The 72,089-nt window shown below is 37.4% G+C and overlaps 4 protein-coding genes, 2 long non-coding RNA genes and 2 pseudogenes across 7 annotated transcripts; 3 read left to right on the forward strand and 5 right to left on the reverse strand.

The window, feature by feature from the left end:
• Positions 1-8,798: 8,798 nt before the first annotated feature.
• On the reverse strand, positions 8,799-11,460 carry LOC119079224 (epoxide hydrolase 4-like). Its single transcript, XM_037187014.1, has 5 exons — positions 11,229-11,460; positions 11,022-11,146; positions 9,620-9,732; positions 9,260-9,556; positions 8,799-9,094 (listed from the first exon to the last, which is right to left on the reverse strand). The coding sequence occupies exons 1-5, from the start codon at positions 11,388-11,390 to the stop codon at positions 8,805-8,807; spliced, it is 987 nt and encodes a 328-aa protein (XP_037042909.1). The 5' UTR covers positions 11,391-11,460; the 3' UTR covers positions 8,799-8,804.
• An 11,537-nt stretch (positions 11,461-22,997) lies between these two features.
• Positions 22,998-34,252, reverse strand: LOC119079256. The gene is made up of 3 exons (XR_005088145.1): positions 34,243-34,252; positions 28,056-28,058; positions 22,998-23,049 (listed from the first exon to the last, which is right to left on the reverse strand). It is a non-coding gene; the product is annotated as an uncharacterized LOC119079256 (long non-coding RNA).
• On the forward strand, positions 23,530-33,240 carry LOC119079254 (tafazzin homolog). The gene is made up of 5 exons (XM_037187035.1): positions 23,530-23,975; positions 29,496-29,624; positions 31,340-31,447; positions 31,519-31,907; positions 33,124-33,240. Exons 1-5 carry the CDS (start codon positions 23,861-23,863, stop codon positions 33,166-33,168), a joined length of 786 nt encoding a protein of 261 aa, XP_037042930.1. The 5' UTR covers positions 23,530-23,860; the 3' UTR covers positions 33,169-33,240.
• Positions 34,253-35,386: 1,134 nt separating the features above from the next.
• Positions 35,387-37,173, reverse strand: LOC119079251 (nucleolar MIF4G domain-containing protein 1 homolog). Its single transcript, XM_037187033.1, is given in 7 exon segments — positions 35,387-35,608; positions 35,672-35,899; positions 35,970-36,128; positions 36,193-36,565; positions 36,677-36,873; positions 36,935-37,062; positions 37,128-37,173. Coding segments are annotated over 7 exon segments (1,323 nt in total). The 3' UTR covers positions 35,387-35,416.
• Positions 37,174-37,994: 821 nt separating this feature from the next.
• On the forward strand, positions 37,995-39,995 carry LOC119079246 (annotated as a pseudogene).
• A 3,913-nt stretch (positions 39,996-43,908) lies between these two features.
• LOC119079252 lies at positions 43,909-45,372 on the reverse strand (annotated as a pseudogene).
• A 2,103-nt stretch (positions 45,373-47,475) lies between these two features.
• LOC119079210 lies at positions 47,476-56,396 on the forward strand. 2 transcript variants are annotated; one of them, XR_005088130.1, is made up of 5 exons: positions 47,476-47,739; positions 47,828-48,163; positions 48,674-49,426; positions 50,181-50,317; positions 56,318-56,396. It is a non-coding gene; the product is annotated as an uncharacterized LOC119079210 (long non-coding RNA). The 2 variants fall into 2 exon arrangements; XR_005088131.1 differs by lacking the exons at positions 47,476-47,739; positions 56,318-56,396 and adding an exon at positions 53,158-53,426 and having other exon boundaries at positions 47,949-48,163.
• A 2,862-nt stretch (positions 56,397-59,258) lies between these two features.
• LOC119079253 (deoxynucleoside kinase-like) lies at positions 59,259-60,329 on the reverse strand. Its single transcript, XM_037187034.1, has 5 exons — positions 60,092-60,329; positions 59,883-60,016; positions 59,688-59,809; positions 59,481-59,629; positions 59,259-59,412 (listed from the first exon to the last, which is right to left on the reverse strand). Exons 1-5 carry the CDS (start codon positions 60,275-60,277, stop codon positions 59,323-59,325), a joined length of 681 nt encoding a protein of 226 aa, XP_037042929.1. The 5' UTR covers positions 60,278-60,329; the 3' UTR covers positions 59,259-59,322.
• Positions 60,330-72,089: the final 11,760 nt, after the last annotated feature.

Below are 72,089 nucleotides of genomic sequence, written 5' to 3' on the forward strand. Positions count from 1 at the left end.
ACGCGAAAATATTCGCCACAACCAAATGCCTGTTATGGCAACACTTAAGGGTCATATCGCCAAAACTTCAGGTGGTCTCGGATTCGTATTTCAATAAGGGATGTGACACCCCTCTAACTGAAGGTGTTATCTTAAAGCTCTTCAAAAGTGGATACTTTCGCTCTAATTTATTTTACCGGAAACACACACACATTTAAACTAAAACGTTTCTGTTAAAACGCAATTTTTAAGATTACCGCCGACATTTTATTTCTACTGGGTCATCACTTTTGAAACTCAGATCACACCAAACGACAATATTGTTGTTTGTTCACATGATTGGTCACCATAAATTTTTCATAATTTCGTTGGTTTTGACGAATATTTTAAGGAAGCCTACGATTGTAATGTTAAAATAACACAAGAAGCACATTTCAGCACAAAATCTGAATTAAATCACATCGAAATCACCGAAATTATTACAATTTTCACAACCGACACTAAATTTTTGTGTTGGTTGTTTAACGTTTCAAAAACAATACTCATGTTACGATTAACGACTTTGACGACGATTTTCTTCAGACTGACTCTGACTCTGACTAAGTTCAGAGTGGATGTGATTTGGGTGTGCAATTGAGTGGGAAGTTGGGAAGTGCTATTTTCATAGATTATCTTTTTGTAGAATCTTTTGAATGAGGCAATATTTTGAGAATGCCCGATATATGAGTTTCTTATTTTACGTGTTTCTGCCGATATGTGACAAAAAATCGCTAAAAAATCGATCCGTCCCACCTATTTCGTAGGAGTTTGTAAGTTTGTAAGAAGTTTGTCGGAAAAGTCTATATTCATCAAAAATTAGGAATTATCACATTTTCGTTTTACGTATCTTTTAACTATTGAAAATGGAAATGTGATACTTCCTAATTTTTGATAAATGTACTTCGTGAGTCGTCAACGTTCGCGAACTATGAAAAATTGAGTGGATCTTGATTAGATTTTTGGGTGTCGGGGAATCTCGCACACGCGATCATAGTATGCGTCCTTTTACGACATGTAACGAAAAGTCATGACTGTGCGAGATTCACCACTTAGAGGTGAATCTCGCACACCATGAATTTGTGTGGTGTGCGAGATTACCCTACCCCGATTTTTGCTCAAGTGAGCTTAAATACTTGGGAATCATCTGAGAAACGTTTCTGTCGTGAGTGTTTGTTTGACCAAAAATTGGGGCGAAATGCCTCAACTGAGAAAATCGATTTTTTAAAATATGCACGAAAAACATTATTTTTGATTCATTTAATTGAATTTAATATCTGTGGTCACATTTCGATCATTTATTTATTTATTTATCGTATCGATATTTACAACTGTCTGATATTCTAATTACAATATTGAAGACCAGAAGAAAAACAAGGCATCAGAACAGTCGGAGCGTTTGCTGCGACTGAGCCCCGTACAACCCGTAATCCTATTTCGTCCGTAACCATAATACGTCCGTTGCCGTAATACGCCCAGAACCCTAATACGTCTACAACCCTCTAATGCGTCTGTTACCAAAATGCAAGACAAGTTGGGCATGGTCAAATTTACTGAAAGTGCTCATTTTTAAAATTGCGCATAGCGGAATTACGAAAGCCCGTACGAAGTACCTCTCAAATAAAACCAACAATTTACGACATTATTTTAGAAACCTAAAATTTTTTGCCAACTTTCCGTTGGGTATTCAATTACCTCTCAAATGAAACAAAAACTAGCAAAATCGGATGAGATTTACTCTATATATGTGCAAAAAGCACTTAGGGCCGAGTAGCGGCCTTAGTCCAAGGGCCCAAATTTGAAACTTTTTTGCCATCATTCTATTCGGCATTCAATTATCTCTCAAATGAAACAAAAACTAGCAAAATCGGATGAGATTTATTCAATTTATGTGCAAAAAACACTTAGGGCCGCGTAGCGGCCTTAGTGCAAGGGCCCAAATTTGAAACTTTTTTTGCCATCATTCTATTCGGCATTCAATTATCTCTCAAATGAAACAAAATCTAGCAAAATCGGATGAGATTTATTCGATTTATGTGCAAAAAAACACTTAGGGCCGAGTAGCGGCCTTAGTCCAAGGGCCCAAATTTGAAACTTTTTTTGCCATCATTCTATTCGGAATTCAATTATCTCTCAAATGAAACAAAAACTAGCAAAATCGGATGAGATTTATTCGATTTATGTGCAAAAAACACTTAGGGCCGAGTAGCGACCTCAGCCCAAGTGCCCAAATTTGAAACTTTTTTTGTCATCATTCTATTCGGCATTCAATTATCTCTCAAATGAAACAAAATCTAGCAAAATTGGATGAGATTTATTCGATTTATGAGCAAAAAAAACACTTAGGGCCGAGTAATGGTCTTAGTCCAAGGGCCCAAATTTGAAACTTTTTTGCCATCATTCTATTCGGCATTCAAATATCTCTCAAATAAAACAAAATCTAGCAAAATCGGATGAGATTTATTCGATTTATGTGCAAAAAATACTTAGGGCCGAGTAACGACCTTTGAGCCCTCCCAACAAGCCCACGTTGCATCTTACCAATACCTTTCATTTGATATATCACAAGCAGCTATTGCGTGCGTATTTCGGTAGATATCGTCGAAAGACTGAAAAACACCTATAGGGCCCTAACTCTGGAAGGGCCGACCCTACCATGCCCATTTTCGAACTTGACCTTACTTTTGTCGATACCAATCGGGGAAAAAAAGAATTTTCAAAAAAGGTTGTGATTTACTCAAGCTAGAGGGGTCACAGACGGACGGACGGATGGATGGACGGACGGATGGATGGATGGATGGATGGATGGACGGACGGACGGACGGACATTTTTTTTATTGCGGATTCGTCATCTATTAACATAACCAAATGCTTTGCCCTTTCTGTCTGCTTCGAATTCGACGTGTTACAAACGGCATATTAATCTTATAAGCCCCCAGTACTTCGTACGGGGCTAAAAATTGCGTAAGAGTTTGTGTGTTATATAATGTTCTATATAACAAAATTAAATTCCCCTGGAAGTAGAAAACCGTGCGAAACTGCCAGAGAAATGATAAGTTGGTATGCCTGTGCCACATTGTTCCGGATCCGGGTATCGGGGGTATCGATCAGAATTTAAATGTTTTGTCTATTTGCGCATTAGGATTATCAACGTTCTGTCAGGAATTCATATAAAATATTATTTAAAAACCTTGTGTTCAGGTGATTTTCCGACAGTAATTTTCAAACATTGACTGAATTTCGGCTCTATTAGATGAATAATCTATTGATTAATAATGACAGTAGTAAAACATACATTATTTTTTTTTGCTTCGTTTCAACTTACAACCCGTATGTCAACCAAATTAATTAAATAAATGTTGTCCATGAACTGAATAATTTCACATAAAATTAAAATTTTATTGACTTCCCGCACCTTTCAGAATAATGTATGCAATTCATTTAATGCAAAAATAATGGATTCAGGGCAGTTATAGCAATTAATCACCACAAACTGGTTATGACCAATTTAAATTTTTATCGACTTTCGTTTGCAGCTTAAAACATGGTTAGAAAATTGCTGAAAACTACTAATTCTGGGCTACGTTAGATAGGAGGATATAATAGTTCTATTTCGAAAGAAGAGATAATGTTGTGTTTGTAGAACACGATTGTAGACAATAACGCGGCCCATTTTTCCATCATGCCCGCACGTTAGTAAGTCCAATTTTTCCTATTTTCCCAGACCCTCGAAATACTCTGAAACAAACTTTCTACTACACACGTTTTAGTGATTGGCACACGCATTCCATTTTTGGCAGGCGCTCGAATTCCAATTTTGGCTAATATTTCATTATCAGCACATCAAGTCTATTTCAGTAAGAAAATGTCCGTGTGTCAAATTTACCCCAACGAGGTGAAATTGGCACTGTTCCAGATTCACCTAAGGGGTAAATTTGGCACACAGACATTAACATTTATAAACGCCCAATGTATGTCTGCTTATCTATTTAACTATTTCTCTGTTTATCTATTTCTCTATTAGTCGGTCACAAATTCCCAGCCAATTCATGCATGCAGTGTATATTGTCGGTATAGTGAGTGTGTATATTGTAGGTATAATTCCCTTGACTGAAAGTCAGGGTCTTATGAAAGAAAATACCATTAAATGTCCGTAACGCTAAGTTCACTATGATATTTTGAAAATGTTCTACATTGGCAAAAAACGTTTAATACGGATAACGTACGTACACTTGTGTTCTCGATAACTGGAGTAATTCTTTACCGATTTGCAAAATTTTGGTTTTAATCGAGGGAGAATGAAAATCATGAGGTTGAGTTCGTAGATGAACAATATTGGAGTAATGAGATGGGAGTAATTCTCAATTGAATTTTATTCCTAGTTGCCGCGATAGGCTCTGTGGTGGATATGTTTTTCCTTAATTTATTTTCGCTATGTGACACTATCTTTTATTCACTTCTGAATATGTGACGCTTTCCTTAAATATTTATTGCCGCTATGTGACACTATCTTTTATTAACTTCTGGATCTGCGACGCTGATCAAGAAGCTTCAAAGTACAAAGTTGCAACATCCAGTTTAATTTAGGGTGATCAATCAAGATTTCGAAATTTCCGGATTTCGAACTTTCAAGTGGGGAAATCCCCCCTTGACCCACCAATGCGGGGGCTGCCGCCCCTCGACCCCGCTTTTTTTATTATTTCACAGCCTGCGGCGCAACAACCACACACATCAGAATTTTCTTTTTCTATTCCTATTTCTATTTTCTAACACGTAACAGAATATCTTGGTTAATCTATGCGGCAAAAATAATCAGAAGTTTCTTTTTATATCCCTTGCTTTTCCTTTTTATGCCTGCGGGAGCCATTCTCCTACTGTCAACACGCAACAGAATACCTTGATTAATCTATGCGGCAAAAACAATCAGAAATTTCTTTTTATAACATGTACGACAACATCGTCAGCATTAAAGTTATCCGGAAAGAATACGCATTTTTGGTCTCCGCATTTCGTAAGATTACTCTTTTTTAATCCACCATTCACCACTATTCAACTTTTCTCATTGAGTATCATTCAACCATACTCACATAACCTTACTTTCCTTAATTTTTTTTCCATTTAAAAAAATCCGGAATTCCGGATTTAATCCCGACAAAATTCCGGATTTTTATCATCCGGATTTTGTATTGTCCGGATTTTTTTTGTTCGGATTTTTTTTATCCGGATTTTGTAAGACCACCGCCGCGATAACTTTCCTAATTCTTATCAGATTTTCAATTTTTTTGTGATATTCGACGAAGATTGAAATTCTTGAGGTTGAGTTTGTAGAACAACGAGACTCTACACAGACACTTTTTTTGTTACCGCGCGATAACTTGAGTAATTTTTACCTGATTTTCAAATTTTTTGTTTTATTTGACAGAGAATGATATTAGAGTAGTGAGTTTGGAGTAATTGTAAACATAACTTGTTATACCACGACATTTTTGCAACGGATTTCCAGAAAAATTTCTTATCTGACGAGTAGTGAAATTCTGGATTTCTGGTCTAACAATTTAGAAGTACTTCCCAAAAGAGTTTTTGCTTGCTTGAGAAACCGATAGTTCGACTAATTCTCAGAGGCTTCAAAGTTTCGACCAGTAGCGTATAATTCATGTGGTTAAACTCGAACATTGGAATATAATTGGACTAGTAATATGGGATATACGACAATTTTTGCGTGAAATCGTATTCTTAATAGAATTTTTTCGTTTCCAGAGCGAAGCGAGGGCCGTAATTCACACGAGTTTTTTTTCAAGAGGTAGGCAAGAAATACGCCACCTTTTCAGCGCTTTTAGTATACTACATAGGATCCTCATATTAGGAGTTAAACGTACCTCGCTGGACCTTCCACTCATTGCGCTTTTTAGGAGACAATATTCAATCGTTGTAAATATTGTTTGTTTGGATTCTTCTCAGTATATGTATAACATACTGAAAAATGCCTCTCATGATCACATCGTGTTATAATTTCCTATTTTCCATCCTTAGGCTTATGAATATTTGAACGAGTGTGAACTTTGCGGCCAGAGCGAAGAGAGGGCCGTAATTCACACGAGTTTAATTTATTCAAGAGGTAGGCAAGAAATATGCCATTTTAAAAGCGTTTTTTCGATTCACGCAGCTCTTCAGAAAATTAAATTAATTTTGAGTTTTCTAAACGCCCAGTGAAAATACTCAATACTCAATTAATGATGTAGCAAATAGACCATTCTTGTTTCGCTTTTTCATCTGACTATAATTTTGTGTTCTTAAAAACACCAGCTTTTTTAAAAATGGTAAGACAACTGGGACTGGAATTATTGAAAGTATTGATAGTCAGTCAAGGGAAATGACCCACCCTAGTGGTGGGGCCTAGTGTTTTATGCATGCGCAGTGTGTGTCTGTATATTGTCTTCTTCTTCTTCGGATTGTCGGAATATTTTATTTGAATTTTAACATTTTCATTATAGAGTGTTTAAGTGAGAGAGATGGCGAAACGACAACCTATTGTTCCATATCGGGTTCTGCTGTCAGATTCTTTTGTATTATCGATGACAGCAGACCCGAGTTGATTTTCCATCTCGTTCTACTTACCGTATTAGTGATTGTGTGTGGTTGGGACAGATTTTGTACAGCTCAGCATAACGAACCAATGGCTTTAGTTAAGTTTGATTTCAGGAATGCTTTCAACATGTTGTTTAGGAAGTTTATGTTAGGAGAAGTGAAATATGTTTGTCCTGAGTTGCTAGCTTTAATGCAACACGCGTACAGGCTTTCTTCTAATCTTTATTTCCTTGATGAAACTTTGTTTTTTGCGAGAGGGTTTCAACAAGGTGATCCGTTAGGGCCCCCTGGTTTCTGTATTGGTATTATGAAGATGACTCATTCTCTTTTGTCGAGGTTGAATGGTTGGTATTTAGACGATGGTTCTAAAGGGGACGTGCTGTTAGTGGTTTTAGAAGATATAAAGAAAGTATTAGCTTTCTGTGGTTTGTCGGGCTTGTCTTTGAATGCTGGGAATTGTGAGGAGGAAAAGGCTCATATGTATGGTAAAATTTCTTCTTTTCTGCCAGGTTGATGAATCTTCTCTTGAGATTCAGGGCTCACCTATTTTTGAGTTAGATTTAGAAAGGATGTTTTCGACGAAGGTTGAGAATATCAAGATTATGTGTGATTGCTTGAAATTGATGGATGTGCACCCGGCTTTGTGCATCTTTAGGAAGTCCTTGGGTAGCTGTTGGCTCAATTATTTGTTGCGTTCTTCTTTAGCCTATCTTTTAGTAGATCGTCTGAGGCAGGTTGACGAGATTTATCGATCAACTCTCGGGGACATTGCAAATGTTAAGGTTTTAGGCTTTGCTTGGGATCAGACTTCTCTCCCTTTGATTTCGGGTGGCTTAGGTTTAGGTATTAGGAAAGGGGCCATTCAAATAGTGCGCACGCTAAAAATGATGATTTTTAGACCCCCCTCCCACCTTGCACGCGAAAATACATGGGAAAAATTTTTAAAATGTATGAAGCGCACGCTTTGGTCTGACCCCCCGTCCCCCATGACAGCGTGCGCACTATTTGAATGACCCCAAAGTATGAGATATTGCAGTGCCAGTTTATCAGTCTTCTGTTTATTCTACTTTAGAGTTATCAAATGAGATTTTGAGAAAATTCAATTTTCCAATGATCGATTCAAATATTTTAGAGTCAATTGAGGAAATTCCTCGAGATTTCGTTCCAGAGAATGATGAAAAGAAAAAGAAACAAAAGAATTGGGATCTGCCAGGGATTAACAATAAGTTTGACGAGATGTTTGCATCTAGTGAACCCGTTGCTCGCGCAAGACTCCTTGCGCCATCAGCTAAAGAATCTTCAAAGTGGCTGCAAGTACTTCCATCGAGCCAATTGGGTTTACTCTTAGATAATAACTCCGCTAGAATTGCTGTTGGTAGTTGGTCTTCGTTTGGGTTCTAATTTATGCGAGGAACATAGATGTGGTTGTGGCGAAAAGGTCAAAAAGGATGGTTTAGATGGTCTGCAAGATGATAACAAAATAGCTGAACATGATGAAGTTAACAAAGTTTTCTTATATGCATTCTCAAAGAACATAACATCAGAGATTAAAAATTAAAAAACTGAGATTTCAAGAACAACTAAAAACTGAGTTAAACAACATGCAAATGCAGAAACTATGAAGTATTTGACGACATAAGGGGTTAGGTGTTTGACGGGATTAGTTGTGCTTCGGCAATAGGTGTTTTTCGGGATAGCTTACTAGGCGGCGACGACGTGGCGCGCAACCCCACGCTGATTTTTGATGTTCACACGACTGCTCAGTACTAAACTCACATATTGTATAACTATACCACACACATAATAGGGTGTAACGGTTTTTACAAAATGTCTTATTTCTTTTAAGGTTCAGCCGGAAATCCACTCAGCTGGTCCATCTCATCATTTTATGGGAAAAAAAATAAAACTTTCATTTCATTTTGTGCTGCCGCCAGATCGATTTTCCGTCTGAGCCTTAAAAGAAATAAGACATTTTGTAAAAACCGCTATACCATAACACATAACCAATCGCGTCCCACTGGAAATGCGCAATCTCTAAGTATCATTTTTACAAAAATCCAATATGATTGCCAGCGGTCATTTTGTTAGACGACCGGAAATAGTACTGCCGCTCAATACAGTCGTCAACAGTTTCTACACTTGAGTATTATAAAAAAAAAAAATATATTTTTGAAAAAAAAAATTTAAGCTATACGTGAAACGTATTATTTACAAAGAAAGTCGCGGATCAAATTATTTGTAATTTCGGGCTCATCTTGGTGCAGGAAATGTCCGGCATTCGGAATGCCTTTGACACACATTTTTGGATATTGTTTGGTGGTGGCATTCAGTGAATCTTGTGATACATACGGATCCTTTCCACCTAAAATGAACATTCCGTCGGTACCGTCTAGGCCATCGTCAGCATCACCACCAACCTCCTGAACAAAGTTCATTTGTCCGTTATTCGGCGAAATATTCGCACGATAATAGTTTAGTCCAGCCGTTAATGCACCTGTTGGACATTTCAGAAATGAAAATCTTTTTTTAACAACATAGGCGAGAAAGTAGCAATTTTCTCCCTTACGGTGACACTTCGAAAGACTTTGTTAGAAATTGCAGTTCTTAACTTTTTTCACTGCTTGTAAATTATATATAATTAAAGATATAGCTTTCGTACCCGGCTTCGAAAAGACATATTTATAGACATCAAGATCCTCATCTTTGAACAGCGTCGAGAAAAACGCATAATCATTGGCACGCATTTCTGATTCAGCCACACCACGCTTCAAGAACTCGATAATATAAGCTGCCTTATTGCGCTGGTCCATTGACTCGGCAATAAGCTGCTTGAACACTGTCCCCGACGGGGATCCCAACAAAATATATTTGTCCACCATCTCCCGATTGCTGGCAATAAATGCGGATCCAATTATAGAGCCCCAGTCGTGGCACACCAGCACACATTTCTTACGATCTGGAAGATTGGGTGGTACTTCTTCAACTAGAGAATTTTATGATTGTCTCTTCGCTCACTCACTCAAGTACTTGATAAAGGCTTTCAAATCGACGATCAAATTGGGCAGCACGTAGTTTGTCTCTCCGATGGGTCTCTGTGACCACGCAAAACCTCGCATATCTATGGCAACAGTCCTGTTTATTTGAAGACATAATTTGATATGATTGTGAAAAATTCAATAAACTAAGGACAACGAGTGGAGAAAGGAGACGCTGCGACGCTAAGCCCATTCTATCTCGTATATCTATCGTATGAGTGACACTAGAACGTCCATAACCCGATAACATACTTGATCCCCCCTTCTATTGCTAGAGCAGCTCAAGTGCGATACGTACAGATTTACAGAATGTGTACAACTTAGAGCTTGCTCATTGCGCGATTACAAAAGTTCGTCCGTAAGCTCGTAAGGTACTTCACGTGTGAAATAAAATGTAGCAAGAACCACTTACGGTTATTAATTTATGATGGAATCTTAGGAACCAACCTACTACCACCTTATAAATCCCAAAAGTACAGAAGAAATCCCAAAAAAATCAACATATTTCCACCACAAAGATGACGTGGCAAATCGCCTACGACGATTTAATATATTCAGGTCTGTGGTAACGTCCTGTCACAGGATTCCTGTGGATGGTAGGAAACTAATCACGGAAATCATAAAATCTTGCACTTTGATCATAGAGCCCAGTGGGCAACTTAAATGAAATCGACGCAGGCGATTTTTTCCACCACCACCTCAACAATCCCGAAATTCAAATAAAGAACACAAGAAAACGTCAGATATCCTTGACATTCCTTAAATTCCACAAGTGGGAAGACGGTGGCTCATGTGGGGTTTTTGGAATTTTGGGAACTAACATACTGCCACCTCAATAATCCCAAAAGTCCGGAAGAGAACACAAAAAAATTCGTCAGAAACCCCACAAATACCTTGAATTTTAGAACTGGAAAAATGGTGGACCATAAGGTGCCGGGAACCAATATGCTACCACCTTAATAATATCAAAACTACAGAGGGGAACAAAGAAACCCTCAGAAATCCTTCAAAATACTTTGTTTCTAGAACTAGGAAGATGATTCCATTCTACGGCCGAGTAGTGCAATTTACGCTCACTCTGAAGCTTTCCAGTTTATAATTCATAAACGTTTTTTTACCCAGCCTGGCACCCACCATATCTCAGAATCTCCTCGACCCATTTTTCCCATTTTCTTCTAAGATCTCCCATTTTCTTACTCAAGTTATCATGTAAACGAACGGACAGACGGACGGCCGATCACAGACTTTTCGTGGATCCGTGGATTCTATAATCCTAACCAAATGATTTGTCCCTACCGTCTGCTTCGAATTCCACATGTTGCAAACGGCATACGGGTTATATGAACCCTCACCACTTCGTGCGGGTGTAAAAATGGAGCAATTTACCAATACTCTTTAGAAAACTCTGGAATCTGATAACGCCACGAATACCAGAACTCGGGGAATCCATGCACGAATACCATCAACGGTTTGCGACGGTCTCCAGCTTCGACGTAATGGAAACGAATACCCTGACAGGACAAAAAATAGCGTCAAACATTAGCGAGAATGACCGGGAATTATTAAATGAACTATTCGCTGCGTATACCATACATTAACGATGGCAAATTTGTGTGTGCCATACTTTCGATCGAATAAAACCGCTGGTGCAATGAGTCGTTGTTTCGGCAGCAATTCTCGCGACGAAATGGTGGTCACAACTACCGTAATAATTACAATGGATAACGGTGAAATGGTACGGTATGGATCGACCATTGTGATACAAGTTTTTCCGTGTTGTTTTGTATCACTCTTCACTCACAAATTGACACATCACCGATACGTGAAGTTCTTATAGCTTCTGGCTAATTATTTACTCAATTAAAACAGACCTTATTTCGTTTATATTCGATACTGAAAACAAAATTTAGGGTGGGTCGATTTTTTCAATTTTGAAATCAACATAAATTTTCCTGTGTAACCTGCTGACGGGCGTTTTTACTTCATATTTAGACCCATACTAAGTACAAGTCTTTTAGATTTGCGTTCGACTGTGTAACATTGAGAATTAAGATATGTTAACGCTAGCAGTCTTATCGCGACAGAAACTCTAGTATCGTTCTTGAGCCGCGGACCGGAACCCGAAACTGATTCCGATCCGAACCGGAACCCGAAACTGATTCCGATCCGAACCGGAACTCGAACTTCACCTGAATCTGAAATTTTCGATTTCAGGCCTGACTTGAATTTTCAATGGTAGAAGAATTATAGGCTCACCCGAACCCGACCTGATGCATCCTGAAAATTTCAGATTCAGGTCAGGTTTGGATTGAAACCGAAATCGAAAATTTCAGGTTCAGGTGAAGTTCGGGTCGAATCTGAAATTTCAGGTCGAAATAAGGTTCGGGTCAACTTGAATTGAAAGAGGAGAGGGAGATGCGGGCAAAATTGGAAAATATGCACTTTTTCTTAATTTCTACCAATAGCTACAGTTGTATAGATCATTGTCAATGTCGTTTGAGATGTCAAATGAGCTGTCATTTTCACAAAGCTAACCAAAATGTTACAAAAATTTATATGGAGCTGTTATTGTTTGAGGTTAGCTTTGTGAAATTGACAACTCATTTGACACTATTTTGAGAGAAGAACAGTTATTTGACACTGATCTATTGCAAATAAATACAAAAACACAAAAAGTCAAGCAAAACAGAAAAAGTAATAAAAAAAATTAATTTCTGCGAGATGAATGTACCTTCTCATCATCATAAATCAATTGCTTCGATATATATATATATGAATCCTACGAGCGAATACATCAGACTCAGACACCAATCGCCATCTATCAGCAAATGGTGGGAACAAAAGCTCTTCGGTTAGCAGTCAGCAAGCGATTTAGTAAGGTGCTTCGCTACGTCGTAGAAGACATTCTCAAAGAAATTCTTAGGTCTGTGGGATTATCATGAGAAAAGCTCTTCAATCAGCAATCAGCAAGCGATACAGTAAGGTACTTGGCTATGTCGTTGAAGAGAAAGTTCTCAAGGTCTGGGCTGCTGAAAAACAGATGTCGCAGTGAACGATGCTACCGTCAATGAGATCCCGGGTAAAAAAAAAGTGGTCGTGAGACGTCTTTTCGATACAGCTTTTTTGTATGGAGGTGAGACGTCTCTTTTTTGACCTTTGAGACTGGTTTAGTTCTCATAATTCATCCGAAATTCATCATAATTCATCCGAAACTGTGGAGAAGTCTCGTTTTAAATATTTTTCAAAGATGTTTGAGACTTTATGAGATTGTCAGAGTAGTCTCGTTTTCAATATTTTTCGAGAATCTGGAAGACTGACAGAGAAGTCTCATTTGGAATAATTTTTTTGAACTTCGAGAGACTGACGAGTAGTCTCATTCAGACTTGTTTGACAGAGTAGTCTGCTTTTCGAGACGGTGTGAGACTGAATGAGTAGTCTCGTTTCGACCTTTCGAGACGGTATGAGACTGAATGAGTAGTCTCATTTCGACTTTTCGAGACGGTATGAGACTGAATGAGTAGTCTCATTTTAACTTTCGGAGACGGTATGAGACTGAATAAGTAGTCTCATTTCAACTTTTGGAGACGGTATGAGACTGAATGAGTAGTCTCATTTCGACCTTTCGAGACGGTATGAGACTGAATGAGTAGTCTCATTTCGACTTTTCGAGACGGTATGAGACTGAATGAGTAGTCTCATTTTAACTTTCGGAGACGGTATGAGACTGAATAAGTAGTCTCATTTCAACTTTCGGAGACGGTATGAGACCGGATGAGTAGTCTCATTTCGACTTTTTGAGACGGTGTGAGACTGAACGAGTAGTCTCATTTCGACTTTTTGAGACGGTATGAGACTGGATGAGTTGTCTCATTTCCACTTTCTGAGATGGTATGAGACTGGATGAGTAGTCTCATTTCCACTTTCTGAGACGGTATGAGACTAGATGAGCAGTCTCATTTCGACTTTTTGAGATGGTATGAGACTGAACGAGTAGTCTCATTTCGACTTTTTGAGATGGTATGAGACTGAACGAGTAGTCTCATTTCGACTTTTTGAGACGGTATGAGACTGGATGAGTTGTCTCATTTCCACTTTCTGAGATGGTATGAGACTGGATGAGTAGTCTCATTTCCACTTTCTGAGACGGTATGAGACTAGATGAGCAGTCTCATTTCGACTTTTTGAGATGGTATGAGACTGAACGAGTAGTCTCATTTCGACTTTTTGAGATGGTATGAGACTGAACGAGTAGTCTCATTTCGACTTTTTGAGACGGTATGAGACTGGATGAGTTGTCTCATTTCCACTTTCTGAGATGGTATGAGACTGGATGAGTAGTCTCATTTCCACTTTCTGAGACGGTATGAGACTAGATGAGCAGTCTCATTTCGACTTTTTGAGACGGTGGTCTGATGATAATTTTTAAAAAAAGACTGTTTGAGACGTCTCACATTTCGAGTTTTTTTTTAACTTTTTGAGTTTTTTTATTCTCTCTGAGACGTCTCACATTTTGAGTTTTTTTTATTCTCTTTGAGACGTCTCACGTTTTGAGTTTTTTGAATTCTTTTTGAGACGTCTCACATTTTGAGTTTTTTTTATTCTCTTTGAGACGTCTCACGTTTTGAGTTTTTTTAATTCTCTTTGAGACGTCTCACATTTTGAGTTTTTTTTATTCTCTTTGAGACGTCTCACATTTTGAGTTTTTTTTATTCTCTCTGAGACGTCTCACATTTTGAGTTTTTTTTATTCTCTTTGAGACGTCTCACGTTTTGAGTTTTTTTAATTCTCTTTGAGACGTCTCACATTTTGAGTTTTTTTTATTCTCTTTGAGACGTCTCACATTTTTAGTTTTTTTTATTCTCTCTGAGACGTCTCACATTTTGAGTATGTTAGACTGTTTTTGAGTCTCATATTCTCTGTCCCGTTTTTTGTCATTTGTTACTTCTCTGTTGAGTTCATAGATGGCCACAACTTTTCATTTCTCTTACAATTCACTAGATCCAATTTGTACAGAAGAAGTTGACTGAAATGATTGTAATAATGTTTAGTAATATTTTGATTTTTTTTACCTTTTTTTTATTTTGTGATGTATTTTGCGGTCACCCATCCAAGTACTAACCGCGACCAATGATGCTTAACTTTCGGATCGGACCACCAACGACGTTACGCTTGCTGCTAAATCTGATATATCTATTGGCAGTTTTATTTTTGAACCGTTGTTACAATTTCCGAGACTAAACGAGTGGTCTCTTTTCGAATAATTTTTCTTTGCACCTTCCGAGACTGACCGAGTAGTCTCGTTTCGAATATTTTCCGAGAATGTTTGACGATGAACGAGAAGTCTTTTCGGATTTTTTTTTTGTTAGACGTGATGAGGCTGACCGAGTGGTCTCCGATTTAATACTTTTCGAGACTGAACGAGTGGTCTCTTTTCGAATAATTTTTCTTTGCACCTTCCGAGACTGATCGAGTAGTCTCGTTTCAGATATTTTCCGAGAATGTTTGAGGATGAACGAGACTGAACGAGTGGTCTCTTTGCTAACATTTACGGGTGTGCGAGACTGGAAGAGTGGTCTTATTTGGCAAAAATATTTTCTTAGACTTTTGAGAACGGAAAAGTGTTCTCATTTCGACAAAATATTTTCTTGGACTTTTGAGAACGGAAAAGTGTTCTCATTTCGACAAAATGTTTTCTTGGACTTTTGAGAACCAAAAAGTGGTCTCATTTGGCAAAAATATATTCTTAGACTTTTGAGAACGGAAAAGTGTTCTCATTTGGAAAAAATGTTTTCTTGGACTTTTGAGAACCAAAAAGTGGTCTCATTTGGCAAAAATATTTTCTTAGACTTTTGAGAACGGAAAAGTGTTCTCATTTGGCAAAAATATTTTCTTGGACTTTTGAGAACGGAAAAGTGTTCTCATTTCGACAAAATGTTTTCTTGGACTTTTGAGAACCAAAAAGTGGTCTCATTTGGCAAAAATATTTTCTTAGACTTTTGAGAACGGAAAAGTGTTCTCATTAGGAAAAAATGTTTTCTTGGACTTTTGAGAACGGAAAAGTGTTCTCATTTCGACAAAATGTTTTCTTGGACTTTTGAGAACCAAAAAGTGGTCTCATTTGGCAAAAATATTTTCTTAGACTTTTGAGAACGGAAAAGTGTTCTCATTTCGACAAAATGTTTTCTTGGACTTTTGAGAACCAAAAAGTTGTCTCATTTGGCAAAAATATTTTCTTAGACTTTTGAGAACGGAAAAGTGTTCTCATTTCGACAAAAAAATTTCTTGGACTTTTGAGAACGGAAAAGTGTTCTCTTCTTCTTCTTCTTCTTCTTTTTCAGCCTGTTTCTATCCACTGCTGGATGTAGGCCTCTCCAACTTCTTTCCATTTCGTACGATCCATTGCCATTTGCTGCCAGTTTGTACCTGCAATATTCTTAATTCCATTTGTCCATCTCTCTGGTGGTCTACCTATAGCTCGTCTTTTATATGGTCGCCAGTTCATGATCTTTTTGGTCCAACGTTCGTCTGTCCTTCTTGCAATATGTCCCGCCCAGCTCCATTTCAGAGATGCTATTCTTTCCATGACATCAACGACCCTGGTTTGTTGTCGAATCCATTGATTCGTCATTCTGTCTCTGAGTGTTATTCCAAGCATACTCCGTTCCATGGCTCTTTGTGTCACTCTCAATTTTTCTTCGGATGCTTTCGTTAAAGTTAACGTTTCCGCTCCATAAGTGAGCACTGGAAGGACACAAGTGTCGAAAACTTTGCGTTTCAGACTATTATTCATTTTGCTTTTGAAAATTAGTCTGAGTTTTCCGAACGCTGCCCATGCAAGACCAATCCTACGTCTTATTTCTGCAGTTTGGTTGTCCAGACCTAACTTCAGCTTATGTCCTAGATATACGTAGCTGTCGACTCGTTCAATGACAGTGTCACCAATTTTGATTTCTCTATCGTCCCCGATGTTGGTCATGACTTTTGTTTTCGATAAGTTCATCTTGAGGCCAACTTTGTTTGTTCTCATTTGGCAAAAATATTTTCTTGGACTTTTGAGAACGGAAAAGTGGTCTCATTTCGAGAACCTAAACTCTTTAACTCGATTTTATAACATTAGATTTTGAATGTGCGGCATAAAATTTGAACAATTACGAACGAAAGATTCATTTTAAATTTATTTTGTTTAGGCGGGTGATTTTAACATGTTATCTGGTAATACTGATAATATCATCTTTATCATACAGTCGTGCCAACTACCTATCAATAATAAGAAAATATTTTGTCGAAATAAGAACACTTTTCCGTTCTCAAAAGTCTAAGAAATTTTTTTTGCCAAATGAGACCACTTTTTGGTTCTCAAAAATCCAAGAAAACATTTTGTCGAAATGAGAACACTTTTCCGTTCTCAAAAGTCCAAGAAAATATTTTTTCCAAATGAGAACACTCTTCCGTTCTCAAAAGTCCAAGAATTTTTTTTGTCGAAATGAGAACACTTTTCCGTTCTCAAAAGTCTAAGAAAATATTTTTGCCAAATGATAACACTTTTCCGTTCTCAAAAGTCCAAGAAAACATTTTGTCGAAATGAGAACACTTTTCCGTTCTCAAAATTGAAAGAAAATATTTTCTCGAAATGAGAACTCTTTTCCGTTCTCAAAATTGGAAGAAAATATTTTCTCGAAATGAGAACACTTTTCCGTTCTCAAAATTCGAATAAAATATTTTCTCGAAATGAGACCACTTTTCCGTTCTCAAAATTGGAAGAAAATATTTTCTCGAAATGAGAACACTTTTCCGTTCTCAAAATTAAAAGAAAATATTTTCTCGAATTGAGAACTCTTTTCCGTTCTCAAAATTGGAAGAAAATATTTTCTCGAAATGAGAACACTTTTCCGTTCTCAAAATTCGAATAAAATATTTTCTCGAAATGAGAACACTTTTCCGTTCTCAAAATTAAAAGAAAATATTTTCTCGAATTGAGAACTCTTTTCCGTTCTCAAAATTGGAAGAAAATATTTTTTCCAAATGAGAACACTCTTCCGTTCTCAAAAGTCCAAGAATTTTTTTTGTCGAAATGAGAACACTTTTCCGTTCTCAAAAGTCTAAGAAAATATTTTTGCCAAATGATAACACTTTTCCGTTCTCAAAAGTCCAAGAAAACATTTTGTCGAAATGAGAACACTTTTCCGTTCTCAAAATTGAAAGAAAATATTTTCTCGAAATGAGAACTCTTTTCCGTTCTCAAAATTGGAAGAAAATATTTTCTCGAAATGAGAACACTTTTCCGTTCTCAAAATTCGAATAAAATATTTTCTCGAAATGAGACCACTTTTCCGTTCTCAAAATTGGAAGAAAATATTTTCTCGAAATGAGAACACTTTTCCGTTCTCAAAATTAAAAGAAAATATTTTCTCGAATTGAGAACTCTTTTCCGTTCTCAAAATTGGAAGAAAATATTTTCTCGAAATGAGAACACTTTTCCGTTCTCAAAATTCGAATAAAATATTTTCTCGAAATGAGAACACTTTTCCGTTCTCAAAATTAAAAGAAAATATTTTCTCGAATTGAGAACTCTTTTCCGTTCTCAAAATTGGAAGAAAATATTTTTTCCAAATGAGAACACTCTTTCGTTCTCAAAAGTCCAAGAATTTTTTTTGTCGAAATGAGAACACTTTTCCGTTCTCAAAAGTCTAAGAAAATATTTTTGCCAAATGAGAACACTCTTCCGTTCTCAAAAGTCCAAGAATTTTTTTTGTCGAAATGAGAACACTTTTCCGTTCTCAAAAGTCTAAGAAAATATTTTTGCCAAATGATAACACTTTTCCGTTCTCAAAAGTCCAAGAAAACATTTTGTCGAAATGAGAACACTTTTCCGTTCTCAAAAGTCTAAGAAAATATTTTTGCCAAATGAGAACACTCTTCCGTTCTCAAAAGTCCAAGAATTTTTTTTGTCGAAATGAGAACACTTTTCCGTTCTCAAAAGTCTAAGAAAATATTTTTGCCAAATGATAACACTTTTCCGTTCTCAAAAGTCCAAGAAAACATTTTGTCGAAATGAGAACACTTTTCCGTTCTCAAAATTGAAAGAAAATATTTTCTCGAAATGAGAACTCTTTTCCGTTCTCAAAATTGGAAGAAAATATTTTCTCGAAATGAGAACACTTTTCCGTTCTCAAAATTCGAATAAAATATTTTCTCGAAATGAGACCACTTTTCCGTTCTCAAAATTGGAAGAAAATATTTTCTCGAAATGAGAACACTTTTCCGTTCTCAAAATTAAAAGAAAATATTTTCTCGAATTGAGAACTCTTTTCCGTTCTCAAAATTGGAAGAAAATATTTTCTCGAAATGAGAACACTTTTCCGTTCTCAAAATTCGAATAAAATATTTTCTCGAAATGAGAACACTTTTCCGTTCTCAAAATTAAAAGAAAATATTTTCTCGAATTGAGAACTCTTTTCCGTTCTCAAAATTGGAAGAAAATATTTTTTCCAAATGAGAACACTCTTTCGTTCTCAAAAGTCCAAGAAATTTTTTTGTCGAAATGAGAACACTTTTCCGTTCTCAAAAGTCTAAGAAAATATTTTTGCCAAATGAGAACACTCTTCCGTTCTCAAAAGTCCAAGAATTTTTTTTGTCGAAATGAGAACACTTTTCCGTTCTCAAAAGTCTAAGAAAATATTTTTGCCAAATGATAACACTTTTCCGTTCTCAAAAGTCCAAGAAAACATTTTGTCGAAATGAGAACACTTTTCCGTTCTCAAAAGTCTAAGAAAATATTTTTGCCAAATGAGAACACTCTTCCGTTCTCAAAAGTCCAAGAATTTTTTTTGTCGAAATGAGAACACTTTTCCGTTCTCAAAAGTCTAAGAAAATATTTTTGCCAAATGATAACACTTTTCCGTTCTCAAAAGTCCAAGAAAACATTTTGTCGAAATGAGAACACTTTTCCGTTCTCAAAATTGAAAGAAAATATTTTCTCGAAATGAGAACTCTTTTCCGTTCTCAAAATTGGAAGAAAATATTTTCTCGAAATGAGAACACTTTTCCGTTCTCAAAATTCGAATAAAATATTTTCTCGAAATGAGACCACTTTTCCGTTCTCAAAATTGGAAGAAAATATTTTCTCGAAATGAGAACACTTTTCCGTTCTCAAAATTCGAATAAAATATTTTCTCGAAATGAGAACACTTTTCCGTTCTCAAAATTGAAAGAAAATATTTTCTCGAAATGAGAACACTTTTCCGTTCTCAAAATTAAAAGAAAATATTTTCTCGAATTGAGAACTCTTTTCCGTTCTCAAAATTAGAAGAAAATATTTTCTCGAAATGAGAACACTTTTCCGTTCTCAAAATTCGAATAAAATATTTTCTCGAAATGAGAACACTTTTCCGTTCTCAAAATTGGAAGAAAATATTTTCTCGAAATGAGAACACTTTTCCGTTCTCAAAATTGGAAGAAAATATTTTCTCGAAATGAGAACACTTTTCCGTTCTCAAAATTCGAATAAAATATTTTCTCGAAATGAGACCACTTTTCCGTTCTCAAAATTGGAAGAAAATATTTTCTCGAAATGAGAACACTTTTCCGTTCTCAAAATTGGAAGAAAATATTTTCTCGAAATGAGAACACTTTTCCGTTCTCAAAATTCGAATAAAATATTTTCTCGAAATGAGACCACTTTTCCGTTCTCAAAATTGGAAGAAAATATTTTCTCGAAATGAGAACACTTTTCCGTTCTCAAAATTCGAATAAAATATTTTCTCGAAATGAGACCACTTTTCCGTTCTCAAAATTGGAAGAAAATATTTTCTCGAAATGAGAACACTTTTCCGTTCTCAAAATTTGAATATTTTTTTTTTTAAATGAGACTACTCGGTCAGTCTCGGAAAGTATTAGATCCGAGACCACTCGGACAGCCTCATCACGTCTAACAAATGAAAGTCTAAAAAGACTACTCATTCATCCTCAAACATTCTCGAAAAGTAGTCGAAACGAGACCACTCGGTCAGTCTCGGAAAGTGTAAGGAAAAATTATTCGAAAAGAGACCACTTGTCCAGTCTCGGAAAGTATTAAATCCGAGACCACTCGGACAGTCTCATCACGCCTAACAAATAAATGTAAAAAAAGACTACTCATTCATTCTCAAACATTCTCGAAAAGTAGTCGAAACGAGACCACTCAGCTTCTCTCGTTCATTCTTATTCATTTACATAAAATAAATTAAAATTGAGACTTCTCGCAAACTGAAAAAGTCAATGAGACCGAAATGAGACCCTTGAGACTACGTATTTTTCGGTCTCACTGAGACTGAAATTTTTACCCGGGATCCAATCAATGGAATGGAAAAACTCATACACGTTCGGCTGGGTGTCTCTCACAGAGAGTTGGTAAAAATTGTCATCAATAGTAATAAATTAACATACCAATAAAGGTGTCAAAACATGGTTTCCTGTTTCCATGTTTAAAAAAAAATCTATCGTACGTCTGACGACTGCCAAAAATTATAGAATGTAATGTGGATTGGATTTATTTAAAATTCTCGATAGTGGCTGGGTTATGATTGTTAAAGCGAATTTCTTAATTAAAGGTAACGAATGAAATGAGATGAAGGAGAGAAACAATGAATAAAAGACGAGTTGTGGAGAGAAGAGACTATTGAAACGATCTCGTACGGGTCATATGATTATTTATTGTTCTTCGAAAAACTTGGAGGGTGTTGGAAGAGGGTCATACAGTTGCTTGGAATGACTACGTTCTCTCTTCATAAGAGAGGATCTGTTCTCCGTTTACAATCCAACTTGTTCTATATGCTATATGCACGAATGTGGGACAAGTTGGACGATAAACATTGCTTGATGAATTCCTATCTTTCTCTGACTGTATAAAACTACGACCATATGTTATGTATATCATCGTGCGTTTCGATACGATTTCAACGAGCCATATATTAAGAAAATCGATCCACTGTAGCCGGAGACAACTCAATCCGAATATTCCTTAGTTTCATGCAAATTTTTCCATTTGGCAATCTCAAAATGTTTCACCTGACTCTGTACATGTAGATGTGTTTGTAGAACATCTGTTTACGAAAGAATGTGCGCAAGTTTGGTAATATAAAACATATACCAAAATGAAACTGAATTGAAGTACTTGATATGAAAATTGAATGGAAAGTTAAGGGGTAACCCGTACTAATGTAGTGTACGCAAGATAGCTAGTTGCACATAAAAGCCATTGTAATCATGCCGGCACGTCAGACATGACAAAAAAGGAATCTAATGGATCTTTTGTATGACCTCCATTCCTGAGGTCACATGATGAAGAATAGATTTTCTCGTTTTTTTTTTTCGCTCCATACTGCTCCCAGAGCGAGAATTTTAGAGCTTTGATGTATTTCTCAGTTTCTTGACACCATCTTCCCATTGTGGGAATTGAAGGATATTCAAGGATTTTTCAAGTTTTTTTGCGTTCCCTTCTCGACTTTTGGGATGATCAAGTTAGCGGCAGGTTGGTTCCATGATCCATTATCTTCCCAGAGCGAGAGCTGAAGGACTTTTAGGCTTCTGAGGGTTTTTTTTGGTTCTCTACTGGTCTTTTGGGATTATTGAGTGGTGGTGTGTTGGTTCCTAAACTTCCAAGGTAACGTACGTTCACGGTATGGTAAAGAAATGAATGGCGCGGGATAAGGTGTTCACTAAAAAAGGTATTTAATTTCTTTCTCTCTTCGTGAGTAAAGCTAGGAGTCGAAACCCCTATTTTTAAATGACAAGCCTCTTCGTTCTACGAGATTCAACTGGTTCAAACATAAGGACATTAGCATATCGATGATGAAGTCAAAAGCTTCCAAAAGAACTGATGTCAGCAAAAAACCTTTAAAGGATGAAGGTGACGCAGGTCCTTGTGTCTTTGCATGCAAAATAGCTCACCGTATTCACCGCGGTTTCATTTACATTTATAACGCCTATTTTGCCGTAGATATACTTGAAAGACCTTAAAACACTTAGATGGACATAGCTAATGAAGGACCTATTCATGCCCACAATCAATGACCATAGGCAAATGCCCTTACTGTGTGTTTCGAATTCCACGGCATCTCAATAATTTCAATTTTTTTCACAGAGTTGGGGTTAGGATTCTATGAATGATGGTGAAGCTGTCAGTGTTCGGATTTACAGTAACTCTGGCTTGATCTATTAGGCAAGTCAATCCATTTCCATTGCTCCAATCTTTACCGACGCTTCATTACCAACGTTTGGTGATAAAAAACGGTTAACGCCGCTCACTGAGGTCGTTATCGCAAAATTTTATACTGAAATGCAGTTAGAGTTACTGATAGCCGCCATTTTCTTTTTGCGATACGGCCTTAGTGAAAAAATGGCGATCGGCGTAATCTCCTCATATACAACCTTGATTCTAGCATGGAGAAAATACGATTTTCCTTAATATTTTGATCATATATTTTCAATTGCAGCAAATTTCGCCGGAAATAGGTTAAATATATTGAATGCTACTTAATTATTAGTCATTTGGTCCGTTTTAGTTACAAATTAATTTCTCCATACAAATTCAGCCGTTTATCACAGACGGAACACTTAAAATTTCGATAAAAATACAATGGAAATGGATTGACCTGTCTTATATTGAATATACCGAGTGAAGATACATTTAATGATCATCACGCCATAGCGCGCAGGTATTTAAAATTTTGATCTTATGCACGATGTAAATTCAATCACATTGCTGCTCAAACGACTTCGAAATTGAATTGCCATTCCACTTGACAAGAGTCATATCAATGAGCATTCTAGTACATTCATGTTCCGGCTCTCTCTCCGTTTCTCGCATTTCTCTCATTCGTTGATGCAAATGTCAAAAATGTTGAAATGTCAAAAATAAAATTTTTATTTTCACTCAGTAGTTACGAGTGTAGTTGAAATGGCTTTGCATTGCTGCTGTTAATCCAATAAATTTAATTTTATTTTCCAATAAAAATGTGTTGTCAAATAGTTAAATGAAACGCTAATCGAACTGCGGATAGCACTTGTGCCATGTACGAATTTCATTGATTGAAAGATTCGGATTGTGTTCGTTTAAACAAAAGATATTTTGGGTGAAGCGCAGAGCCATACAAAATCTTACTAATAATCATCGGTGCGGAGTGTGTGATAAAAAACGAAAGAAAGAAAATTGTGTGGAACATTAATCGCATAACATCTCACATGATATGGGGTACAACATTGATTGGATTTTCCCAAGGTTGAGGCATCCGTCAAACTTTTGGCATCTGGCTAGTACGGTCACAATTGCAGCTGTTGGTCTATTTAGTAAAATTGTAACAGGTAAACGTTTCGTTGACTACTATTGACAGATTCCAAGGCGAAAATTTTAATTCAATTTTCTGCACACACAAAAAATTGTTCGCACAATTACCGCACCGTTTGCAGTTTTAATATCGAACCACACATTGAATCGCATTCCCATTAATCGACTTTATTTTTTGCTAGCGTCTGCTCAAAATTATATAAAACGTGCGAGGGCATTGAGTTCTGTCTTTTAAAATAGCAAACGAAACAGCATTGGCCACGATAATTTTCAATATGTGGATTCCGTAGGTAACGCTACACACTCATACTCATTTTTGTCGGTCTAATATATTTTGGGCGATTTTTCACGGCAATATTTTTCTATATTTATAACCGAACGTGTCCTACGAAATTAGCCCCATTTCGATATTTTTATAATATTTATTATGAGCCACAGCCAGCGACACGTTGCTCTTTGTTTACTATTTTCATGATGCACGCAGTTTTTTCAACGATTCGATTGTTATCAGCACTAAAATGTCATCGATTTAATACATATACTGTTCATTATATCGACTACACCTGTGTATTCATGTGTACCACGTGCATCTCATGGATTAATACAAATTTATACAAATAATATGTGTACTTAGAAGGTGTGTTAGAGTTCGACTCTATGTACCAAATTTAACATTTTCATTGAATCGTCTCGAAATTCAATTCAGATGCTTTTCATTTCTTGTATACACAAACGCATAGTTCTAGAATGTACCCATAGTTTGAGGTACTCATTTAGACCCGTACGAAGTACTATGGTCTTATACGTTTACCACAGAGTTTGTAACACGTTGAGTTCGACTCCCATACAAAAAATTGTGTGCATAGAGAGCGTCATCGCATTCCCTTCGATCACGATGGGATTTTCGGATTCAGCAAAATGTTGTGATACCAGAAACTCTAATTCACCCGAGACACCAAAAATCTATATAATTTCAAGCAGAGAAATGATCAGTTGGCACTCCTGTGGAGAGATAGAGTGAACATGTAGTGACAGATGATAAATATGAGAGAGAGTGCAACCAATTTTGCATGCAATTCTCTCGCATTATCTCCTATCGGTGCCATCTGTCATTCAAATATTCTATTTCGCCGCTGGCGTACATAGGCTTCTTCCAAGGTGAAATTAAATGTCAAACTGTCATCCATAACCTCACCACTATTAATGCAATTGTCAAAATAACAAAGAAAAATAAGTTGTGGTTATGGTTCTATGGATGTCATCGGTTCGTGTTCGGCTCAATCGTTCGATGGAAGAAACCTATGCCAACTGAGCCAGTCTCTGTTCGGGTGAGTTTGCTCGTCATTATCTGTTTATTGAAATCTTAAGCTCTACAATGAAGTGCACTTGTGCGCTTAGGCTCCAGGCTTAAGTCTACCTGAACCTGACCTTTAACCTGATTCTAAAAAAGTTGGTTAACAGGCAATCTGATCTATTTAGCCTTTAATCAGCACATTTAATATTCGACACAAGTTTCCCCGTTCATAGATTCCGTAGCACCTCCATCAGTGTTGGATACATGCATTCAAAATGTTTATTTAATCAGACAAATTAGGTAAATAGGTTTGAAAAACTCAATCAAAAACCCTTATAATAGTAAAAAGTGGCGCAAGTCCCTGTGTATTACTTCCAAAACAACGAAAAATATCGTACAACAATTGAGCAATTCCGATAACAAAAACAGTTTAAAATGATATCGTGTAGATGACGCATACTGCGACTGTACGCAAAAATCGTAGGAAGAAAAATTTCACTAAAAAAATGTTACCAATTCGACAGAACAGTATTTGTTGTAATGCTTCCACAACCCTATTGCGTCCGTAATTCGTGGACTTGCAGAAATTGTTCATCTTATGAATTGTGCGCAGCGCATTTTCGAAAACTGGTACGACGTACCTTTCAAATAAAATAAAATTGGCAACAATCACTTGGCACTCACTTTTAAAAGGAATCTGAGGAGCCAGCCTACCACCACCACAATAGTACCGAAAGTCAGAATTCAGCATAGAACCCAAAAAAATCTGAAGAATTCATTAAAATCCAGAAGCTCTAGAACTAGGAAGATGGTGGACCACGTGGGGTGGTGGATTTTTAGGAACCAGGATACTACAACATTAATGATCCCAAGTGTCCAGAAGGGAATCCAAGAAAACTTGGAAATCTTTCAAAATCCTAACGTTCAAGAACTGGGAATATTGTGGACCATGTGGGGTGCTATTTTTTCATTGTCATAAATGGCTTCCAGTACTTCGTGCGGGACGAAAACGTTTGCGTCACATGTTATTTTTTTACCTTCACCCACTCCCTTCGTTGACCACCCAGACCCTCACTTCCTCACGCTATTCACATATATTTTTTGTCGAAGGGTGCACTTCCATTGACAAAAATGATCCCCACAACTTCCTTTAAAACATATCAAATGTTCCATATCCACACCTTGTTCTACCATAAAGGTGGTCTTACATGGGGCTTATATGGTAACTTCAAGGAGCCCTAGCTCCAAAACAAGCACGGCTATCCCCAATTTTTTTCTAGAATGTCTTAGAATGACGACCAGAACGTGGGACATTAAAAAACGGACGGACGGAGGAACGTTGAAAATACTTAAATCGACCGATTTGTATAGAAATTGAGCTTCTTGAAAGATTTAGCTCGGCCAAATCATCACCGATTATTAACATGTGACAGCTCGCAGAACTCGTACGGACGCCCAGATAATGATAATTTTGAGTTCTTCAGACTACGACAAAACCGTTTCTTTCTGTGAAATTTTTAATTGTCCCTGGACTTGCGTCACGTCTGCTATGCTAACGCGCGGGTATGAACAATTTTATTGAAATTCCAATTCAAAAACTTTCTTCAATGGTGGGAAACAAACAAAGCACTTGACTCGATTAGCGAATATAATATCGTTTCAAGTTCACAATGACCACTCGAACAATAATATTTCATTCAGTTCACACTTGTAGAGAGGCATGGCAATGAACTGTGCTGTATGGGTTTTCGTTAATATTTTACAATTTACGTTTAATAATCTTATTCAAACATGTGTGTCGCATTGGTATCACACACGTACACACGTTCTGTAGTAAATAAATAAATTACAATCTCTGTGTCAAGTGATAATTTTGTGTGTTATTTTATAAAATGCGTCATATTTTAAACTGCTAATGTAAATATGGAGCACGTTATCGACAAATTGTGACAGTTTAAAGGACATCTCTCGATAGATTACTTTGTTTTACATTTTTTTTGAAGCGATATTTTATAGCTGCACTTTACCAGGTGGCGTTGATAAGATTGTGTTCGAACCGAGTTGCTTCATATCTTTGAGTGGCTATTTATAATTCATTCAAGAAGTTGATATCAGTTAACAGATAGCATAAGTTGTAGGCGGACTTAAATTTATGATGGAGTCTTAGGAACCAACTACTACCTCAACAATCCCAAAAGTACAAAATTTTCCAAAAAAAAATCTCGCAAATCCTTTAAATCCGTGCTAATTATAGAATTGGGAAGATGGTAGACCATAAGGGTACTGGAATTTTGGAAATATTCTCGAAATTCTAGAAGGGAAAATTCATTTGAATTCTACAAGTTCTCAGATGGCTGATCAATTATCAGTGATCATGTGGGGTTGTGGAATTATGTTAACCAACCCAGTGCTACCTCAATAATATCCAAGGTCCAGAAGAACCAGAAGTTAACAAATCAGAATCAGAATCCCTACAAATTCCTTGAACTCTGGGAAGATGATACACCATATGGGGTGCTACAATGTTGAGAACCATGCTACCACCTCATTATTACCAAAATCTCAGAAGGGAACCAAAAAAATCTAAGAAATCATTCAAAATTTGAAAGTTCTAGAACTAGGAAGACGGTGTACCATGGGAAGCGGTGTAACTTTGGGAACCAACATTACACCTTAATAATTTCAAAAGCAGAAAAAATCGTATGAAAATCGGGCGAATCAGTCAGCGCGAAAAAGGATTTTTAAAATCGGTTGACATCATTTGCTCGGTTGACCAACAGACAAACATTTTTTGCGGATTCACTATCTGTAACTATAGGGAAAAGTCCTTGACGGTGGTGGACCGTATGGAGTGATGGAATTGCATGAACCAACCTAAATATTCCCAAACGTCCAGAAGAGAGCGCAAAATATAGAAAAAAGTCTTCAAAATCCTGGAATTCTGCAAGTGGAAGCGGTGAGAGTGGGAACCTTTTTTCGCCATTTTTTCCCTCCTTTGGCCTCAGGAATGTAGTTTCTGCAAAAAATGATGATGGTAGTGCGACAGACTGGATATTTTTACAGGGGCTTAGAAGGTCTAAATATCATACGGTGACAGATTTATATTCTTGTTTGCCTATGCTGAGCAAGTAACTTACTTGCTACCCGAATCGGAATCGCAACCGTCTAACTAAACCGATGGATGAATTCTCCACATCGGTGAACTCACGAATTTTGTTTTATCACTTCTCATTACTCACATTTTGTCCATTAAATTTTCAGGAAAGGTGGGAACGAAAGGTAAGGTTAGCCGGATTGTGGTGACACAAATTACGTTAACACTAAATATTCGTTTCTCTGTGTTGCGGTGGTGGTTATTTGTATCGTCTACATTCCCACGGTTCGTGTTCTGAACTGTTCGTCCCGGTTGCTAATCATATTTTGTGCTAAACATACACCGTTTGCATTTTAAATTTTCTTATTCTGATTGTGACAATCAACCTAGGTACGTTCCAAAAATGTAAAGCTTTTTTCAACTAACAAGTGATTACTTGAGTGATTTGTAGAAATGTTACCTAGATGGCGTTCCTTTGACACTCGTCGACGCAACGCCATCTAGGTGTCATTTATCTGGGCTTAAGGCGATCTGATTTAGGTTAATCTTTCATGAAGTGGTATTGACATGAAGACACATTTCAGATTTACAGGGTAAACCTCAGCACTGTAATTTTTAAACATGGCTGTGTATCCATGTAAATTTGCGTGAAATTCACATCTGTTCCAGAGCTGAGACATTGTTTTCTTGTTGTTGATGCCATTCTGCTATGTCACTTTCATCTCTATAGAAACTTTGTCCCTCATCGGGATTAAATCCGAGAAGACCCGTGCGCTACCATTCAAGTTACCCGTCCCTTTGCCAAATGGCAAATAAGTTTACTACCTCAGTTTAAGAAATACATTCCGTCTAAGCTCGGTTTGCGTGACTGCTGTCAAACTAAACAAAGAAAACATTGAACACGTATAAAGCTGGAATCGCACTACCTTCATGTAGAAAATAGTTCATCAGCTTACATGATACTTAAACAAAAGCCCGATAAATCTATTCAATTGTTCCTTTGTTTACTTTGTCACAGAACTGTTGAGAATTCTTTTATTTTAGCACCTTTGTCCTATGTATGTGGCTTATCCCTAATCTAACTCTACGTCTCATTCGATATCGATACAAAGAAAATCTAACATTTTTTTCCTGTTTATCTACTTCCAGTTTGGCTCAATAAAACAAAAGTATACAATGGACACATTCTACGTAATGCGCTCGATAACAAACCAGCTGCCATACCGATATTAACGGTATCAAATCATCACTCGTGTTTCGATGATCCGGGTATTTGGGGTAAGCATTTCTGTTATGTCTGTCTTTATGGAATATATGAACGAACGATCGTAGACCGATGCCCCACGTCACTTTGAGTCGCTCATTAGGCCACGGTTTGAAACCTATGCCATAATATTACATTACCCGATGTGACATAGCTTCTACGACTTTTTGATTTAGGTTCTTGAAGCGCCCTAATGACAGTATACCGCTGAAGTCCTTGAACAAATGTTTTTTTTTTTGAATCTGATAATATAATGTTATGGCATGGGTTTCAAAGTCAAAGTGACGTGGGGCACCAGTATATCACAAAGAGTTTTGCAAATGAATTGGGCAAGAGATGTCGTAGATGGACTTTAAGGGCGGCTGAACCTACTAACTGTTGCTTCAGAGGGATTATTTTGAAAAACAGTCTTCCGAAATCGGACGCATTTTCCAGAGGGTATTTCTCTTATGTGCCTAGTCAGGTATTGCACTCCAGGAGCAAAAATCACTTTTAAAAAAATTCTTCGTTGCTTGTGTGCTTGAGGCGATCGAAAGCCAGTAACATGCACTTTTTTATGGTAGTTTCTCCATGTACACGAAAGGTATGTGGTCGTTTGGGATGTCATTAGAAACAGGGTAAGGTCTGGATCGGGTGCGGGTTAACCTGTTACAATTCAGTTTGACACGAATCCGATTTCACACCGAACAAGTTCTGAACATGAAACTTTCGATTTTCGATTCCGAACCGGACCGGAACCTGAATTAGCTCAACCAGAACCTGGAGATTTCTTTCGGGTTTGACCCGAACCACACCTGAACCTGACATTTTCGAAATGAAACAGGTCGGGTTCCGGTAACCAGAAATCGCAAATTTTCACGAAAAATTTCGGGTAATCTGAACTTGACCCTAAACCACCCTGAAAATTGCTGGTTCAGGCCAGGTTCTGAACACAAGCAGGGTCTTGCTAGATTAAAAATTACTCTATAGTGAGATATGGTCAGTTTCTTTGAAATTCTGGTGGTTTTACTGTATTGGAAAATCAATAAAAACATCAAATATGCATGGGTAATGCACGGAATTGCTCAAGTAGTGGACGCGAATCAATTTTACACTTCAAATGTGCATTCATCGTGTTACTACCCTTCCTTGGTTGGGGTCATTTGAAGGCTTAGAACAGTAGTGATCAGGGAAATCAGTTCTTCAATGTTTATGTTGGGTTTCTTTCAAGTGTCCAAAACTTGGTTTAGATGAATTTTGGCAGTTACCTTACTAATGATTCCCCTAGATCATGTACCTTTTCTGCACATGAAGCCGTAAGAAAAATGTATGTTGATGGGTCCAATACCTTAATAGACACATACAAAAAATCCTAGTGTCTCCGTGTCTTTGCGTAGCTTGATTACGTGTAAGACCCTCTCAATTAACACCTCTACCTTCGCAGTTTCGAATGCCCGACATCTACGCGACCTCTTTTTCGCGTGTGGAAGTTCACGCAATCCGCGGTATCCTGGATACCGGGAAGTTTTCAGAAAAATTCTTTAGATACCGGGAAATCGAAAAAATTGAGAAAAAGATGTGGAGAAAAATCAAATTTACGATTTTAGATACCGGGAAATTTGACTCAGATACCGGGAAGAAAACCAAATTTCCACACGCGCTTTTTTTTGTAGAACTCTTTGTTGACGATCGCGACGATTTTATTGTCTCCTATGCACAAATGTGGTCTGATTTTATGTTGCAATTTTAGGCTATCTTCCATTTAGTATAGTTTGCAATCACAACCGAATTAGATGGGCATTAGCAGCACATGATATTTGCTTTACGAATAAATATCATTCCCTGTTTTTTATGGCTGGTAATTGACATGTTTGAACTGAAGATCCGAAAATTGTTTAATTAATTTCTGTTGCATCTCATGAAACACAGGCAAATGCATACCGGTAATACGCGGTGCTGGCGTCTATCAAGCGGCCGTCGACTTTTGTATAGAAAAATTAGCGCAAGGTGACTGGGTTCACATTTTTCCCGAAGGACGAGTCAACATGACCAAAGAACAACTTAGATTTAAATGGGGCATTGGTAGAATCATCTACGAATCGCCTGTATTGCCGATCATCGTACCCATTTGGCACGAAGGTATGGACACCGTACTGCCAAACTATCCGCCATACATACTACAATTAAGGAAAAAAGTTACCATAAACATTGGACAACCGATCGATTTGAAAGATTTGGTGGCAAAGCTGAAGGAGAAACAGATGCCGGAGGCAGAAGCTCGTAAAGTGATAACTGACCGAATACAAGAGGAAATGATGGTGAGTTTTTGGTGGATGCCGTTTAGTGCGCTCGATATTTGGAATTTCGTACGAATTAGATGAAACGTTCGTTATTTTATGCGGAAAAGGCTTAAAATTACGGTCGAGATGTTCATAGTTACGCTCTGAACGGTAAAAATTGTGTCTCGAAAAATTTGTATTACACTCGGTACGTCTTTACGTACGAGACAGACGAAACGGTCTAAAACTTTCGTAATCACGTTCGGAACGTTCTTAATTATGCTAGAAACATTGGTAATTATGCTCGGAATGTCGAAACGTTAGTAATTATGCTCGCAACGTCGAAACGTTGGTAATTACACTTGAAAGGATTGAAGTTAGTCTGAAAAAGGTTGTAGTTGCTCTTGGAGCGTTGTAATTACGCCATCGAGTGCTCGTAATTACGATAGGAACAGTCTACATTTTTCTTGGCACGTTCGTCATTACGAAAGTAATCGTCAAAACGGTCCAAAGCGTTCGTTATTACGTTTGATTTTTACGTTTGGAACGTTGTTATTTATACTCGAATCGTTGAAACGTATTGATTACGATCGAAGCGGTCGAAATAGTCGCAAAAAGTTCATAAGTACATTGGAACCATGGGCAATTACCATCGGAACGTTGGAAATTACCCTTGAAACGTTAGTTATTGCACTCGGAATGTTGGTAATTGGGATTTTTAAAAAAATTCATAATTACGAAAGGAACGGTCGAAATTACGCTCTACACGTTTGTGATTAAATATGGAACCGTCATAACGGTACTTACCATCGGATAATTGGTAATTGTGCTCGGAACGTCGAAACGTTGTTAATTACGCTCGAAAGGGTTGAAGTTAGTCTCGTAAAGTTCGTAGTTACTATTAGAACGTTGGTAATTACGCTCGGATCGTTGGAAATTTTGCTCGAGATGTTCGTAGTTACTATCGGAACATTCGAAATTACGAACGAAAAGGTCCAAGACATTAAAAATTACGTTCGGAACGTTGGTAATTTTAGCTAGACTAAGTCGGAAAGTTGGAAATTGCATTCAGAACGGTTGAAAAGAGTCTCAAAAAGTTCATAATTACGCAGAGAACGTTGGTAATTACGCTCTAGATGGTCGTAATTATGGTCGAAACTTACAGAAATTCGAATATTGAGCGAACTTAATGGTGCCTATTGCGTTCATTTCTTTGATTCGCGTGATTCTAACAATTTTTTCCCCTTATTTACAGATATTGAGACAGAAAACGGAGTATTTGCATGTGGAAAGCCGTTAAACTAGATAAAATTCGTAACTTTTTTTACATCCTCTGATCGTCTTTTTATTAAAAGAAGAAAAAAAAACTTTATGTCCGCTGTAAATGCTTTATTACAGTTACGAATCTAATAATCTTTGTAAATTCAGCTACCTTTGCTACCAAAGCTAACCCTATGAACTGCCATTTCCGTATAAAATAAAACCGCATCGCATTCATCGCGTAAAATGTCGTAGACTACTCACTCCTCACTGCTTCTATTTTCGTTATTTCGAACGCGGTCACGTTGAAGATTTTAAGTATCAACCACGGGGTAGAATGTGTGATAGATCTAACTTCTGTCGAAATGTCCCGTCAATGTGAACTGATACAAGAAGTGCGAAAATTAGATTTACGAAAAATGCTAGCGAGTACATTGTTTCGGTTTTCGGGCTTCAGACGCTTCATAAGCAAAAATTGAAAAAAAAAAGGATTTCATTCAAAGAATGTCTTGTGAAGTTTGTCTGTTCTTTTCCCACTCCCCACAATTGGACGTTATTTTTGAATAAAGTAAAGAGATTGTACCAACCGATTTTGTTACTTTTTTAAAAGAGTACGTTCAGATCATTTTCATTTCCTCCCCCTTTCATTGTTTTTATCCTTAATAGTAGACATACGTCCTGTTTCAATTCAGGTTGACCCGAACCTAAACTAAAATTTCAGTTGAGATTTCGGGTTCAGCCCGAACCGGACCCAAACCTTAATCAGTTCGGCCGATCTCAATTTTTACTTTCCGGCTGACCCCGAAATTTTTACGCCAGAAATCACAAATTTTTCACGAAAAATTTCAGTTTACTCGAACCCGACCTGACCAGTCCTGAAAATTGCAGTTTCAGGTCAAGCCCGAAAGTAAAAGTTCAGGTTCAAGCTCGTGGTTCGGGTTCGCGTTGAGCCCGACATTGAAAATTTGAGTTTAAAGATCGTATCGAATCTGAATTCTTAATTCAGGTTCGGATCAAAATCAGGTTCGGATCAAAATCAGGTTCGGATCAAAATCAGGTTCGGATCAAAATCAGGTTCGGATCAAAATCAGGTTCGGGTTCCAATCAGACTAACCCGATCTGCTCAGAGTATTATACAAGAATAAACGACATGTTCAGTGAGGCGAAGAAGTTGCCAGTCATAAGGAAACGGTTGTGTTCTGTCCAATTAAGATGCAATTTCTGCATAAAATTCCCTATTTTTATTCGGACGTCTAATTTCGCTGGTCGATCAACGATCAACCCAGGATCCGTAGCTTCGGCGGGGTCATATGACAGGATCCGTCCCACTTAGTAGGCTTTCATTTCTTGTAAGTTTTCCAATAGAAAAGTTTTTATTTTATCTTGTAAGCACAGACGTCATACCTTGAATTTTTCTCCTTCTCTTTTTGTTTACTGTTCAGAGATTTGGGAACTTCGTAACTTGGTATTTACTTTGTGTTTTAATTTATTGTTAGCTCAACAGAAGCCAAAATTAAATGTGTGAAGAATATGATGCTCTTGAAGGACATATGGGCATATACCTCCATCCGACGTTTTACAATTAAATACAAACAAACAAAAATGTTTTGCGTCATTTTCTAGGTAGGATTTTTATTTAATTTTGTAAATGTTTTTAATTAAACAAATTTTAGTAAGCAATCTATGTGAATTGTTGTTGGAATAAATGTTCATTGTCTTAATTTAAACTAGAAAAAACATAATGTAAATGAGTCAGAATAAAAGAAAATTTAAAGGAAATCAAATGGAAAACATTTACGTATTAATAGATAGGATGGTACCGCAGTATTAAATCTTAAGAGTCACTTTGCGAAAACTTCGACCAATTGAAATTTCATAATTTCATAATGGATTCCGACTCAGACGGATCGAACGACAATGTTTGTCCGCTTTGCTACAGGGATTTTGAGACATTAACCGGACTCAAACAACATTGGTCGAAATAACACACTTTTAGAAGCTCGGCGGTAAATGTTCTGATAAGTTGTAGAAATGGTAAGGAATTTCCCATTCTCAGACTAAAAAGTGACGCATCGACGTTTCTTATATTTTTGAGCAGTAGGAGGTCCACTCCTTCCATTCGGAGTCAGTCAACATTGAGTTGCCATTTGTCGATGCCCATACACCCTCACTTTTCGATGCTTCCGCAGAATTATGGACAAGACAACTAGCTCTGTAGAACTGCAAGAACTAGAGGAATTATTGGCATCTACTAAGACTTCACAGTCATCGTCTTCGCTAATACATTATCAAAATTGTACGAGCGAGTCAACAGTCTGAAGTGCTTTGTCTGCAATGTCTATGCGTTTCTTTAGCAATTCCATTTTATCTTCCGTAACACCACTCTTCCTGCCTCCCTTCAGCAGAAAATGTTGCATGAACAGACGAATGCTCTCTTTGAATGCCTTCAATTTGACGCTGGGTGAAATACGGTGAAAGACCTTGGGAAAAAGCATCAGATAATCAATTTTATCGTTCGTCAAGTGACAATGCAAAGTACAAACCTGTTTGCAGGTGTCTTCATGATTCAGCAATAGCCCCAGAACTGTTTGACGGACGAGACGCAACGTTGGTTTATCCAATTCGGCGAAGTCAACCACCTTCAGAACGGATAATGGCTGTCCGCCGTGCTCGATCAGATAGATCAAAAATTGGGCCAGATTTTTGATTTGAATGTTCGAGTGAGAGTTGATGTCTTTGATGCGATCCCAAACAGCAAATTGTATCGCCAGCTGTTCAATGATTTTACAAAAGGAATTAAAATCATAACCGAGCTGATGATCACTCAATGCCCACACCAACCTGATATTTTCGGTCAACATCGCAAAACTTTTGCGGCAGAACGGCTTAGTAAGGATTGAAAGTCTTCTCCGACAAACAACAATGAATAATCACTGTAACAATGACCCGATGGTCCTTAATCGCCAGTTGATGTAGCTTTTCGAACGCTTCAATGTAGTCCTGAAATGGAATTCCGTCTCGTTAATTGATATCATGAAACTCATCAGTCAAAGAATCAACTCACTTCAGCCGTCATTAGCACACAGAATACGTTCCGCCTATCATCCGTGTTCATTCTTTGCTTCTTCGCCAGTTCCAACATCTGTTCACTGAATTTCATTTGCTCCTTCTTACCAGACTTTACCGTCTTTGCGACCCCAATGTCGTCCATATTGCCCGACCATGCCGATCCGACAACCCACCATTTATCACGCTGATCGGCTTTCAACAGATCGTCCAACGTAATGTTCAGCGATGTCACATATTTTCCGTTGACCAGCAACGTTTTGAGGATCTTCCGTAGATGTTCAGCCAACGATGGATCGTATTGGGGAATTTTGTTCACGTTATTGTTCTTAACAACCAACAGCACGTCCAGCATGTACTTTAAACGGGCGCTGAGAAAATGGAAAGGAGGTCAGTTGAATGCAGAAGATCGGGTTGTAAGCGGTGTGGGAGTAGCACAACCCTAAATGGGTGGTGCCGCTTCAACATTCGAAAGTCCTTACTTGTTCTTCAATTCATCGGATGCTTCATTCGTTTTCGTCTGTAGTGTTGCTATCAATTCTTTCAACGCGATCGGATCGTCTTTGCGTAACGCAAAACCTATTGACTTCAAAGTGAGCAGCACACATTCGACGGACTTCTCGCATAACTCAAACGTCAATTTTTGCAGAATTTCGAAGATAAGGCCGTGATGGAAAAGCTGGAAGAAGTTTATGTATTAGAGCTGCTGTTCCACAGGCAACAGAATAGTTCAGACTCACTTTGAATGTGTACATGTGACAAATTATGAATATAACGTTGTCCAGTTGCTTGTCTTCGACGTCGTACCCATGCAGATTGGGTAACATGCTATTGAACTTCTCGATTGTAAATTGTAGGAAGTGTGCCCCTGGGGAATTACAATTGTTTTTTAGATGAACTAAGTTCGTCGGTAGAGAGATGTTGTACACTCACCAGTTTCACTGCCAACGTTTCCATGTAATGCAGCTATTAACAGCATGTGCTCAAGACAAGGGGGTAATCACTAGTAAATCAGTAAATCAAGTAAATCACTGTAAATCACAAAAAAAAATTTAAAAATTTTTGAAAAATTTTTAATTGTCACTGGATTACATTTCGAAGTATCGTGGCCGTAAACATATAGGATAAATTTCATGAACTAATACAAATTGAAGTAAATAGATTCAAATTTAGTAGAAACTTCATTTTTGATTTATTTACTTTATTTTTGAAAACCAAAATTCTTTATATACTTACAAAACTTTTTTTGAAAACAAAAATATTTTTTGGAAACAAAAACAAATTTTGAAAAGATATGCTAAAAGATATGCAAAAAAAATACCGTTTAAAGGCTATTACTTTTCAATTAAATTAATTTTTTTGTGATTTTATTTTTTAAAAAATCTTTGAAACGATTCGAATAACTTTTTCGACGTTTCCAGGAATTCCCAATTTCCAATTGTATCCCTGAAATCGGTCAAATTTACGTTTAAAATGTTTGTCCATTTATTTGCCTGGGTTTGCGGAAGATAATAAAAGTTCCAGCTCGAACATTCTGTGTAACTGGTTGAAAAGTTTTTTTTACAAAAAGAACCAGATTTTAATTAATTTAATTGAAAAATTCATATCAAATTCGACTTTAATTCGGCAGGTTCGACCACCGGTTCGGTACATTTTTGGTATTGTCGGTAATGAGATGTGAAATTTATTACCGGTATTACACAGTTTGTATATATGTAATTTCAACCTAACGAAAAACGAAGAAACGTGAAATACCGGTAACTGTCAATTTTAGAAAAGTGAACTTTTTGCACGATCTGTCACATGTCTGTTTCCAGCAATGTTTTGATACTTTTCAGCGGCCGCAAGAGTAAATAAATATTTTCTGTTAAAACGCAAACGATTGAGCACTTCCAAAATGACGATAGAGCTCGAATCCGCTGAGTAAGTGTTCACTGGACTAAAATGAAATTAGAATTTCGAATGGCGTGTGTGTATAATTTATCGATAATTTCATCAATTTTAGCGTTATCCGTCTGATCCAACAATATTTGAAGGAGTCCAATTTGCCAACAATTCAGGTAACATTGGGATACGGTGTTGAAGGCTATTCAGTCATTAGAGTTGCCGGATAAGAAATTAATTTATATGAGCAGGCTGGTCAACCTTTCACACCACCAATGTTGTTTGATGTCTTCGAAAAATATGTTTTATTTCCAAAATGTATACTGGAGCTAATCGAACAACGAGAAATTGGAGCTGCGCCAGATCGCTACTACGACAAACGGATCCAATGATTATGCTAAAGCAACATAAGGCAAAGCGATACATTCACTAAGTTAAAAATATATTTTGATTGCTATTGCTATTGCGGTGACTGATCAAATATTTCCAGAGAACATGCTTCAGAAGTATTCCTTCGATCCACGTAAAGCCTATCCGGAGGGTAGTAGCAAAGAGAATAGACGAAATGTCATAGCACAAGAATTAAGTGGAGAGGTGTCTGCGTATCATCTTCAAGATTGTTGGCGTTGCTCGGTGAGGCATTGAAATGGCAACAGCATCAAGGACTATTACCGCCTGGTACGTACGACTGGTTATGGTGCTGTTGCAAGATCTTAACCGTATTACTTCTGCAATCTGTGACCAAGAGGAGGAAATGTATCCAACGCAACTTGCTCGACAAATTAAATTCGATCAAAATCACACACGGAAGCGGCAAGCTTTTCGCCAGATGGTCAATAGTTGGTCACTGGTAGTGTTGACGGTTTCATTGAATTTTGGAACTTTACCACCTGGAAATGTAATTGTTACAGGACAATTTCATGATGATGGAACAGTCAGTACTGGCCATGTCATTTTCTCGTGATTCCGAAATGCTTACGACAAGCTCTCAGGACGGACAAATCAAAGTTTGGCGTATAATGACTGGACAGTGTTTAAGACGATTTGAAAAGGCACACAGCAAGGGAATCACTTGCTTACAATTCTCACGTGACAACAGTCAGGTTTTATCCGCTTCGTTCGATCATTTGATTCGACTTCATGGACTGAAATCTGGTAAAATGGTAAAGGAGTTTAAAGGACACACATCATACGTTAACGAGTGTGCTTTCACCGCTGATAGTCATAACATTTTAAGGTAAAACTGCAATTTGATATGCACAAACAATCGGTTTTTTTTTCACATAATAATTTTGTACACAGTGGTTCATCGAATAGAATGGTTAAAATTTGGTCATTGAAAACAACCGAATGCACAGCAACTTTCAAAACATTAGGAAACGATCTGGCGGTCAACGCAGTATTATTTCTCCCGAAAAAACCAGAACATTTTATCGTATATGCAATCGTTCAAACACTGTTGTCATCATGAACATGCAAAGCCAGGTAATGTCGCACTCAGACATTTATTTCAATCAACCAAAATCGTCGGATAATAAGAATTCGATCGATTGCAGATTGTCAAATCATTTTTATCCGGTAAGCGTGAAGGCGGTGCGTTTATATGTGCTACATTATCGCCTCGAGGTGAATTCATTTACTGTGCTGGCGAGGATATGGTGCTGTACTGCTTTTCGATATCGTCCGGTAAATTGGAACGAACATTGAACGTTCATGAGAAAGACGTCATTGGATTGACTCATCATCCGCATCAGAATTTGTTGGCCAGTTACAGCAAAGACGGTTTGCTGAAAATGTGGAAGCCATAGATAGTAAACGATTGGCATACCGACGGTGTTCCACTATTCACTTTGCTTGTATGTGTTGTAAAAGCAATTACAACGGACGTACCAATAAATGGTTTTGAATGGAATTGAATCCGAATTTTTACCGTTGAACCAATTAAGCAATAGACGAAAAGCAGAAGAGCTCGAAAGAGACGACGCCAGTCTTTAATCAAATAACAGTACATTAACATGAGATGAAGAACTAGTTGGTGAGTGCAACAAACATATTAAACAAAAAAGAACACCTCCTGATTTGTGAAGCAGTGCGACTTAATTCACAAACATAAACCAAACCGCGTGGTTCTTTTAAAAAGATACCACACATACTGTATGATACAAACAAAACTGTAAATTTTTATACACCACCACGCGTTAGTGAAACTATTTCACCCGTATAAACAAGTATGTATACACAATCAGCTGTTTTGTTTGTATGAGTGGGGGCCAGCTAAAAAACACCTGAAATAAATTCATGTTTAAATTTAACTTACGTCCACTGTAGGTGTACGTCATTCCGTGAAAGAAACGAGCCGTCAGAACAGTCGGAGCGTTCGCTGCGACTGAGCCCCGTACGAACCCGTACATCTATTGTGTACGTGACCCTAGTTCGTCGGTCGCCCTACTCTTACCCTAAGCCTGCTGTGACCGTAAACGTCGTTAAAGTAAAATTCTTATGAAATGTGCACGTCTTAAAAATTGCGCATAGCGCAATTACGAAGCCCCGTACGACGTTCTTTTCAACTCAAACCAAACTTAAAAATGTTTGCAACAATTTATATTAACCTATATTTACCTATAAATAAACATTTTACTAATAAATATGCTAGTATATAGCTCAAAAGAACTATCTACACAGTTATATAGCTCAATATAGCTGTATATATTTATATATACATGCTTGAAACACCCCACACACATAACCAATCACTTCCCTGATCACTGATCAGTAACTTTGTAAGTATCATTTTCACCGATTTCTATTGTTTTTACAAAAATCCAAAATGGCGGCCGGCGGTCATTTTGTTAGGAGGTGGAAAGTAAAACGGCTGCTTTACATTCGATAATACCTTTCAAACAAACAAAAAATCATGAAATTCGGTCAAAGTTTACTCGAGATATTAACCAAAAACACAACGTTCACTGTACGGCCGAGTAGCCACATATAAGCTCACTCCGAGAGACCTAGCTCACGCTTCGGTAAACCGAATTTCATAAACTTTTTTTTTCCCCTGATTGGTACGGTCAATACCTATCTAATAAAGCAACATCGATCTCAATACGTTCAAATTTGGCCAACCTACAAGCAAAAACGGCTTGCCGCCCTGTACCCAGTTCACACCAAGGGGTCTAACTCACGAGTCGGTCATCCAGTTTCCATAAACTTTTTTTTTGTCGATCGGTATTGTAAATACCTTTTATTTGACGTATCACTCACAAGTGTAGCCTTTAAATGTCCAGAGATATCTTCGGAAAACGTTAAATCACTTATGGGGCCCCAGCTCGGGAGGGGTCGCACATCTTCGAACTTAGCCTCACTATTTTGACTATCTTTCAAGGGAAAAAAAAAATTTTGAAATCGGATTTGATTTACTCAAGATATCGACGTGACGGACAGACAGACAAAATTTTTATTGCGGATTCGTCATCTATGAACATAGGCAAACACTTTGCCCTTACCGTCTGCTTCGAATTCCATCAATTACACACGGCATCGTAATCCTATAAGCCCCTTTGTACTTCGTACGGGGCTAAAAATGTAATCCGAGCGCCAACTAGTATATTGTCTGCTAACTGATTAAAGATTGTTTAAAGGTATAATAGGCCTGTATGCGCCAGTATTCTTTGTTAGCAATCGTCTTTTTCGCCAATTTTTACCCTAACCGCAAGACCATTTCTCCACTGAAAAATATATCGGTGCGAGATTCTACTCGTTCATGTCCTTTAATTTTTCCTCCGTTTCAAAAATCCTCTCAAAACTCTCAAAGGAATTTGAATTTGCACGATTATAAAAAAGGTGCATCGAAGTTACACGCTGGAAAAAATAGTTGCAAATCGAGTGGTTTGCCCGTCGGTAATTTTTTCTATTTCTGAATTTGTATATCTCTCTGAGAATCGAGTTCGCACCTCTGCAGCAATTTTTCATTTTAAATTACATGTCCGAAAGCACACTACATACCATAACACCTTACTCATATTATCCTACGATGGTCAGCTGCCAATTCGTAACGTTAAAAATATCGAATGTCGTAATTTTAGGGATCACATTACTTGGACAAATTGTGTTTTTGGTAGCGATTTAAACTTGACTTGACGATGACAAAAGAATTGGCCTTCGTTTTTTCTTCTTTTTCTTAAACAAAAATCGAAAAATTCATCTTTTAGTGTAAGTGTCTCGCCCCTCTGTAACAGTTTTAAAACTAACGTAACATTGGCAATGTTGTCACCGCAGAGGGAGATAGTAATCAACACTAATTTTACTCCTGACCGAGGGGGAAACAACTATTGTGATTTTTCTTGGTTTTTTTGGCGTGTCGTACCTTTTTAAGGATTTTTCGTCATTTTATTATAAAAGTATACAAAAAATCAAGAAAGCCCCAAAAAAATCAAGAAGAGTCAACAAAATGAAAAAGTTGATTTTTTTGATTTTTCCGTTGTTGTTACTTCCTCGCTTTTGACTTAAAGTGTTGCGTTAGCGAATGTTGTCTAAATTGTCGTTATAAAGACCGAAGTAATTGCTAAACGTATAGCTTTGCTACAAAGGAGAGAAAGCTAGACCGAGATTACCGATTTATTTTTGTCATCATAATCGATACCAGAAATGACTCCCACCTTAAACGACCCAAGATGAAAGAAAAACGCTGATCAAATTGAGAAATTAGTTTTGGATTTAATATTCTTATAGAAATGCGTTCATGAAGCTTAGTACATTAAAATATGGAAAAAAAGTCATTTTTGTGCTTGAAGACTGAATGTCGACGGATTTCGACACGCATTCTACGATCGAAAAGTTCCATTTTTCTCAGAGAGAGATATTTGCGGCCAAGAAAGTACTTTCTCGGTTGCTCTCTCCGGCCGAAAATGGATTTTCATATATATTTTATGCAATTCAGTGATGATATTTACAACTTACGCAGCCTGTGTGCAATGTTATATGAACGTATTTTATCGCACTAGTGCGATAAAGGATTTGCAAGGGACTTTATCGCGCTAGTGCGATAAAAGCCACGTGTTGCTGACATCACACTACCAATATTTTCGATATTTATTCGTTTTCTTCATTGCATAAAACGTTGTATGCCACACGAATCGTATTCTGGTATATTATCGCACACGACGTCTTGCCAACATCGGCTTCGCCTCGGATTGGCAATCTGACATCTAGTGCGATAATATACCTTCATACGATTCTTGTTACATAAATAACTATTTCCGGCCGCGATCAAGTGTGCATGCTTTGTTGTTGAAATGGCTGTAGAGTGATTTCTATGTTAATGATGTTGTGGCTCCGCCTCGTTAGGACAAGCTTACGACTAGTACCGAAAAATTCAACTTTTCATCACTCGTAGATAGATAGATAGATTAGGTGGGTGGAATTTATATTTATAGACTCCTGCACCTTGGCCGCCAATGGACCTGTTGAGCGTGCCCACGTATTTTTTGAACATCTATCAATTCGATATTATTGGTAGAAATCACAGATGGAGCTGCTGAATAGCATTCTTTGAAGTTTTTTTTTTTATGTCATGATGGTGTTAACACCTCAGAAATCATTTTTAGTTTTTTAGATGAAACTAATAGCAGACACTAATCATCCATGATTAGGAAAAATCCATATGAGTATGTTCACACCGGGAGTCGAACCCGGGACCCATAGGCCGTGAGTCCATTGCTCTACCGATTGAGCTAACTGGACCCCCCCTCGTAACAAAATGTACTATTCATGATTGCATTTTTACGAACGAGAGATCGACGACAATTTTTCCATTGAAAAGTAAAAATTTCTCCTAAATAAACGCTTGTTCTGCCGCCAGTTTTTCCATAAGTGGTTTGGCAATTGCATTTGTAGCGAAACAAAAAATGAGTCCAAAAAATATTGAAATAGGCAATGCTGGTAGTGCTTTTCGGAATATTGCCTGAAGGAGCAGGGCTAGGGTAGTCCCTGCGAATGGACAGAAAAAAAACGTCAGCTGGTTAACTGCTTGTTACAAAGAAAAAATCGGTTGACTCACAATTAGTATAGCTACGAAACAAGCGGTCGTCGTATTCCAATCACCATAGCTTGACGCTTTACCGACTAGCACTGAATAGAAAATGAAATCAACGAGCCCAAGTTTAATGTCACCTGAAATTTGAAATTGAAATAAAAATTGTGGCGCTGCAAACCTCTATTCGTTCTTCAGGTTCTGGTTCATAATTTTGTACAGGCTGTGGTTGTGTTGTTACGATGTGATATTGAGCTGGCCGATTTTGATCGCCTGTGGTATTTGCTTGCACTTCAACTTGACGACGTTCGCGTCGCTCCATCCCTGGACGTTTTCACCATCTGGGTATAAAACACACCTTTTTGATCGTTGGTATGTAACGTAACATACTATTTTTTGCAGGTAACGATATGTCCGACATCATTAACTATACAAACACCAATAAAGTCACAATAACACGCAAAATCAAAAAGAAAAAACTCAAAATTTACCGTCTCTGTTCGCAAAATATCTCACAAGAGGCGTACCTTCTCCAGAGTTCTGCTGTTGTGGAGGTTGTTGTGGTTGTGGTGATGATGGTCCTGATTCTTGTACATCATTTCTGTTAGTTAAAGCATCTCGATGACCTGTACCCATGTATGAGTACATAAAGGTCGCTGTTAACAGAAGCATCATAAGACGTTAGCCGAATTTCATTTTGTTTTACTTTCAAACATTTCACATACATGAATAGATGAGCGCCGGATGTGCTGTTTCAACAAGAATCCGAAGAGGTCCACGAGGTGATAGTACAGCAACCAAGTCTTAAAGAAAAAGAATTCGAAACACAAATTTTGGTTTTAAAGACAGGATGAACATGTGTTGGATCAGTTGTTTATTAATCACTCACCCCAAATAGATATAACAGCGAGTACAATCCAAGTGGTCTATTCCGGTAAATATTTGATGAACACCAATGCCATCAGTGGAGCTACGAATGTCAAATAAGCTTGTTGCAATCGTAATAAACCGTGCCAATGTATCGACATCACAATAGCAACTCCGAAATTCCACATTATTAGCAATGCAGTAAAATAATCCATTGGAATGTTGTAGGCGCGGAGCAGTTCCCTACACGAATTGGGTTCTGTGACAGACCTTAGAACAACATTATGAACACTTACTCCAAATACAGGTAGCTGAAGAAAAAGAGCAATATAAAGGAAGACAGTATCAACCAGCCGTGTATGACTTTTAGCATCGTTTCTTATACAAAACAATTACCAATATTGTAATCAACATTATCACAACCATTAAATAGTTTTGTTTCAAAGAAACGTAATGGTTATGCTTATGTCTCTCTGCTTTTTCAGCAATGGACCGTGCTTTCTTTGATGAATCATTAATATATGATGCAGCCATGGTATCCCGGACGGTAACATCCCACAAGAGTGATCTCCCATGACTCCATTTTAGTAGTAGGCTCTGCAAGTGAACGACACGAAAAATTCTTGCTCCATCAAAATATTATAAAAAATTTAATTTATTGATGGAAATTGAGCCTTAATTGTTTGAATTTACAAATACACCGGTTGCCAATAGTCTCTTTATAATACTGTGGCTAATGGCACCGGGTGCTAATAGTCTCTTTATTATACTGTGGCTAATGGCACCAGGTGCCAATAGTCTCTTTATTATACTAATGCTAATCGCACCCGGTGCCATTAGCCAAAGTACTATAAGCAGACTATTGGCACCCGGTGCCATTAGCCATAGTATTATAAAGAGACTACTGGCACCCGGAAAATTTAATTAAATTTGTAGAATACTAGGTAATTCATCCTTCTACGAAATGAAATGTAAAGCCGTTTTTTGGATCATAGGGAACTCATCTTTTTACGAAATGTTGCGTAAAGGCGGATTGTTCGATCCTGAGGAATTCATCCTTTTACGAAATGTAACGCAAGTTCGGGTTGTTCAATGCTAGGAAATTAATCCTTTTACGAAATATAACGCAAATGCATTTTGTAGAATACTATGGAATTCATCCTTCTACGAAATGTAACGTAAACGTGGATTGTTCGATCCTAAGGAATTTATCCTTTTACGAAATGTAACGTAAATGTAGTTTTTTCGATCTTAGGGAATTCATCCTATTGAGAAATGTAACGTAAAGGCGGATTGATTCGTAAAAGGACGAATTCCCTATGATCCAACAAAACGGCTTAACGTTTCATTTCGTAAAAGGATGAATTCCGTAGTATTCTACAAAACGCATTTACGTCTCATTTTGTAAAAGGATTAATTCCCTAGTATCGAACAACTCGTCTTTAAGTTATATTTCGTAAAAGGACGAACTCCCTAAGATCGAACCAACTACCTATACGTTACATTTCGTGAAAAGATGGATTGTGTACAAAACAAGTTTAATTTTCAAAATATCCACATTTTTTATTCAAATATTTAATTTTTCCGGGTGCCAATGGTCTGTTTATAGTACTTTGGCTAATGGCACCGGGTGCGATTAGCATTAGTATAATAAAGAGACTATTGGCACCTGGTGCCATTAGCCACAGTATAAGAGACTATTGGCACCTGGTGCCATTAGCCACAGTATAATTAAGAGACTATTGGCACCTGGTGCCATTAGCCACAGTATAATTAAGAGACTATTGACACCTGGTGCCACTAGCCACTGTATAATTAAGAGACTATTGGCACCTGGTGCCATTAGCCACTGTATAATTAAGAGACTATTGGTACCCGGTGCCAATAGTCTCTTTCTTAAATTTTCCGGAAAGCTTCGAATGTCTGCATGACAAATCATTCCCACTAAAACTGACACAGGTGGCTTCTAGTTGTGTGATGATTATAATATTTCAATTGCTGTGGTGTATCACACGGCTTAAATTGACATCTCATATTTCTTTAAAATTAAAATTATCGAGTTTTTCGTCTTGTTGCTTTTTTCCTTTCATGTTAATCGCATAATTTTTGTAGACCCGAAATTGGTACACGCTCATTAAAGAGACTTTTGCTCTGTGGATATTTCTGCAGAAAAAAAAATCGTTTTACATTTCGAACAAAGATTGAGTTTTCCATTTGTGTGGAATGTGTGTACATTAAGTAAATTAAACCGTGCAACTACATCGAAACTGTCAATATTCTTTGTGTTTTCAATTTTTCTCCTAATCTTGACTTGACTTGAACATAACAAATTGGTACCTGTGCACATACCCGGTAGAGCTTGAACGATGCAACGTTGCCATATCATCGTTGAATGAACTCCCTTTTCGCCCCCCCCCTAGTTTACTGGTGTGCACACATCTTGTCACAAGACCAGATTTACGCAAACCAGATAACTGTGTTTTCAATTTCTCTCTCTTAAATGATGATAGATAACACATTTAACTGTTTTGAGATAAAATTATTGTTCCATTTGTTGTGAAAAGTTGAAAGTTAGAATGGTTAACGAATAGTTTAATGCGGGGCGTTTTTTCGTCCTTTTTTTCCTAACAATATTATTGTGTGTTGTGCGGATGGCTTATTGATCGTTATTTTTTTTTAACAACCTGAAGTCAGCCAATCGAGCCGCTTGCAACACAAAAGAGACCATGGGCAATATAATTCCAACAAATGAAGATCGTAGAAAAAGTAAGCATTTATAAGATTCTTCATGATTTGTCATGTCGTAGTGATGGCCATTTTTCTTCAACTATATTATTATCATTGGTCATTTTAGAATACGAATGTGAAATTACTGTTGACAACCATCCTCCATTTGTTTTAATGGCTGCAAATTTACAACAGCTAAGGAGGTTGTTGACTAAATACAGTAGTTTCAAAGACGATGAAAACCCGCCATGGATTTTCGACTCGCAAAGAAGACTAGTCTACGACAATGCAACATTCATAAGTTTAGAGAACAGGAAATTTTTTGCGATGTCTTCTAAGTCACCTGCTGACTGGATATTACTCGATCACGAAATTATTGAACTCAACTATCAACAACTCGAAACACCGACAACTGAGAATTCCGATGAGACTTCTTTGATAAAGCTTGCATCGAAAACACTCCGTAAGTTTTCTAAACTTTTCTAATTCACGCCATAAGTGCGCCTTCCATTTCAAAACATAACGCATATCAGGACTTTTTAACTCATAGTTTTTGACATTAGTTACATGAAGTCAGCGGTATTTTGTTCAACTGCCAGTTAGAAAAATTTTAATTTTTGGTGGACTTATGGCGTGAATAGTTTTATTATTCACTATTTTAGTTTTTTTTGTTTGATTCCCATTCTCATTTAGCTTCTTGTCTCCCACAAGATTTGGGAAGCTTTTTTGCAATTGTGTATACGTTAAACGATCTACTCAAAGCTATAATCCCTGACTATGCAAGGATTGTAACATGTTTTATTAGTCTTTTTTACTATATCTATTATTCGGCAAAGGTTGTCAAACAAATTTTCAAAAAAGTAGATTTTATGGTTTTTTGAGTTTTTTGTTCTGCGTTACTTTTATTTCAGTTTTTACACTTATCGCACTTTTATTAAAAGCTAAAATTGATTCGTATAAATTTATGTTGAAGGCATGCAACGCGACAGTAAATTTAAACAACACAATGAATAACGATTAAATCAACAATTAGACGACGCCGATAAAGTCGAAATAAAAATGAGTCACTTGCATCAACTTAGTATTTTGACTCGAAACGTTCAATGAACCTAACCAATAATAATATCAATGGCCAGCGGCCACAGTCAAACAATTCACTGAAAATAGTGAGAAAAATTTAGCGAAGAAGGAAAAACAAATGTGTGATAACTTGGGTTATATGCGACTGAAACGGATAAAAAAGGTGAAAATGTAAGAGGAACTTTACGATGGTCCGCCTGCCAATCGTTGTCTGTCCTTTTCGTTTGGACAAAACCATCATAAATTCACTCCTTCACACCGTCAAACAGAGGCAATCATTCAAACGGCAACGCTACTCCTCCGCTTGACAGTGGAAAAATGAATTGGACCGCTGAACGATTGTTCACTATCTACATCTCCACATCGATTCTACTACAAGCATTGACCGATCAGGAAGACAGTAACATGATGCGCACGGAAAAAGATGAGGATCGTTGGATTTAAAATTTTCACAAGCGTCAAAAACGAACTCGATTATTGAAACGAACGTGGAAGTCACAGAGCAGTTGCATGGCTTGTGGCCGGCTTATAGTCATAGAAATTGTAAATCGATCATTAAATCGCCAGCATCGGCTAGAGTAACTGGCATCAAGGTGGTGAATCAATGGTCATAGATTCCGAAACTGAAACCGTTGATTGTTCAAAGGTGAGTGACGATATTTTTGTGATTTCAATTCGACACTGGGGCGTATTAGTACCTCGTAAAACCACGGTTTCGAAGTCGGACGTATGCAGTATTGCTTCTGCTCAAGACGAAAAACGTTCGAGCGTTCAACAAAAAAATGAAACTGATATCAAGTCGAGGTTGGACGGATGTGAGGTGCAAATGCACTCAAATCAATTTGATGGTCATTGTGTAGACCGTTGAGTAAGAATTGGAAAAGAAGTTCGTCTAGTGAAATATATCATTTCAGTAGTTTTAATATCGGGAAAAGCATGGTGAATAATTGGTTTCGAGAAGATAGCGCTTTTGTCAATACTAAATATACAAATTCATCATAATAAAGATTGTGCAGATACGAGGCACGACACGTCTATTTAATTGTAAAATCTGTTGACGGTAAGCAATTCCTATGAAAAAGCTTTCTCTTTCAAAGTAGAGGTTCTTATAGTTCAGGTTCAGACAGGGACTATTTTCAAGTGCTAAGACTATTTTAATTTTGAGGAAATACGTTGACCTTGAAAGCCTCTTTGAGTTGCCAATAAGCTTTTGAATCGTTAAACGGTTGCTATTTTACATTTTACCCAGTGGGTTGTCATTACGTAAATTACTCGTGCTAAGTGGTCGCCGTTATCCGAATAAACGGACGCCTTTTTCGTCATTTTTACAGTCCCTCAAGTAGCAAAATACAGCAAAGCCCGCAAATTGTCGCAAAAACTAATTTTTAACCGAATTCCAGATACACTGATCGGCCGCTGCTAATCGCTGAACGTAAATTCGACCTGAAGCTTTATGTATTAGTAACACCTATCAAACCGCTACGAGTCCTCGTACGAGTCTACATGCACACCGACGGACTAGCTAGATTCATATTGGGTAAGCCATCTTTCTGTTACACGCATGCCATTCACCTAAAAAAATCTTGTCCAGCTTAGCTGTAGTCTTTGTACGAATGTACTGTACAAATTCGCGACAAGTACATTATGTTAACGTAGCAGTAATATTTACAGCACAGCTGTATAAATGTACAGTTAAGCGAACGTTGATTCCCTGATCCAAAATTAAAAATTGTACAGAAAATATAGTCAAAATCCACCATTTTTCATTGTTATATTATTTAGTACGTTAAATTATATTAACTAAATTAACTAAATTGAAAAAAAAAATGGCGCTAACTGCGGCTAGAACCCATAACCTCCGACACTCTAGTCCACCACCTTACTCATGCGCCAACTCAGAACTTGTGTTTGGTAAACGATATGTCAAAGAGATCTTATAATATCGTACGTCTCCATAGTACTGTTTTTCTGAACATTAATGTTCAGCTGAGCAGTATTGTGAAATTGAACTTCAAAAGTTCTCATATTCTTATACTGCTGTGCTGTAATGTAAAATGTCAAAATATCGAAAATAATTGAGAAATACTAGAAAATTTTTTTATTTTTTTTAGTAGATTTCGTTAAAATTAATCCTAAATTTGTACCTGTACATGACACAAATTCCACCAATGGAGTGGCTTCTATTCTTAACAAAAATTACCCTACTCTATTTATCCAGAACCATGGAAACTTTGTTTTTTTTTTTCTTCGAAAAATGTGTTTTTTCAATTAGTAGTTTTCATTTATTGAAACTGATTGTCCGAACTTAGTCCAAACTAGGCATGCCCTGAAAGTACTTGACTTCAGCTTTCCAACGAGCGCACATTTAGCAGCCGTAAAATGAGTCCGAAAAACATCCTTTTTCGACCTTCTAAGGTCAGCCACTATCAACCAAAAGTGACTAGAGACTATCTGAAGCCTGCTTTGAGATCTAAGGGCAACATTTAAAACCATGTATATATCAATCATAGACGAAATGGGTCCGATTTGGATAAGTGGATTTTCAAAAGAATTCCTTACAACAACTTTTAAAGCCTTTTACCTCTTGAGAAAACGGATTGTATTAAGTTGTTGATATCCAAAATAGAATTTATCGTCATTTACAATTATTTTATTGATCAACAAGAAAACAGGACTTTCGTCGGCTTAATTTTCGACGTATTTAGTGGTGGACACAAATCACTGAGCGAGAAGTACCACTAAAATAATTTATTGTCGCCCATAAGACTATAACCTCAATATTACTAAGAATGAAAATGTCAGTAGTAACACAAAAAAATACTTAGGTTATGTTTATATATAGATCATCTTCATAGCCGATTGAAATGTCATCCACGTCAAGAAATGCTAATGAAGTCACAGTAGGCACTGCGTTTCTTTCGTAAAGATAAAGATAGATGACTTGTTTTCGTTGTATGAGTTAAAACACACAAAACAATCAATCTTAAGCGGTAGCTGTCATCACAAAAGCCTCCAAATTGGATATTTGTCAAAGTAGTGTTCATGCTAGGAGCAGTGCGTTGGCCATCCGCGTTAAAAAAATTTCATACACATGAATGAATGAACGAAACATTTAACGAAACTTAAGTGAGGTTACGTTTGAATAATAGTCGGTTCGTGCTTGGATCATTTTGTTCGGCGAAACCGTTGCAAATCTATAATTTGTTTACGAAAATAGTTATTTATGTATAACTCGGTGCGTTAATAAAACGTCAGTTGCACATAATCCGTCTTATTTACATAAAATCTGGTTTCTACATTTAGCGTACTTTAATAGAAATTTTACCGACCCTGAAAATAGTTAGTCATAAATTTTTTTGATGTGATTTCATCAAAGATTCCATCGCATAAGGAATATGAAATGCTTTAAATTGATATCCGGAAGAATAAAAGATGCGAGTAGAGGCATCAGAAAATCTGCTATATACAACGACAGCTTTTACCGTCAATTACACTAAAAAAAATCTTTCATTATTCCAGTTCATTTATTCACCGCTGAATTTATGAATTACGAATAAATCTAGAATTGTGTTGAAATGTCATGCAGTTTTTAGTCTTGATATTATGGAAGTTTCCACGACCTACATTCAATTTGAATTATTCAAACTGTCATTCGTTCAGCTACCACGACTTACATTCAAACTGTCATTCGTTCAGCTATATTGTACATTTTACATCTCAATAGTACTTTGGATCTGTCACAAATCATGTACTGCTCTGCTGTACAAATTCGCGACAAGTACATTTGGTAACTTAACAGTGCAGTAGTACATCTTAGCTGTACATAGTACTGTCATTCCGTTCAACATTCAACAATTACGTAGAATATACAGATATGCTGAAAACTAATGTTCAGCTATGTTGTAAAATGAACAGCAGAGTTACCATACGCAAATATTTTTTTTATAGGTGTTCTCCCGTTGAAAATTATTTTTACTGCGAGACTGAAATTTATCATTTACCAAAATAATGATTGTGTCTGGTTGACTTTGACATCAAAAAAAGATGAACCAGCAGCAGCAAAAGAAAGCTATTATAATTTCATAAATAATTTCCACACGATGTTTTCTGTTCTATTTTCGGTTCTTTTTTAATTTTCATCAAAAAGAATTGTTGTGTAGCATAAATAATGAGGTCAGTAACCTCAACATTCAACACCTCTTATCTTACGTTTATAGGCATTGCCAACAAGTAAATTTGTGCATTCAGATGTTCGGTTGTTGATTTATGCAAAAGATTGTGTGCACTTTTGCGTTGTAATTAATGACACAGTGATTTAGTGTGTATGTGAGTCAGGAGGAATCATTTTTTTCACACCCAAACAAAAATTCTTTTCAGTGAAATACAGCGCCAAATCGGACACCCCCAACGATCGCTACATGCACCTGACCAACTACAGCATCAACAAATTATCCAACAATTATGAGAGAAATGAAGATGCAAGCGCTTGCAAGGTCACAAATGGACATTGAAATCCCTGTGGACCCATCTGGCTGGCGAGGTATAAACACCGAACTACTCTGGGCAGCATTGCGTGATTTAGTGTTACGCACCATTTTGGCTGGTAAAAATTCCATCAACCACCTGACTAAAGTCAACATCGGCAGCAAATACAATTGTTTGACATTGACGCGATGTTGAATTCGGAACTGATACCTTGGCTGATCGAAGTGAATATATCCCCGTCGTTGCATTCAGCATCACCATTGGATTTACATGTTAAGAGCCATTCAAGCGCTGCTGAACACTGCGATGTTTCAGGTGCGTTGATGGTTTGAGATTTTATTTTGCGCTTGGATTCGATCTAATCTTTGCGATTATTATAGGTTCCACCCAGAATATCACTGGCGAAACAACACGAAATTATTGCTGAGCTTGGGCTTGACGGTCTTCTGTGTCACGATAAGCGAATATTCACCACAAGTATGTCAAAGGGCGACAAGTTAACGCACAACCATTTCACGAATCGTAGCATATAGCGTAGGGAAGATGTAAGTCACATGATGGCATACGATGAGGAGCAAGTCACAAAAATTCCGAAATTTTCTGTTGCAGTATGTGGATGACATTCTGAAAAATCTAACTGCCGCCGATGTCTTCTCATCACTGAGGATGAGCTTGCTCGAAGCGCGCCGTTCTATCGAAAGTCCTAGATATTACAATCGTTTACTGGATGCATGCGAATATCGATATGGTGGTAGTCAACGCGAGAAGTGCATTGCATTGATACGGAAATTCTGAAACCTTATCACCACAACCAGCTAAAAAGGTAATTGGAACTTTGCGATTTTGTTATTTGTACGCCTGTGTTGTGGTTTGTTTTCTCCACACTTTGTTACAACAATAATCCCTCTCATCAACGCACAACTCACAGTTTTTTGTTTAAACTGAATTTAAAAATTAAAAGAAAAAATCAACACACACAAGATTTATAATTTTAAATCGTGGAAGGAGTCTGGCGAGCATTTCGCGCTCGCGTTATCGGACTGTTCATTGTAAAATCAAGTGGAAACATCGGGCATAGGCTAATTTGTCGATCTAGAGCTGTTTTTTTTAGACATTTCCTTTATTTTTAACACCAAAAATGTTTTCATAGAGAAAGAGGAAGCGATTTTGTTGTTTTTGTTTTGTTAAAGATGAACTAGTTTTGAAAATCGTCTAGGGGTTAACCGACTAGAAGTAGTAGATTCGTGCTCGTTTGTACATTTTTAGTTTGACGAGTTTGTAGTTTGCGTCGAAGGAAGGCTCAAATTTTCGATAGGAAGACTTTAAGACCCATCTAGTCCAGCTCGGCGAAAAAAAACTTTTTAAAAATATCGGATAGAGTGGTTTGCTTGGCCAAAATGCATTTTTGAGAATTTTTGCAAAGTGAGCTCGTTTTTTGTCATTTTCAATGTCCAAACATGAACGTGCGATATTTTACTTGCGAAGCGCAGAGAAAATTTTAAATTGACCGCAAATGTAGTAATTTCTGTATTGAGCTGCACAGGCTTGAAATTCATTGTGTTTTGTTCATTCTATAAACTGCTTCTATCTAAGTCCCTATATTGACTTTCAATAAATGTTCAGCTTATGTCTGTTCACTTCACTATGTCGATCGCACATCTAACGAAACAATTGACCATATGTGTGTGCAAAATCTTTAACTTCAATCTTTTCATCATTTTACCTCCCTTTTTGCTATATTTATAGCAACCCAGACAACCCAGAACACATCGCATATTTGTGCCGGCGCTGTCGATAACACTTAGATGACGTCCCGTTCTTAAACTATAGTATTCCGTGCAGTAAAAAATTAGCCGATCGGTGTGTGTTTTAGATATTTAAATTTTAGTTTTCGATGTGGTTAAACATAGATGACTTATGAGATCGAAAATGCTGCGCTACAATTATTAGGCGAAAGAACTGCTAATTATTTTGATGTTGTGTGATTTAATTGCTGTAACCAACAACCAAGGGCCCTCTCGATAGAACAAAATGACAGATAAAAATGAAAAATCATCCATTGAATGTGTGTGTGTCGTTTTCGTGTACAGATAGCAACGTAACTTGAATTTGACATAATTCAAGTTACCTTGTTTATGCGCGAAGATTTTAAAATTATTATTTCTAACAAAAATGTTACATTCGAATGAAAAGTAGAAAAGCAGAAGTTATCATTCATATTTGGGTGATGGATGTAAGAGTAGGTGAGATTATGGAATTTAGATTGTTTTTATGAGTAAATTAGATCGGGGATGGATTGCAAAGATTCATTTTTGGTATGTATATCTAATGATGGGCTTGGTAATCATAATCTGGGTTTCTAAAGAGTGCTAAAATTGACAATAAAGTACTAATTAATATTTTAAAACAAATGTATTCAGGTTTTAGACAAAAAACTTAACCTAATTAAAATTTACATCGGAAAGGAAAATTTTATTACTGATGTGTAAAATGGATTAACTTGGTACATTTCGATCGCAAAAATTGTCTTTTATTATTTACGTTGTGCTGTTTTGCTATATGGTGCAATCTTACTTTTAAGTAAACAGTTAGAACCAATTTTAGTAATGATAAAGAGTGATCACATTCAATATTACTGGCCGGATGACCCATGTCACGAAATACTGGCTTTTCGATAAATTGTCGCATAATCCGTGCAATAAGCCGATCATAGAATTTGTTTTTGGAAAGGTCGCTCGAACCCAAAATTTTAATATGCAGAATTTCGATCCAATTTAAATATAAAAATTATTCTTTTACACCTCAAACCAGAACTTCAAAAATGACACGATAAATGTACGCATGAAATTGAACGCACTCTACGATTCTTACATTTAAAAAAGGAACAAAGTTGACGTTTTTTTATAGTTGTGTGGGTGAGATGATTTTTCATTTTTTTCGGCTCATAAATACTCTAGGTACCTCTATGCCAACAACCGTAACTTTAGTCGTTAAGATCAAATAAACGAATTCCAAATTATCCACACTAATTCTGCGTTTGTTGTTAATGCAGGACTCCGAGAGTAATGTGTCCGATTTGAAAGTTCAAATATCCGACGATGAAATCGATCAGCAAAAATTGAATGGCATCAGTAACTGTAACATTGAGGCTACGATAACAACCGTGAACATGGGCATATAACCAATTACGACAGTGAAATTCAATATTTTAACAGTCTCAAAACCAATCATCTTCATCATACAGTTAACGGAGTGACTGCAAAGGATTAGTGTTTAGATTACAGATCGTACGAACTAAGACTGACTCGCGAATTTGTGTTCGTTTGCAATAAAAAAATCTTTTTTTTTCTCGAATCTTAAGTGCTTTTCATTGATTGTTTGCGGTGGTAAGTATTTTGAGTCTCTTCTAGCTAGTTATTGATTGATCCATTAAATTGTGTGCGAAAAAATCCCAGTCAACGGTAGTTGACGTAAACGCCAATCTCCATCTTATAAATTTTCACAACTGATTGGAGCGAAAGTCTTGCAAGATGGAATTAACCGAGTCTGGTAGTATTTCAGGTTGTCAAAAAAGTCTTATGCGAGATGAGCGGATATTTAAAAATGATAGAGAAAAATGAGATGACAACTCGTGATCTTTGCTTATGAAAATTTTGTGTCACATTTTCCCTTCTCAATGCCAAAATACCTGTCCGAGAATTTGAACCGACTGTGTATCTGCAAGAATAATAAAGGTAAGTCATCAAGGCACGCACTAGTGGTACCAGTAGCGACGTACGTTATCGCTACGGCGAATGGAAGGGTATTACTCATTAATCAGGAAAATTTTAATTCAGAATACGAAAAATCAGGAAAAATTTTTAGGAAACGTAAATTAGGAAAAATATTTACGAAACCAAATATTGGGAAAATGTGAAATTGGGAAAACATAAAACAAGTAACACGAAAAATATGAAAAGTTGGAAGAAAAATTAGTTTTTTTTTCATGAGAGTTGCATAGACTCTCACCAATAACTCGCCATTCGATGATGTCGACTATATTCGAGGATGTCGACCACATTCGAGTACATCGTCTTTATTAGAAGACATCGACTATATTCGAGTACATCGACAATATTAGATGACATCTACAAATATATTGACTATATTTGAGGACATCGACTATCTTCGAGAACATCTTCTATATTCAATGAAGTCGACTATATTCGAGAATGTCGACTATATTCAAGGACATCTAGTATATTCGAGGACATCGACTATATTCGAGGACATCGACTATATTCGAGGACATCGACTATATTCGAGGACATCGACTATATTCGAGAACATCGACTATAGTAGAGGACATCGTCTATATTCGAGAACATCGACTATATTCGAGAACATCGACTATAGTAGAGGACATCGACTATATTCGAGGACATCGACTACGTTCGAGGATGTCGACTATATAACGTGACATCGACTATATTCGAGGATATCGACTATATTAGATGACATCTACTATATTCAAAGAAGTTGACTATATTAGAGGACTTCTACTACATTCGAGGATGTCGACTATATTACGTGACATCGACTATATTCGAGGACATCGACAATATTCGAGAACATCTTCTATATTCAATGAAATCGACTATATTCGAGGATGTCGACTAAATCCGAGGACACCGATTATATTCGAGGATATCGACTATATTAGAGGACATCGACTACATTCGAGGATGTCGACTATATTACGTGACATCGACTATATTCGAGAACATCGACTATATTTGAGGACATCGACTATATTAGAGGACATCGACTATAGTAGAGGACATCGACTATATTCGAGGACATCGACTATATTCGAGGACATCGACTACGTTCGAGGATGTCGACTATATAACGTGACATCGACTATATTCGAGGATATCGACTATACTAGATGACATCTACTATAGTAGATGACATCTACTATATTCAAAGAAGTTGACTATATTAGAGGACTTCTACTACATTCGAGGATGTCGACTATATTACGTGACATCGACTATATTCGAGAACATCTACTATATTTGAGGACATCGACTATATTAGAGGACGTCGTCTGCTTTATTCGAGTACATCGACTATATCCGGGAATAGTCGAGCATATGACCAATGCTCATTGAGCATATGAGAATATATCGAGTAAGTTCAGTTCGATTGTAATTGGAAGACAAATAAATTATGACTCGATTGTACTGGAATTCACTTCATATACATAAGTACAATATTGCGCACGCCAGTAATATCATGTTTTTTACAAATGATGTAGCGCCGCAGGCCGTGAAGAATTGAAAAAAATAAAAAAGCGGGGTCGAGGGGCGGCAGCCCCCGCAAAGGGAGGTCAAGGGGGGAGTATCCCCCCTTGCACGTCCTTATAAACTTTGATGTGGATATTTTGTCCGAAATTTATTTTGTACCGAAACTCATTACAATTTCTGATTCATGGTTTTCTTAATGCTTAATGCTTCCTAATAAGTGGAGTTCCTGATTAATTTTTCCTGATTTGTGTTTCCTGAATAATGTTTCCTGATTTTTGTCTACTGATTATTGGATTCCTGATTTTTGTCTTCCTAATTAATTCATACATCCGAATGGAAGATGCTATTGCCTGTGTGTGTGTGATTAAATTTTCAATGAATTTCGGGTCATAATTCCTCTAGGTAGTCTACCTCTATGCCGAAAGGTCGGTAGACCATGTTTCACTTGGAACGATACGTTGAACGGAGACAAGGAAATATCTGCGATGAACAACTGGGAAATGACAGTTGACGACACGAAGGCTCACAACGATAAATGCAACCAATTATTCCAATAGAACCACGATTCAGACTGACAGTGGAATGCGCTGGAAAATGTGAAGAAACGCAAACCAAATGAAACTGAATAAAGAAAAGCGTTGAAGAATTGTATCAACTAAGCGAATGACTTTAATTGAAAATTCCAATGCAAACTGAGGGGTATTCACAATGCGAACCGACCCAAGTGTAAAAATGTTAAGGAATATCTGGTGTTGAAGCGAACCAACTATAGTCGCAGTAATTTCAAATTGCCCAAGCACTCGTCGTAACTCTTTATCAACGTGTCCATCGGCTGGTCGGCATCGATAACGAATATCTGAATGGAAGGAAAGTTAGGCAAGGATGTTAGGCTAAGTCTAGGCGATCGTGCATGTGCTAACGTACTGGTATGTTAGCTGTCTGCTCTCTACGGAGCCAAATTCCGTGCAATGCGTCCAATTGCTCGAGGTAAGCCAGAGGTACGGAAGATTCTTCAGTACGAGACCGAGACAGCATACGACGATGAGCAACAGTCGGCGTGGTTTCCAAATACACTACCAGGATTGACAAAGTATGAAATGACGACAAAGAAAGCACAACGCGCGACTGTACCTATAGCGTGGGGAGTGACAAAATCGAATTTGCTAACATAAAATGCATGCCACTGGACAAGTATAGAGTACATAGCAGGATCGAGCGTACCACTTGACCTCATGGCCTCAAGGAAACAATACCTGAAACGAAATGAAAAGGAACAGAAAATACAATTCACGAATGAAAGCGGCCTAACTCAATGTATCAACATGCCTGGAGCTCAGTAGCGATCGTTCAGTCAAGCAGATTTCCTTGTCAGATCTTCGGGACCACAGTTCCAGCATCGTCAGGCTCACGTATGATTGAAATGGCATTGCCCATTTACCCGGGTCACCATAGAAATTGCTCTGCAAAGAGGACATGAAAGCGCCGACCATCGAAAATAGACAAACGAAAGTGAAACCAATTGCGACGCTTCGTACCAGGAGGTTGGTCCCATTCAGGTTGGTCCACTGGCTTACAGGTTCGAATGCAACATCTACGTCATTTCGTCGGTGTTGGCAGTAGTTGAGGAAAGTGGTCTTACCACTGCCAATGTTCCCCTCGACTGAGACCCGAAGAGGCCGGTCAACTCGAGTAGATGAGATCAATTCACTTGATTTATCCATTATGCTGGATAGGTTCAAAGAAAAAAAGTTATTGTCACAAGACACGTAACACGAACTGGATGACTCAAACGAATGAAAGGTAGGAAATGTTACACAGCGCCTACTTAAAGCGAACGATGGAATGGATTGAAATGTCACCAGTGATTGTTATCGTGGATAGGGTACAGTAGTGTAACGTACAGTAGTATATAAGTGCAATACTGCTTAAGTGGCGTTCCAGGGCTGGTTTCAAGGAAATGTATGTCAAGATCTTGGCCGTAATTTACCTAAGGGACTTAGCTTCTTTCAGACCGAGAGCGATTCTTTTGTTCTGGAGAAAAGTTGGATCCCGTATGCAAATAAAGGCTGGTATATTGCCGAAGTGTAACTACGAACAGCCTAATTTGCTTTCCTTGTGAAACTTGATGAGCAAAATGTTGGTTCGGCGGTAATGCTTCGGTATAACCAACGTTCCAACGTTCATGCTCTACTGGATCTGGAGCCGAGCTCGCAGCTTATATGTTGTCAAGTCTTAGTCTGAGTCTTTTGTGTGTCAGACATTGCATGGGACGACCAATTCAATGAAATTTTTTGTCGAAAAGTCTTAGTCGGGAACACTGATAGAGTTAATCTGCCCGAGTGAAGGCGAAAGTCAACAACGTTCTTATGGTATTTCATAGCTGGGCTCCTCAGCTATTAACTACAGTTAGCAGTAATGCCTTCTGTTCCCAAATGCCCGAGATATCAGTCAACAATGTGTGCAATTTCATGCTACTACCCCGAAAATCAAAATCAGCCTAGAGGCAAGGGAAAAATCAGTTTTTGAATATTTTTTTTGCTGTTTCGGATTCCTTGGTCAATTCTAAGTACATCCTGGGGTTAGGCCTTTTAAAATAAAAACAAAATGAAAATACTACCCACCCTAAGAAACATTCTTAAAATTTGTTTTTACCATAAAACCTTGATGACGTTAGTAAGGGCGTGACACAAGTCTTCCGCAAAGGAGGAAAATACATGACTTGACTATCGTAACCAAACTTGCTTTTGTGAACGCTCCCATGAGAACATTGAACGTGAGGTCTTTCGACTTTGGCTAGGAGTTTGTTCTTGCCCTAGTCCCCCCTTTTCGTTTTCCTTAATAATATTCAAGATACACTACATCAGGCACACGGATTCTCCAACACTCAACTCTACCTCCAACACGAGGCGAAAGGTGTATTCTGAACGTCATTAGTGTAAGACACACCATTTGGCGTCCCTTATGTGGTCGGACTAATTACTAAATTTATGAATGTGGAATAATGCCACAAGAAGAAAACAATTACCTGGTGACAAGCAGTTTGGATCTCACCTGAAACGAATTTTCGCGAAACTTTAAACTTCATTTGGACACACTCTTCGTGGAGGGCAACATTTATAACGGAAAGAGTACTTTTTTGGCATATTGTGCCCTCGATCCAACATTCGAAATTTTATTCTCAATTGGCTCGAGAATTGAACGGATGTTGGTGGCGTAAACTTGCTTGTAAGTACCCCGGTACTTTTCGTCGGTTCACCTTTTGACTATGTTTGATCGTTATGTCATCGCGTCATCTGAAAATGGTATAGAGTGTTATGATGAAAGAGAAGAAGATATTTTGACAAGTACCCCAAGGCAAGTTAAAATAAACTGGTCTTCTGTCCTCTCGCTCTCAACGTACCACGTTGAAAGAGAAGCAAATACTTTGACAAGTACCCCAAGGCAAGTTATAATAACTAGTCTTCGGTTTTCTCGCTCTGATCATAACAGTCTATATTGGTTATATCCATGATTGCAATGATGGACCAGTTTCATGTTGCTATGGGCTCTCATTGGCTAGTACTTCCACATGCCAGTGGTACATTGTCGTAGGTAACACTCATACGAAATAATAGTTCAGGCGCTTTTGTCATAAAAAACCGGTTCGCTCGCGAAAAATGTACGAAAAAAGTGATTTTTTGAAAATTGGACATTTTTCATAACTTTCCATTACCATTGCTCAAAAATTCGAAAAACGTAAAGCGAGCGGGTTGACATAGCAGCCCAGATTATAACGCGCAATGAGTTTAATCGTTGAGAGACTTCATTTCAATCACATTTTTACATGGGTTTTTAGTTGCTGAATGAATAATCCACCGCGTGATAACCCATCGGAATGTGAACCTTGTAAGTCACACTCTTCGTAGGGTACCAGAGATATTAGAGACAAATACACTTTTTCGATTTAAATAATTTTATTTTATTGAATCGGTCTTGTACCTCTTCGGAAAGTTCCGTTAAGGAACATCACTTGTCCGTGGTGCACATTGTACGAATAATACCGCGCCTGGTATCGTGGACATTCAAAATTGATGTAAAGCGCGCGTATTCGCTGTCGTTTCGTTTCTGTGATGTCTGTCCACCTCACCAACGTTAGCAAGGACCATTCGCTTATACCGTTCAAAAAACCAAACGTCGCGACCAGCATCTGTTTATGGTATGATGAAACGCCAAAGAATGCGTTGACCACAAACCCTGGCACATCGCGGAAATTTGTCACGTCGGCCGTATTTAACAATTGTTTCCTCGCTGCTAGCCTCTGCTCCTCGAAGCGGAACATTTTTTTTCGATCGTCGATTCGAGTTGCACAGTAACCGATATTAGAATCACAATTAACAACACTTCAAAGTCAGACAACAATCAACAACTTTTCGAATTCAGACAGACGATAATTGCAGGGCACTCCGCGATTAGTTCAATAAGTATCGAGGAGGCAGCGTCGACATTCTACACATAATACTATTACCCTATCGGTGCAACAGACAATACCCCTAGTATAGTACGTCCATTTAGACTGACATGAATGAAATAGGTCGAGAACCATTAGGCTTTTTTACAGGACATCGTGGATTCCAAGTGGTACAGGGCCGGGTAAACCCATGGGCTAAGTGGGCTTAGCCCAGGGCGTTGGTGAAATTCCACTACCAAAAAAGTTTAAAAAACAAGGCATCAGAACAATCGCAGCATTACGAAAGCCCGTACGAAGTACCTCTGAAATAAAACCAACAATTTACAACATTATTTTAAGAACCCAAAATTTTTAAGAAAGAGACTATTGGCACCGGGTGGCAATAGTCTCTTTATAATACTGTGGCTAATGGCACCGGGTGCCAATAGTCTCATTATTATACTGTGGCTAATGGCACCAGGTTTATTATACTTTATTATACTTTATACTTTATTATACTAATGCTAATCGCACCCGGTGCCATTAGCCAAAGTATTATAAAGAGACTATTGGCACCCGGAAAAATTAAAATTTGAATAAAAAATCTGGATATTTTGAAAATTAAACTTGTTGTGTACACAATCCATCTTTTTACGAAATGTAACGTAAAGGTAGTTTGTTCGATCTTAGTGAATTCGTCCTTTTACGAAATATAACTTAGAGACGGGTTGTTCGATACTTGGGAATTAATCTTTTTACGAAATGTAACGTAAAGGTATCAATCAATCCGCCTTTACGTTATATTTCTCAGTAGAATGAATTCCCTAAGATCGAAAAAACTACCTTTACGTTACATTTTGTAAAAGGATGAATTCCTTAGGATCGAACAATCCACGTTTACGTTACATTTCGTAGAAGAATGAATTCCATAGTATTCTACAAAACGCATTTGTGTTATATTTCGTAAAAGGATTAATTTCCTAGGTCCTAGCATTGAACAACCCAAACTTGCGTTACATTTCGTAAAAGGATGAATTCCCTAGTATTCTACAAAACGCATTTCGTTAAATGACGAATTCACTAAGATCGAACAAACTACCTTTACGTTACATTTCGTAAAAAGATGGATTGTGTACACAACAAGTTTAATTTTCAAAATATCCAGATTTTTTATTCAAATTTTAATTTTTCTGGGTGCCATTAGTCTCTTTATAATACTATGGCTAATGGCACCGGGTGCCAATAGTCTGTTTATAATACTTTGGATAATGGCACCGGGTGCGATTAGCATTAGTATTAGAGACTATTGGCACCCGGTGCCATTAGCCACAGTATAATAAAGAGACTATTGGTGCCAATAGCATATTCGAATTTTTAACTGTGGTGATATCACCTAACCAGAGAAAACCCAATATTTCATGAAAATTGACACATATTTTGAGTTTTCTTGGTCTTAGGTTACATCGGTTACATCCCCACAGACATTTCAATTTTTCACTGAAAGCTAAAACATTTTAACACCAAACGATGGTCGTACTTTTTCCAAAAAGGATGCGAGCCCAAAGTTATCATCAAAATAACTAGGTCATACCTTTTGGGCGCGGTGTACGCCCAGCTCTTCGGAGATGGAGTCTTGTGAGCTGAAATTGGTATGGTCAGATAGCTTATTGAATTCTACGTTTAATAAGCCAAACTTGTAGAAGAAGAAAAACCCATCTTCAGTGTCTAAACAACGAAATAAGTTTAAAGCGTCCCAATTTTTGCTTCAAACTTCTTTCATTGATTCCACACGCTTGACGACATGAAATTGAATTTCCAAGCGATAGCTTTGATCATTTCTTTTTTTGGCTCCTTCGCAAATTGACTATTACGTTGGTAATTTTGAGAATTAATTAGGACAAAAAGACAAAAGTACCATTTTTAGTGTCAAATAAATGAAAGAAGGTTGAAGCTTCCCAATTATTTTACTAAAACTAACTTTAAATGGTTGCAGCTTTTCCAAAATCGCGTCTTGCGATCTGAAATTTGTCGGCGGGATAGCTTATTCAATTCGGCTATCTTTAACTTAAAATTTTAGTTAGATAATTGGGAAGTTTGAAACTTATTTGATTGATTAGACATTGAAGCTGTGACTTTTGTCTTCTACAAGTTAATTATAATTACAACGGAAACAAAATCCAACAAGCTAAAAGCGACAATAAAGCAAACCCACAGCCAACGCACTTCAAGCGTGAGTGGTACCAACGCACTTCTAAAAAGTGTCCTAGTTGATAGCTGCCAAATAGAGTACTATTTTGTACTTTTTGTTGAGTGTAATGGAAACTTAACGCTCAGGAAACCGAAAAATATTTCTCCTTTTGCAAATTTATTTAAAACAATTAACTTTGGAGTATGCGCATAAATACGACTATACCGTGCGATCTGACAATCGAAGGAGAAACAATTCAAGAGACAGTGAACTTCTGCTATCTGGGAAGTTTCATAGCAGAGGATGGCGGAGCTGATACCTACGTCCAAAGCCGAATCCGAAAAGCGCGTCAAGCATTCATTTCTCTCTACAATATTTGGAACTCGTCACAACTAACCAGGAACTTGAAACTGAAGTTTTTCAAATCGAATTGCCTCTCAGTGCTGTTGTACGGTTGCGAAACTTGGAAAATGACATCGTCAATCGAAAACAAAATCCAAGTTTTCGTCAAGGGGTCATTCATAAATGACGTCCGGTACTGAGGGGGGAGGGGGGGTCTACTATTTCGGACACTACATACAAAATTGGGTCAAATTTGACCACTTTTACGTGACGAGGGGGGAGGGGGGGGGGGTCTAAAACTGACCAAAAGTAGTGGACGTCATTTATGAATGACCCCCAATCGAAGAAATGAAGCCAATGATCAAACGTCGAAAGTGGAATTGGATCGGCCACACGATAAGGCGACCTGCTGGAGATATTGCACGATCTGCGCTAGACTGGAATCCACAGGGAACCCGTAAGAGAGGAAGACCAAAAACCACGTGGAAAAGAACAGTCGTCAATGAAGCGAGAGAAGCTGGGAAGGAGTGGATGGAAGTCAAAGCACTCGCACCAAACCGAATACGATGGCGACATTTTGTGGACGCTCTATGCTCCCCCGCGGAGTAGGATACAGATGATGATGAACTTTGGAGTATGACGTTAGATGGCAGTGACCGTCATTTTCCGTTAAAATTGACTAACCCCAGTTTTACCGAAGATTGTTCATATAGAACTTCCAACATTCGGTTAAGTACCCATATCAACATATCAAGTTGAATGACTTGACTGACGATTGGCACGATATGCCGAAATGTTGATGCTTCTAATATGTTCAAGAACGCAACTGTTCTAGTTGATTTCGTACTGAGCGTCATTAAAATTTCTCTAAAGCTATGTCTGCCTGTTACTTCTCCTTGATCGAAAAATCTAGTAAGACCCTACACTTCATTTAAAACAACATAAACATAAGTATTTTTCGACATTTTCTAGGGAATAGCCGCCACAGAGAAAATAAAATTGGAAAAAATCTTGATTGAAGATCCTTTGAAGTTCAAACGTTGCGCGTATACCGCAATTGACGACATAAAATTGAATTTCCAAGCGATAGCTTTGATCACTGCCAGTTGAATTTCAAATGTCGATACAGAGGTTGTATAGATCGATTAACTGTCATTTTCACAAAGCTAACTGAAACGTAAAGGCGTTTGGTCGATCTTAGGGAATTCATCCTTTTACGAAATGTAATATAGATGCGTTTTGCGCCATCCTAGGGAATTCCTCCTTTTACGAAATGAAAGGTAAAGGCGTTTTGTCGATCCTAGGGAATTCATCCTTTTACGAAATGTAATATAGATGCGTTTTGCGCCATCCTAGAGAATTCCTCCTTTTACGAAGAGAAACGTAAAGGCGTTTGGTCGATCCTAGGGAATTCATCCTTTTACGAAATGTAACATAGAGGCGTTTTGCGCCATCCTAGGGAATTCCTCCTTTTACGAAGAGAAACGTAAAGGCGTTTGGTCGATCCTAGGGAATTCATCCTTTTACGAAATGAAACGTGAAGGCGTTTTGCTCGAAGTAAAAAAATCATATTAGATCGCCCCACATTTAGCGTTGCACTTTATAAAAGGAAAAAATCCTATGAGAGCGTTACATCAGCGATTACATTACATTTTGTAAAAGAGAAGAATCTTGTGGGATCGTTCCATTAATTTACATTTCGCACGAATAAATTTAAAATTTTGCAAACAGCTGGCACCACTACCCACCTATAATCACAGTGATCACACTTTATGACAACAATGTTGATTGTCATCGTGGAAAATGAAGTCTTTGCGAAAAGAGAAAAAAATAATAATTAATTTTCGACTCGAATGATTCGGACTAAACAAAATGTAATAAAGTGGTAATTTGTTGATTCGAATTAGTCGATTCGAAAATTAATTATTTCATGTTATGAAAACATTTCAGCCCGGCGTAACGTTCAATTTTTTTATTTTTTTATTTTTCTCGAAATTTAGAACTTAGCCGACAATATGGCGGCGACAGGAAAAAAAACTTGCTTTTTGGCAAGCTTTTTGAGGGTGGGGTTGGGGCCTGTTTTTTTTGCTCCGTCGTTTTTTGACTATTACGTTCTTAATTTTACGAATTAATTATCGTGTGATAGGTCATTCGAAGCGTCTAACGAAACTCTACAACTATATAGGAACATAAAAGGACAAAAGACCCATCTTCAGTTTGAAATCAATGAAAGAAATTTGAAGCTTCACAATTTTCCTTTAAATTGTTGCTGGTCCTCGTAGATCGAGTGTTGCGATCTGAAATGGATAGGATAGATAGCTTATTGTATTCTGCATTAAATAAGCAAAACTTGTAGAGGTTCAAAATCCAATCTTCAGTGTGGAATCAATGAAAGAAGTTTGAAGCAAAAATTGGGACGCTTTAAACTTATTTCGTTGTTTTGACACTGAAGATGGGTTTTTCTTCTTCTACAAGTTTGGCTTATTAAACGTAGAATTCAGTAAGCTATCTGACCATACCAATTTCAGCTCACAAGACTCCATCTCCGAAGAGCTGGGCGTACACCGCACACGCTTGACGACATGAAATTGAATTTCCAAGCGATAGCTTTGATCATTTCTTTTTTTGGCTCCTTCGCAAATTGACTATTACGTTGGTAATTTTGAGAATTAATTAGGACAAAAAGACAAAAGTACCATTTTTAGTGTCAAATAAATGAAAGAAGGTTGAAGCTTCCCAATTATTTTACTAAAACTAACTTTAAATGGTTGCAGCTTTTCCAAAATCGCGTCTTGCGATCTGAAATTTGTCGGCGGGATAGCTTATTCAATTCGGCTATCTTTAACTTAAAATTTTAGTTAGATAATTGGGAAGTTTGAAACTTATTTGATTGATTAGACATTGAAGCTGTGACTTTTGTCTTCTACAAGTTAATTATAATTACAACGGAAACAAAATCCAACAAGCTAAAAGCGACAATAAAGCAAACCCACAGCCAACGCACTTCAAGCGTGAGTGGTACCAACGCACTTCTAAAAAGTGTCCTAGTTGATAGCTGCCAAATAGAGTACTATTTTGTACTTTTTGTTGAGTGTAATGGAAACTTAACGCTCAGGAAACCGAAAAATATTTCTCCTTTTGCAAATTTATTTAAAACAATTAACTTTGGAGTATGCGCATAAATACGACTATACCGTGCGATCTGACAATCGAAGGAGAAACAATTCAAGAGACAGTGAACTTCTGCTATCTGGGAAGTTTCATAGCAGAGGATGGCGGAGCTGATACCTACGTCCAAAGCCGAATCCGAAAAGCGCGTCAAGCATTCATTTCTCTCTACAATATTTGGAACTCGTCACAACTAACCAGGAACTTGAAACTGAAGTTTTTCAAATCGAATTGCCTCTCAGTGCTGTTGTACGGTTGCGAAACTTGGAAAATGACATCGTCAATCGAAAACAAAATCCAAGTTTTCGTCAAGGATAAATGACGTCCGGTACTGAGGGGGAGGGGGGGTCTACTATTTCGGACACTACATACAAAATTGGGTCAAATTTGACCACTTTTACGTGACGAGGGGGGAGGGGGGGGGGTCTAAAACTGACCAAAAGTAGTGGACGTCATTTATGAATGACCCCCAATCGAAGAAATGAAGCCAATGATCAAACGTCGAAAGTGGAATTGGATCGGCCACACGATAAGGCGACCTGCTGGAGATATTGCACGATCTGCGCTAGACTGGAATCCACAGGGAACCCGTAAGAGAGGAAGACCAAAAACCACGTGGAAAAGAACAGTCGTCAATGAAGCGAGAGAAGCTGGGAAGGAGTGGATGGAAGTCAAAGCACTCGCACCAAACCGAATACGATGGCGACATTTTGTGGACGCTCTATGCTCCCCCGCGGAGTAGGATACAGATGATGATGAACTTTGGAGTATGACGTTAGATGGCAGTGACCGTCATTTTCCGTTAAAATTGACTAACCCCAGTTTTACCGAAGATTGTTCATATAGAACTTCCAACATTCGGTTAAGTACCCATATCAACATATCAAGTTGAATGACTTGACTGACGATTGGCACGATATGCCGAAATGTTGATGCTTCTAATATGTTCAAGAACGCAACTGTTCTAGTTGATTTCGTACTGAGCGTCATTAAAATTTCTCTAAAGCTATGTCTGCCTGTTACTTCTCCTTGATCGAAAAATCTAGTAAGACCCTACACTTCATTTAAAACAACATAAACATAAGTATTTTTCGACATTTTCTAGGGAATAGCCGCCACAGAGAAAATAAAATTGGAAAAAATCTTGATTGAAGATCCTTTGAAGTTCAAACGTTGCGCGTATACCGCAATTGACGACATAAAATTGAATTTCCAAGCGATAGCTTTGATCACTGCCAGTTGAATTTCAAATGTCGATACAGAGGTTGTATAGATCGATTAACTGTCATTTTCACAAAGCTAACTGAAACGTAAAGGCGTTTGGTCGATCTTAGGGAATTCATCCTTTTACGAAATGTAATATAGATGCGTTTTGCGCCATCCTAGGGAATTCCTCCTTTTACGAAATGAAAGGTAAAGGCGTTTTGTCGATCCTAGGGAATTCATCCTTTTACGAAATGTAATATAGATGCGTTTTGCGCCATCCTAGAGAATTCCTCCTTTTACGAAGAGAAACGTAAAGGCGTTTGGTCGATCCTAGGGAATTCATCCTTTTACGAAATGTAACATAGAGGCGTTTTGCGCCATCCTAGGGAATTCCTCCTTTTACGAAGAGAAACGTAAAGGCGTTTGGTCGATCCTAGGGAATTCATCCTTTTACGAAATGAAACGTGAAGGCGTTTTGCTCGAAGTAAAAAAATCATATTAGATCGCCCCACATTTAGCGTTGCACTTTATAAAAGGAAAAAATCCTATGAGAGCGTTACATCAGCGATTACATTACATTTTGTAAAAGAGAAGAATCTTGTGGGATCGTTCCATTAATTTACATTTCGCACGAATAAATTTAAAATTTTGCAAACAGCTGGCACCACTACCCACCTATAATCACAGTGATCACACTTTATGACAACAATGTTGATTGTCATCGTGGAAAATGAAGTCTTTGCGAAAAGAGAAAAAAATAATAATTAATTTTCGACTCGAATGATTCGGACTAAACAAAATGTAATAAAGTGGTAATTTGTTGATTCGAATTAGTCGATTCGAAAATTAATTATTTCATGTTATGAAAACATTTCAGCCCGGCGTAACGTTCAATTTTTTTATTTTTTTATTTTTCTCGAAATTTAGAACTTAGCCGACAATATGGCGGCGACAGGAAAAAAAACTTGCTTTTTGGCAAGCTTTTTGAGGGTGGGGTTGGGGCCTGTTTTTTTGCTCCGTCGTTTTTTGACTATTACGTTCTTAATTTTACGAATTAATTATCGTGTGATAGGTCATTCGAAGCGTCTAACGAAACTCTACAACTATATAGGAACATAAAAGGACAAAAGACCCATCTTCAGTTTGAAATCAATGAAAGAAATTTGAAGCTTCACAATTTTCCTTTAAATTGTTGCTGGTCCTCGTAGATCGAGTGTTGCGATCTGAAATGGATAGGATAGATAGCTTATTGTATTCTGCATTAAATAAGCAAAACTTGTAGAGGTTCAAAATCCAATCTTCAGTGTGGAATCAATGAAAGAAGTTTGAAGCAAAAATTGGGACGCTTTAAACTTATTTCGTTGTTTTGACACTGAAGATGGGTTTTTCTTCTTCTACAAGTTTGGCTTATTAAACGTAGAATTCAGTAAGCTATCTGACCATACCAATTTCAGCTCACAAGACTCCATCTCCGAAGAGCTGGGCGTACACCGCACACGCTTGACGACATGAAATTGAATTTCCAAGCGATAGCTTTGATCATTTCTTTTTTTGGCTCCTTCGCAAATTGACTATTACGTTGGTAATTTTGAGAATTAATTAGGACAAAAAGACAAAAGTACCATTTTTAGTGTCAAATAAATGAAAGAAGGTTGAAGCTTCCCAATTATTTTACTAAAACTAACTTTAAATGGTTGCAGCTTTTCCAAAATCGCGTCTTGCGATCTGAAATTTGTCGGCGGGATAGCTTATTCAATTCGGCTATCTTTAACTTAAAATTTTAGTTAGATAATTGGGAAGTTTGAAACTTATTTGATTGATTAGACATTGAAGCTGTGACTTTTGTCTTCTACAAGTTAATTATAATTACAACGGAAACAAAATCCAACAAGCTAAAAGCGACAATAAAGCAAACCCACAGCCAACGCACTTCAAGCGTGAGTGGTACCAACGCACTTCTAAAAAGTGTCCTAGTTGATAGCTGCCAAATAGAGTACTATTTTGTACTTTTTGTTGAGTGTAATGGAAACTTAACGCTCAGGAAACCGAAAAATATTTCTCCTTTTGCAAATTTATTTAAAACAATTAACTTTGGAGTATGCGCATAAATACGACTATACCGTGCGATCTGACAATCGAAGGAGAAACAATTCAAGAGACAGTGAACTTCTGCTATCTGGGAAGTTTCATAGCAGAGGATGGC

This window comes from Bradysia coprophila, unplaced genomic scaffold (genome assembly GCF_014529535.1).
Source record: "Bradysia coprophila strain Holo2 unplaced genomic scaffold, BU_Bcop_v1 contig_313, whole genome shotgun sequence".
NCBI classification, from domain to species: Eukaryota; Metazoa; Arthropoda; class Insecta; order Diptera; family Sciaridae; genus Bradysia; species Bradysia coprophila.

Coding starts and splice junctions, on each gene's coding strand:
- LOC119079253 (XM_037187034.1), bottom strand. CDS start 60,277: ATGGATAAATCAAGTGAATTGATCTCATCTACTCGAGTTGACCGGCCT. Junction 60,017..60,091: donor TGAATGGGACCAACCTCCTG/GTACGAAGCGTC, acceptor TCCTCTTTGCAG/AGCAATTTCTATGGTGACCC. Junction 59,630..59,687: donor TGTCACTCCCCACGCTATAG/GTACAGTCGCGC, acceptor CAATCCTGGTAG/TGTATTTGGAAACCACGCCG.
- LOC119079224 (XM_037187014.1), bottom strand. CDS start 11,390: ATGGTCGATCCATACCGTACCATTTCACCGTTATCCATTGTAATTATT. Junction 11,147..11,228: donor ACAAATTTGCCATCGTTAAT/GTATGGTATACG, acceptor TTGTCCTGTCAG/GGTATTCGTTTCCATTACGT. Junction 9,733..11,021: donor GAGTTTTCTAAAGAGTATTG/GTAAATTGCTCC, acceptor TCAAATAAACAG/GACTGTTGCCATAGATATGC.
- LOC119079254 (XM_037187035.1), top strand. CDS start 23,861: ATGGGGTACAACATTGATTGGATTTTCCCAAGGTTGAGGCATCCGTCA. Junction 23,976..29,495: donor ATTTAGTAAAATTGTAACAG/GTAAACGTTTCG, acceptor ATCTACTTCCAG/TTTGGCTCAATAAAACAAAA. Junction 31,908..33,123: donor GAATACAAGAGGAAATGATG/GTGAGTTTTTGG, acceptor CCTTATTTACAG/ATATTGAGACAGAAAACGGA.